This window comes from Malania oleifera, chromosome 4 (assembly GCF_029873635.1).
Source record: "Malania oleifera isolate guangnan ecotype guangnan chromosome 4, ASM2987363v1, whole genome shotgun sequence".
Taxonomy (NCBI): domain Eukaryota; kingdom Viridiplantae; phylum Streptophyta; class Magnoliopsida; order Santalales; family Ximeniaceae; genus Malania; species Malania oleifera.
In genome coordinates this window covers 5,548,369-5,620,457 of record NC_080420.1, presented here as the reverse complement: position 1 = coordinate 5,620,457, position 72,089 = coordinate 5,548,369, and the positions used below count along the sequence as shown (strand labels likewise).

The following is a 72,089-nucleotide window of genomic DNA, read 5'->3' as shown; positions in this document are numbered from 1 at the left end:
GGTATAATTAATTGTAGAAGTTTGGCATCTAGACCAACCCATGTGCAATGATGGTGTAATTGTGCTTATTGACAAAACGAGCACCTGAAGATCTGCATTCAATCCATTTTACTATGACAATGTTTGGCTCTGAGATAGATTTTTTTTTTCCCCCCTTTTGGTTGGCCTTTTTCAGCTGGTTTTTTCAAGTGAACTTGTTTTCCATATTTTGTGTCAGATTGGCACACACCATAAGTCTGATGTTGCTTCTGTTTATTTTATCTTCTTTTTTGATATTTTCTACAGATTGTATGAAGCATGATCCTGAAGTGAGCGAAGAAATGGAGAGGAGTTTTACAGACCTGCTATCGGAGGAACTGAAGCTAAAGGAAGCTGAAGCTCTGGAAAAGCATCAGCGGGCTGACATTGCATTGCTCGAGGCTAAAAAAATGACTTCACAGTATCAAAAAGAGGCAGACAAGTGCAATTCAGGAATGGAGACCTGTGAAGAGACGAGGGAAAAGGTTGAAGCTGCATTAGAAGTTCAGAAAAAGTTTACTGCAATGTGGGAACTCAGAGCTCGCGAGAGAGGGTGGAAAGACCCAAATCAAATCTAGCGCATTGTTATAGAATTGAAAGAAGTATCACCATGATGGTATGTAGAAAGTGTCATCAACCAGTTCTAAGTTGGTGTTGCTCCTGAAGGTGTAGGTTTCTTGGGGGACCAATGCTTGTAACGGTTGAGCCATTAGGAATCTAGGATCTGAATATCTTGTCACCTGTACTGGGGCAGTTTATTTATTTATTTGTGTATTCATTCATTGATTCATCTGGCTGTTGCTTTTAATCTAATGTAGATTTGAGAAATTTTCGGTTGGTTTGTAAATTGTTTTTAGGCAGGTTTGGTTAAAATTTGATTAAAAAAAATAATTGACTTTGATTTGTTCCCCCAGGACATCACAGTTCCTTGTGAGTGCCTTGATGTTGAATCTAATACAGGGTTGGATTGTGCAGCACCTTGCCAAATTTAAAGATGAGAGAAATCCATCCACATGATATTTGCCCCCAAGAGCCTGAATACGATGGCCCTCTTTTGAACGCATCTATTACTAATTTCTACTATTAAGAAGAAAATTTTCTGTTAAGAGTGTTCATTTTTTAACTGATTTTTTTAATTTTAAAAATATGCCTCTGCAAATTATTTATTTACTTATAGATTTAAAATCAAAATTCAGAATTTTGAGGTGGTCTTATTTCTTAGATTCTAAAATCCCCATTACAAATTATTAACTTCATGCTTAAAAAAAATGTTAGCCCCACAAATTATTGCACCTTAGTCCTAAACTAATTTATAGGACGATGAAAAGGCCAAAAGAACAAAAATCGATTAAAAATATGAAAAGTCCTTAGTCCTAAACTAATTTATAGGCTGATGAAAAGCCAAAAGAACAAAAATCAATTAAAAATATGAGAAGGACCAAAAAATAAAGGGTATTGAATTCTCTGATTGCTGTGCGGCCAAGGGCCATTGTGGGTATGGAAAGATAGATACATACATAAGAAATGAAGAGATAAATAAATGAACAAATAAAAACTAACAATTGTGGTATCTAGTTTTTTAATCTGGTGGCCATATGTTTCAAGGACCATCACAAGCTAAAAAGAAGTGAAGTAAATCACAAACATAAAACCCCCAAAAAAATAAAAAATCACACAATCTAACTTTTATAACATTCCCAAATCATGCAAATAATGAGCAGCATAGCACCATAAGATGACAGAATCAAATCAAGAATGCTTTATAAATTTAGGAGGGCTATATAAATAGATGGAATTCAACATTTTACAATATCTCTGATCCTTTACTTATCCTTCTATCCAAGTAGAACACACAATGTTGCGGATATTTGGCGGCGAAATCAAAATCTGTCATGTATGCGTTCTATTTGCTGCCTAAATCATATCAAAGAGTTGGCTAACTGACGGTTAGACCTGATGGTTAACGTGAGTTGCAGGATATCACAAGGGAGCATCTAACAACGCAGAGGCATTAAATGGACCAGCCACTCCTTGGCTCAAGAGGCGCATGGCAGCCCCCTTTGAGAACTTCCTTGCAAATAAGAAACAGGGAACAGATGCAGAACCTGCACGACACCATTCTGTCCGGAACTCATTCTTATAGTATACATGGTTGATATCCTGTAAAATGGACAATGCCGGTGAAAACTCACAAAGTAGAAATCTGAGCTGCAATTTCCATGATCCCCCAAGCCAACATAAAGAAAATAAAAAGTTGCAAGAACTAACCAGAAAGCCGTTGCAGGCAACAGTAAAATATAACAAAAATATTAGAATAGTGACTAATAGAAAAGGAACCATAGTAAGCCTTAAAAATATAAACTAATGTCATGTTTGGTTTGCGGAATGTAATGGAGTAGGAAAGGAATGAAGGGAAAAATTGAATTGAGAGATGATGATAAAACACCGACTCCACTAACCCCCACCCGGGCGCGCGTTCCATTCCATTCCTACATACCAAACATGCCATAACGGTTATAGAAAGAGTGGCACTTTGCTTGGTTAGCAGGTAAAGGATACTTTTCAACCACTGATTGATATATTTGCATCTCTACTGTAAACATGATGGATTAGGACTGGAACTAGCACTGCATTTTGCATTACCAGCAACCCACTGTACAACTAAATCATCTACAACTAAAAGGCTTAGTTGAGCCAACCACATAGATCACATAATATATGCACACAACAAGATGATGGCAAAATGGTGGAATCAAAGAGAATGAGGCTTCAGCAATTAAAATAGACAAGTAAATTAAATGATTAATTTCTATATTCATGTAAAATAATATAATCACACAACATGCTGATTGTCCTACTCATAATGTCCCATGTAACCTAACCAAAAGGTAAAAACAGTCGCACCTTTATTTCTTTGATTTGTTTAGGGTTCGCATTAGCATAGTTAAATGTAACAGGATGCCAACCCTTCCCTTCCATGTTTGGGGCAGACTCATTCCACACTGTATAGGTCAACGTTCTTCGTTCAAGTTCACCTTCAAGCCCACTCATCTAACCATAAAGAATAAAGAAATATGGCTAAAAACAGAAAATATTGTGATCCTCAACCAGAACTTATGACAGTAATAACAATCAATCCAAAAAAAGCCATTGAAGCAACTAAGGTCAACATTAATTTTTAAAAGGGAGAGATCATAAAATATCTATGGTGAAGGCAAACTGCTAAAAATCCACAGGATTTTTTTTTTTAATTTAATTCATTGCATACCGAAAGTAATGTCTGCACATAGTGTTCATCTGGGATGCAGTTGTGCTGCTTTTGAAGTTCCTGCATTTGATGTCAAGACCATTAAGAAAAGTGATTTTCATTGACTTGATTTGACAGCAATTAATGGATGACACAGAACAAATCCCCAAGATAGTGGTAAAACAATCAAGCTCTTGGTAGAATTTACTTCCTTCGCTATGTAGAACTAGTCATCAAGATATTTAGCCTCTTTCTTCTTGTGCCTTTTTTCGAAAACATACTTGTACCATTATATGAATGTTTCTTCTAGGAAAAGTCAAAAGTCTTTAAAGTATATGAAGAAAATAAGCAGGGCAGAATGTCCCTCTGGTGTATAAAAACAACAAAAACCTGGAGGTAGAAAAAAGTACGGATGTAGTACAGGTGCTCGTCAAATTACATACATTATATGATGGGCAGTTCAAAGCTTTTACCTACATTAAGGTGTTATGCCAGAAAATCTCAATTATTTCCAAACATGTGCAATGCCCTTTTTTCCAGTTTTTCCACCATGTTGCATATATCATTCAGTAATATTTTTTGTCTTCTCCGAATGCAGTTACATGGATAAGATTATTACAATACAATTCAATTAACAAAGAAAAAATATAGTTCAATGCACTAGGGCTGCCATTCATCCCTATTGTTTCTTGTTTTTTATTTTTATTTTTTTCCAAATTATCTCTGTTTCAAGACCAAATGTTCAATGCTTGTGCCACCCCTTGCCTTGTAGTATTGGCAGAGGCATGGACACCTATCAGCAAAATAAAATTTGGAACAAAATTAAAGCTTGAAGTAATTTGCAGAAACAATGCCCAAATTTTATTTTATTTTAAAAAAAAAATTAGGCAAAAGGAAGTCATTATCAGCATTTTGGATTTTGAGTCATCCTCGTTTCCTGAAATCTGATAAGCTCCAAAAGTTATTAGGACAACATGGAAGAAAATACACAAGTGTTTGGGAACATGGATTTCAAGCCTTGGATTTGAATTTGTGTGGATTTGGATGAAATTCAATACAATTTTGTATTGCATTTTGTTCAAATTCAAACTAATCCAAATCTAAGGCTTGAAATCCAACCTCCCAAACATAGGTAAGCTTATTCTTATAGAAATCTCTCAATCCACAGAAAAAAAAAACCAATTTGCTAGCGACATTGCATGTCTCACATACATTCAAACTAAAGAAACTAGGCTTGAATCTTAAACAATAATAATAATAATAATAATAATAATAATAATAATAATAATAATAATAATAATAGAAAACAAAAGTGTTTTAATTTTATAATAAAAGAAAGTATATTAGATTAAGAAAGAGAAGTTACAATTTAAGGGGACAAGAAATCCACCCAAAAAAATTGAAACAGAAAATGCAAAAGAGAAATAAAAAAGAAAAACAATAAAAATAAAAATAAAAATAAAAAAATACAGCAAAAAAGCAAAAAAGAACAATTAACCAAGAAAACCCCTCTTCATTCCCTTTACATAGTAATTTTCCGAGCTCTTAAGATTTGCTAGCTCCCTCTGCCCCTTCTTCGCTTCGTACTTAACCCCAACAAATCACACTTCCATTCCTACAGCATCACCAATATTTAAATCCAATTTATCAACTATCTCTTGGGCTTCTCAATCCTTCCTAGAAATCACCTCCCTGGTGTAGGTAATATTCCATCATTGCACTGTATTTTATTACCCAATCCATTGTTTTCAAAAACAGAAACCCTCTTCAATCGCGGAGCTGGATGAACATATGATAGGTCCCCAAGATTATCACAGGAACCAGAAACATAACCATATTGTTCTCTAATTTCATCCAATAGCAAACTCCCATCATGATCAAACTCACCTATGTCGTCATTATTATTTTCTGAAAAATCTCCCCATTTCTTAACCTCCTATCCTTTGCAAACTCCTTTACTTCCTATATCCTTCCCCACGATACTCAACGTCACTGCAGAATCTCACCTCATACTCTGGCCAAATCTCACCGGATTGCTCTCTTCTCATCATATAATTTCTTCATTTTTGCACCCATTGGAGCAGCCTCCCAACAAGTGTAAACCTAGGTCCCTTTGATTTTTCAGAATTAAAACCTGAAACATCAGACTTTGTACCCTATCCATCCTCTATTTTTCTATTTCTCCTGGATATACAAGCCTCTAAACCCTCTACGAAACCCAAATCAACCACCGATCTGATGCTTTCGTTATGATCAACAATTACTTCCCGACCTATTCTCAAAACCATGCTAAAATGATCCTGATGACACTTTGAATGCAGAATCCCTTTTTGTTTGTCTTGAATAACTGAAAAGGAAGTTTGGAATTTGTTCACTCGCTGTATATCCACCTCCCGCTTATCTGACTTCTGCGATTGGCCAGAGAAATGGACCAAATCGATCATAGGATCAGGCATTGAAGGGGCCTGGACTTCCATAACCTTCCAATGGACCTCCTTAGAGGCAAGACACAACTGAGTATTCTCCTGTTGGGATGATCCCTCTTATAGAAACCAAAGAGAGGCCCATAGCTTTATTATTTAAACATTGGGCCTGTTCTATTAAATGGCCCAAATTTGCTAAAAAGGAACCCCCCACCTTTCTTACATACCTGGCCCGAGTTCAAAATGAGAACCAGCATCTCATCTTCCCCAATTGCAGCTCTAGCCGCCTCTTCGACACTTGAGTGACTACGGGAGACCTGTGGACCACCTCCTCATCGATATTCTCCTCCAGACAAGTATCTAGAGTCGTCGCTCCAGATTCCTTCAAATGCAAATCTCCCACACATTGAAAACATACTTTTTCTGATTTTGTATTGCTTACACAGCCTTCACCTACCTTCCCTTCGGAAACCACCTGCCTCCTTGATCTGGAAGCTGACGAGCATGCAGCATTTGCTTCTTCAAGATTGGAATGAAACTCCTTCACAAATTCATAGAACACATTCGCAAAGCTTCGCCATCCAATACCATTTACACCTCCAGGAATGAACACCAAGAGATTCTTCCCTCCCCCCCTCCCCTCTAATCCCATCCAACAGCAAACAAAAGTGTATTAATACTATCAACTCTTTAATAGAAGCCTGCATGCATAAATCCTGCACAAGAACCTTAATGTCCTTAAAATATGGTTTACACCAAAATCCCACAATATTTACATTTAAGCCATGTACAACCAGATGAGTTCTATAATACCCTCCGTTTGAGACAGTTCGAGGAAGCATAAGAATGGCCATTAACATAACCTTGGAGGCAATTATTGATTCGTTTTAGGGGCCTTTGGGGAACAGAAGATTCTTTGAAGATATACTTTACTGATTATTTTAGTATTTGGATGATGAGGAATGGAAGAGTTTTCAAAGATCATTGTTAACCTTGCCCTTACTTAGGGGCAGGGTCATTTACTTCGCCCTGTGGTGGTCTTCAATTTTTGGGGACAGAGAGCTCACTGGCTGATATTCAGAGGACTGGACAGCTTTATGTTTTAATAGTTTTGCTGCGGTTGCCATTGCTTCATAGTGTTTTCCTTTGGAGGATGCATTATTCACCTGTTGTAAACTATTCTACTTTCTCCTAATAAATCCTCTTGTACTTCCACAAAAATAAAATAAAAAATAAAAAAAAGGTACTTCCCATTTATAAATTTTACATCCATGGTGACCTAGGTCAATAACTTCCAATATGAGGGACAAAAGCGCAATAGAAGGCCCCAAAGATTTATTTAAGGAGATGAAACAGTCAAAAAATAAAAACTCATATTCCTTTCAATCTGGGCATGCTTTCAATGCAGTTACGTATCTTAGAAATTTCCATCACATTTACAGGCATTTGCAATCAGGCTGAGTTGAGACAGGGTAAAGTCATCTAAAGTTCATCACATTATGTCTACCTAGAAGACTACAACCAGCAGTTTTCAAGCTATCCATCTGCCCCTCTCAGACTTGCTAACAGTTCTGATGCAATCACGGAAAAAGGCAAAAAGGAGCAAATTTGTCAACCAAAAGATTTGGTTTGTGGAGGTAATGGCAGAGAATTGACTTAAGAGTCGTATTGAATGCTGCTCAAGTAATACTCCAAGTACTTTAGCCAAGCATTGTCCATGAACACTGAAGCAGTACCCCTTTAGTGCAAGTACTGTGTACAAATTTTGTAGCAGTACAGTTCACAAGGGTACTTCTGCATTATTTTTGTTCCACTATATGCCCTGGGTCAAGAGTATTTTTTGGGCCTTTATTTTCAGTTATTTCTCTATTTTAATATATATTTTATCTAGTTCCTTTTGGATGGCCAAGATTAGTTGAGTTTCAATACACAAGATTGATTATAGTTAGGGTTAAGCAACCAAGTGTACCGCACATATAATTTCTGTACCAAGTTGTCTGGATAACTAAAGAAGAATTGTTCTGTTTATTACAAAATTTTAAACCCTAGAAAGTGAGAGACTTTCTTCTCCTAGGATGATTCCCAAAACCTATTAATGTGATGCTAATAGTTTTATACTCTCCTATATATGTTCCTCTTATTAACAGCCTCCAATTTAAATTTGAATTCTTATTTTTCTAGCCTAATTTTATCTATTCCCCAATTTCTTCCACAAACCCTACCCTAAATCAATTTCTCAAACTTCCTCCACTCGTCCTGCATCAAGTTGCATGCCAAAACAAAACTTTAATCTCCACATATGGCCACAGGCCAGTGCAATCAAATTCAGGCCAATCAGAGTGAGAACCTGGACAGATTTGCCCCATTTACACCCACGCATCATTCAGACAAATTTGAACCAGTTTCAACAGGGTTCCTAAGAAACTGTACCCCTCAGAGAATTTTTTGCTCAGTTCCTATCAAAAAAATTTTGAAGAAAACTGCCAATTGTTCATATAAAATCTCATGCCCAAACAAACAAATTGAACAGATTAGATCAAGACCCAACTTCAAATGTATAACAATAAAGTTTGAGCTCCAGAGACAAGAATCCAGGCAGAGAAATCACGGGTTCACCTTTAAATAATCAAAACAAAAACTTCTATAAATATTCTAATTTTCAAGCTCAAATTAGCGGAGTATGCTTCTTTATAACCTCAAGCATAAAGATGGATAAACTACTGCACAGTTATGCTAGGAGAGAATTAAATATAACTTACACGAAGATAATACAGACATTTACACACGCGCACGCACACAATGTAAAAGGGAGAGTTTATAATTTTAATATAGAAACCAGGGCTTAGAGCTCACTTACAATATTCAGAATTCCCTTACTATGATCTATTGGTGGCCGTCGCTGCCAATAAAGAAGCATTAAAACAATTTAAGTTAATTCAAACAAACTACATTGCTTGGAAAACTTATCACATCAAATTACATTTATTTTTCCAATGACCAGCAAAAGACAACCATGCTGTACATAAAAAGGCATTAGATATTTGCAGGATGTGTGCAAAATCACGTAAGAGATATTATTTAGTAAAAATGAGAAGTTTACAATCGTAGAAGCAATCTAGCCATGGGAAGTATATCAATGATTTTAAGATTTATTCATTCAGCCACGAGTGTGTATAAATTATTGCAAAGATCCATGCTCATAGGTTAAGGGAGGTTTTAACTGATACTATTTCTAGCTCCCAGTATTATTTCATTGGGGGGAGGCATATGTTGGATGTCCTTGTAGCTAATGAGGTTGTTGAACATGTTTGAACAAGAAGAAATGTTTACAGTTTAAACTGGGTTTTAAGAAGGCCTATAATAGGGTGAGTTTGGAGTTTTTTGGATAGAGTTTTAGATTGGAAAGTTTTTGGTTTGACATGAAGAGGTTGGATTATGGATTGTTAAAGTTGGGAGAGATGCTGCGGTTGCTTCACATTTGTACTTAGTTCACAATAACATTTTTTGTGTCTGATTATCAGTCTTTTGTAATATTATTGTCATCCAATTGTTTTTTAAGTTAGCATCGGTGTGAAAGATTAATTTGAGTGAGGCTGCTAAAAATCTAAATCTTAAAAAGAATCCTAGTTTGGCCAGTCTTGTGGGCTGTGGGATTTTACAGTTGGCCTGACTTATCTATGAGTTCCTTCAGGCAGAAATCCTCACTCTTTCCAGTTTGATATCCAATGGTTACCAAGGTTTCTAAGCATCTTAGAGGTGTAATCAGTTCTAAATAGTTCAATGTCCTAAACTGACAAGTGAACCAAAATTCTCAGTTTTAAACAACTTAAAACCAAAACCAAACCACTAACTGCAGTTCACTCAAAACTGTAACCACTGGTTTATCAGTTTGATTCTGTTTTTTTTATCAGTTAACAATTTTTTTTGTTTTAATTGACCTCAATAATGTTGGGCCACAGGTGAATTCAAGCTGCTCCTTTAGAGGAAGCTGGTGCAGCAGTAGCATATTACAGCCCAAGCCCATGAGGTTGAGATCAATTAGGCCCAAGCTGTCCTTTTATAAGGGGAAGATGTCTCTTAAGTTCTTTCTGCAACCAATGTGGGACAAATAGAGGGGAATGCAGAGTGACGGAGTGCACTGCCTTGTGAAGAAAAGTGGGATGGGCACGAAACAAATTGTCCCACATCATTTCAGGAGAAAGAAGCATCCCTCATCCACATTTATAAAATGATTATATCCCCATTTAAAAAATATTAGTTGAATTTGATCTTTGTAATTTAAGCATAGAAGAAACTCATAAACTGGTCCAATACATATTTTCAGAATTATAAAGAAATACTAAATAACTGACTGAAAATATATTATTTAAAATTTAAATAATACATTTATATTTCAATTTTAGGTTTTTTCAGTTCGGTTTAATTTTAAAAAATAAACCAAAACTGAAAACCGTAACTAAAAAACTGAACCGAAATGTGAAACGGTTCAGTTTCGGTCTGGTTTTTGGTTTTTGGGTAATTTTTGTACACCCCAAATCTTCATGGCAAGAGGGGTGCTCTTTTAGGTGGCCATATTACTTTAATCCAAGCCTAACTTTCTTCAGTTTCCCCATCATTATTATTCTTGTTTAATCAAAGCATCTTGCAGTTTATGAAGGACTTTCTTTATTCAAGTGTGGATGGAAGAAGAGATCTCCTTGTGAGAGGAGTCTAAGAATGAGTGGGGCTTAGATCTCATAAGTCTGCCCTCATGTGTAAGTGGTTATGGAATTTCATTTTGGAAACTACTTCCTTTGGAATAAAGCAATCAAGAGTAAATTTTAGCTGGCAACTGATTGGGTAGGATGCTAATATTGGAGCTAGAATTAAGTACAGAAGCTCATGAAAAAATTCATTTCTCTGCTTTCTCCTCTTTTCTTTTCCACAACTAAGTATAAAGTGGGAGATGGCTGCTGGGTTTATTTTTGGAAGGATCATTGGCTAGGAGAGCATTTTTTTTAATGTTGCTTTCCCTTTTCTTTTTTGCCTTACCTTGCATCATGATGCACCTATTTCTTCATTTTTGTTGGCCAAGTGTGGCAGCATTTGACCTGCATGGCAAGGACCTGGGCGGTGCGTCAAGTCACATTTGAAATGACACTTGGGCAGCTGTACTTAAAGAGATGAGAGCAGCATTATCACTATTAGCTATTATTTTTTGGTGCAACAATAGAAACTCAGTCCAGCAGCTTTTTATTATTTATGGAAATTGTGTTTCTTAAGATATACTTTCTCAAATGAATCTTAATGATAGGAACAGTAAGTAGCTTTCTTTGCATGTGTTGTTGGATTACATCATTCCTATCAAGGGGAGGTCAGTCTGGAATTTGGATGCCTCTGGTGGGTTCGTTTGCATATCCGTTTATTCTTATCTGACTTATTCTTCTCATTCTTTTCCTCTTACTAAAACATAGGAAAGATAAGGGGTTCTTTGGTATCATTTCTAATTTTTGTCTTCATTACAATAAAATGCAGAAACAAATGATGACAAGGACATTTATTACTTATGTTGCTAGTTTTTGTTTCTCTTGTCAAATTTAGCCAGCAAATCTATGATTTTTTATTGTGGTGAACACAGTACCGCAGTATCTACCCAGTTCGCTATTGTGAATTATTAAATCATTCATCTATACACAATTTTTAATTAAGATTAAAATAAAATGATCACAATAATTTAAAATATAATTTTAAAAATATCCATAATTTTTTAAAATTTTGAAAAAAAAAATGTCATTTAAACATTTTTTTACTATTTTTCAGTTGTCATGTACAATAGGACTGTACTAGGAGCACTAAAAAGTGAGTTTAAAAATATAATTATTAAGTAAAATAATCATAATTTACTTGTATTTTTTGTTATAATATTTTCTTATTTGTATTTTTTCCATTTTCATTATTTTAATCATAATTTTCAAATTTTCTTTGATTCAAGGAAAAATATGAATATGAGCTCAATTAAGGCTTTTTGTAACAAATATTTAACCAAATAGGTTGCCAGTTTTTAATTATGCAGTTTTTTGTTTTCAATTTCATTCATGGTTTTTGTTTCCATAACTTTTGAGAGTGATACTAAACAGCCCCTAAGATTCCCTCTAAAGTTAAGGTTTTGTGTGGATGGCCAGCCTTAACAGGGTTAACACCAACAACCTATTGGAAATTAGATGATGTTTACAGGCTTTTGTCTCCAGTCACTTGCTCATCTCTTTCTTCATTGCTCTACAGCCAGGAGTTTATGGAATAATCTTTTAAGCTTATTCGAAGGGTGTTGGTGTCCCCTAGTTCTTTGAAGGTTTTTTTGTTCTTGCCGTTTTAGAGGTTTTGGGAGGTGTAAAGATGCAAGCAAATTATGGTAACGTGCATTTTCTGTTGTATTTTGGGTGGCTTGTCTAGAAATGCTCATGTTTTTCATTATCACTCTTTTTCTATTGATTAGGGATAGGATTGTCTTTTTTGATTGATTGAATTTTTCATCATGTTTTCTCAGGTGTTTCGGTTTCTCTTATCCCTAGAATTTGATTTTTATCATGAGTGGAAGGATTTTATAGCTTTATATTTTCTTTATTTTTCTTATTTGTATTTTATTTTCTTTTCTTTTTGGTTTTTGATTTATTTTAGGAAGATTTCTTATACTCAAATTTTCTTTCTTCTCTTACTAAAGTTTTTCTTATTAAATAAAAAAATTATTTATGAGAATTCATGGACGTACTTTTTCAACTCCATGAAAATTTATAAATTGTTTCAAAAATAGTTAGAAGGAATAAATTTTTTGCAATTTTTGAGCATTAGCTAGGAAAATATTCATAATAAAATGAAAATGTCCAACAATAAAAAAGCTTATGTTTATACATAGCTCCACTATATATCAATGGTAATTAGACTGAAGATAATATAAATTGAATGTTTGCTGAAATACAGTCAACAAACTGAGACAAACCTTGCAAAACTTCTGGAAGACTGGAAAAATAATCCCATCATCTACAACAACTTCTGCATCACTTCGAACTAAAGTGACCCACTAAAATCATTAGATTACAATTAAGTTAGAGAAGATATTACTGCAATAACAACTTATACATTGATGAAGATTGTGGTTGATTTGATTACACAAACAAGGAATGTCCTCAACAGGCACCCAAGTAACAAAACATGTTCTTTCCTTGACCTGGTTCACATACCCAAGCTTCTGAAATTTTGACAGGACCAGCATCAAAATTCAAAAAATTTGCAACGTACCTAGACTATTCAGCTCAAATATAGTTATATAAAATTACAGAAGCTCTCTGAATTTTAAAAATTAAATGATTAAGATAACCCAACAATACTTAATAAAATCATAGCATTAAGAATCAAAAGAGGAATAATGGTGTTCAAAATACAGGATACTCTATGTGTCCTTGGAGGTCCAAGGAAAATGAGATCATTGCATTGTGTTCCATATAGCTTTTTAACATGCAAGTTCATTCTTTAAAAACCACAGAAAATAATTATGCAGGATTAACTAAAAACTAGTTTAAGAATTTTATGAGATGATTTCATTCACATATAAATGACATCATTTCATATGAATACCATCATTCTGGTGATCAAACTTTTCATGCAATGACTATATTATGCACATCAATACATACATATATACAATATATCTGCATATATGAATTATGTACCAATTTGCACCTTAAACTTTACCTTGAAATACATTGTAAATCGTATTAGATGCATGAATTTTGTCAAAGGTGGATTCAAATATATCCAAAACATTTCAAATAATTACATTTTATCAATTCTATAATTGGCCAAGTTGATGGCATTTCTCTTTTTTTTTTTTTTTTTTTTTACTTAAATTAAGATAAAAGTGAATAAAAGGGTAAAATAGAAACCTGTGATCCTTTCCGCCATTTTCCCTTTGGTATAATAGGTGACATTTTTGGGTTGTAGCGGTCGCCGTTCACATCAATAAAGCTAGAACAAGCATTAGACCATATAATTTCAGTTCTACAAATTTTTCAATAATCAGTAGATGCAGATTGAAAGCTAGAAATGCCAAAGGCCTGTTTTGCAATCAATAACAGTTTTCATTTTTCATTTACACTTTTTGAAATAGTTACAAAAATTGCACCAAGTTTTTTATGTTCTCCACGTAAATGATGGAAAAGGTGGCATTTTTTTTAATTATTTCAAAAATAGGAAATGAAAAACTCACACAACTAAACAGGCGCTAAAATACTAATGTTGAAGTAACTTTGTTCTTGATATTGATTATCTCTAAATCAGCATTCGTCATTTCAAGAATAAAGTATCCCCATCTACCTGTCCACAAAACTACGTGGAGAAGCCATCAGATGGTTGTATACATAGCTAAAGGTGTACAGAGGAACACAACTGCAGAAACAGAGAAAAGTAAATCAGAAACATACTGGGAGTCAAAAAAAGGAAAGACATGATCCCTCCAATAAAACAGAAGACAGGACCTTAAATAAAGTTGAATGGCAAAAATGCAACCAACAACAAAAATTTGGGATATGGATTTTGTAGAGCCAGCTTGCAAAATCAAATCTGGGAACTCCAAACTAATTTGACAATCTATGCAGGAAATCAGGAATCTAGAGAAAATATGATAAAATAATATGAAGAAACTCAACTAGATGCCATGGGTCAAAGCAAAGAAGGAACAAATGCAAAAAACCCACCATAACACAATCGACAATATTATTTCTATAAATATGACAATAATAAGTGCATTTGGTGCGCTATAAAAGTAAATCCACAAAGATGACTCCAAAAAACCCTCCATTTGACATGCTCTACTGTTCTAAAGACCAAAGGAATGCATGATGTCTTATAAATGAGCAAAACAACCAGGCAATACTGGAGAAAGCAACCTGAAAACAAGGTGAAAATATGTGTTCATCTCTCTTTAAAATTCTGTGTCACAAGTATGCAGGTGATGTAGCATCTACATTATTAAAAAACACACTGTTTTCTCAGATTTAACCAGCCATAGAGTAAGTCCCAAAGACACCTCATTTCTGCTTTCAGCAAAAGTATCAATTATTTCCTACTTGTGGCAAACACAGCCATCAATGACATATAAGCTGGTAAGTAAGCATAATAATAATAATTTCTAATTAACCAATACATGAGGTAGGAAATGGAAGGCAGAACATTTTTCCCTCAAGCTGTGCTAGGTTAGTTCTCCAGAAACATATTGCACTTTAACCAACTGCGACCATAGCGAGAACAAGGAGAAGAACACCAACCTGTCAGACAGGAGAACAAACCTCTGGTTCGCTGGATCATCTAGAGCTGCTTCAAACAACAATCTCTCTGCTTCAATCATGCTTGATTCTCCCCATTCCACCTGCAACGTATCACCATGTAAACCAAATATCATAGAACAATAGCAAGTCAGCAACTAGAGTAATACTCGCTATATAACCGGAAATTGAAATAAATCTACATCTTGGTCACATTACTAAATCAAAATTGGGCTGGGGGACAAATAGAATTAAAAATTTTGAATTTCAGTTCATCACTGAGAATGACAGAACGAAACACTCGACTGAGCTTGAATCAAAACAAATCTTTATCAAACACCTGCTTGTTTTCTGAGAAAATATAATGAAAACAAACAATAAAAATGAACAAAAACTAGCCCTAGTAAACTGGTGCTGGAGTGTCATTTTCATCCCGTTTCTGGAAACTAAAAAAAAACATTATTTATTAAGAATGGAACTCGAATTATGATTTTTTCTTCTAAATTTTCTCAGAAACCAGTGGACAGGGAACGAACAAACAGATTTTAAGATTCAAATTTTCATTTTTTTATTTTTATTTTTCACCTTTATGCTATTGCTCAACTGGCGACCATAAAAGAAATGCGACCTCGACGTCGACTTGTTGAACACGAAACCAGGCACCGAATGAATATACAGAGAGAAGTTTGCGGCATCAGCATTCTGCAAACTCAAACACCCACATTTCACAAACCTTTTCAAATTTCAATTCCTTATTTTTCCCAGACGAGTATGATCATAAAACCCAAGAAACAGTACAGAACCGAACCTGGAAGAAGGTGCCCCAGATGAAATCAAGAGGGAGGTTCTGGCGCGCGAGGAAGAGAAAGGCAATCTTGGGAGGGCCTTCGAAGCTCCTTGGGCGAAAGAAGCGAGATCTGCGAGCGAGGGTAAGGGAGGGTTCGGACTGAGAGCGCAATCGGAGAAAAGCCAAAACGCAGAGAAAAACCGAAAGGGCGATAACGAGCTTCCAGCCGAACCAGAAGGCGTGTCGCAGGGGTAGAGGAGGTGGCTTTTTCGCCATGGCCACTACCAGAGCTGCTACTCCTGCAATTGAAAATTTATGTGAAGAAGAAGATCAAATACAGTAATTCATTTAAGGTTCGAAGAGAGAGAGAGAGAGAGAGAGAGAGAGAGAGAGAGAGAGAGAGAGAGAGAGAGAAATCACATTGAGGGGGCGTGGAGGGTTTTGAGAGCACAGTTGCAGTGGTGTTGAGTTGGGAGAGGTTTGAACATGGCAACCGGCAGGCCATTTTAAGAGCCTCCGCAAGAATGAGAAACCAAATACACGAAAACAAAATACAAAAACAAAAGCAAAAAGCAGACTGCCGGAATTTTTACGTTTCCCTTTTTAATTTTCGGCAAAATTCATGTTGATAATGTTATTGATTTAGAGGCGTCAAAACGGGTTAGCGGGTTGGAAATTTAGTTTGGATTGTCTTGTTCACAGCAACCAACATATTAATCTAAATTCACCCATTTAATAAATAGGTATCCATTAAAAATCTATTTAAAAATATAATTTATTTTTTTTCTAATTTTAAAAAATATTTTATATAAAGTCATATAATTTTTTTTTTTTTAAGTAGCATTCTCTTTTTTGTAATATATTAACAAAAAAACAAAAATGTAGAAAATAGTATATTTCTTTAATTAATATTTTTTAATATAATATATATACATATATATATATATATATCAAATTAAACAAGTTACCCGATGCCCAATCCAAACTCATCTAATTCGTTTATTAAAGTGGTCAGGTTCGGATTGATCTGTTTATAAATAAATCATCTTATACTAAATCTGAATCCGATTTAAACAAGCATATCATAAATTATTTACCGAATTTCAACTCGTTTTGCCACCCCTAGTGATCATCATATCCTTAAATTTTCTGAACCCTCCTGCTTAAGATTTTGTTTGATAAAAAAAAAAATTTAATTTTTCATCAATTTTTTGTTAAATTCATTAAATACAAATTTATTCAAAATAATTAAATATTAAAAAATAAAACTCAAGAAATAAATTAAATTTAAAATAAATTTATTAAATTATTTTATATTTTTAATAATCAAATATGAAAAGATAAATCTTTTCATATTATCTTTCTTTGTTATTTAAGATCCAAATCAGAAATGCTATACAATCTTTTAACTCAAATTCATGCTTTCTAATTGCATGTGATGAATTATGTCATGAGAATTAAAAATGTATAATAAAATGTTATTTTAGTGAGTGTGAAAACAATTTATATAAAATTACTCTCTTCTAAATTTTTTTTTTCAAACCATACTTCTTCAGTTTAAATATTTTAATTTATTTTTAGATCAAAATGAGGGTATTAACACCCACTTTATTTTTATTTAAAAAAAAAATCAAACAATTTTATTCCCTAGCATTTCATAGGATTTCAAAAAAAAAAAAAAACAAAAATTCTTTCTAGACCTCGACTTAACAAGTTAAGAATGTGTTTAATTGTAAAAAATAATTTCCAATTTTCAATTTTCATTTTAATTTTGTAAAAAAAATATAAGAAACTTAGCAAAACTTTCAGTTTTGTAAATATTTCATGCAAAAATTAAAAATATTAAAACTTTTGAAATTATTTATTTGTGAAAAATATTTTATTTTTTCTTTCTACTTTTTCAAATAAGAAAAGAACAACACCTTTTTTCTTTCTTTCTTTCTTTTTTATTTGTATAGAAAAGTTAGAAAATATCTTTTTATTATTTTTAAATTTTTAATTTCTTACTCTATATATATATATATATATATATATTTAGAAACATGAGATTTGGATCTTAAATTTGGTTAATGTGGATTGTGGCAAAATATAATACAAAATTGTATTAGATTTCTTCCTATCCAAGTCATAAAATTCATGATCTCAAATACACCCTTGCATAATTTTTGAAAAAATTATTTTTTTAATCTTTTTTAGAAACTCGTTTCAAAAAATTCGAAACCAGAGGGAGGACAACTGGTATACCCAAAATACCTTACTCAAAAGGAAGAACGATTACGAAACCATCATTAAACCTCTTTATATAACTAACGTGCAAACTTTAATGTACGAAAATGGTTACATACACTTGAAACAAAACTACACTTAAAACCGTCACTGAACCCGAAAATGTAAATGGTTGGTGCTAAAAAAGTGAAAGATGGAGAAGGAAAGGAGGTGGGGGAGAAGTGGTTGAAGTAAGAGTTGGTGGGGGTTTAGACTTGTGAGTGAAAAGAAGTCAAGAATGAATGGAGTGACTCAACCAACCCAACATTAAGTCATTGACCAAGACCTTTCTTTCACGTCTCAAAAGCAAAATGGGGGGTTTCGCTTTCATCTTTCATGTTGCAAGGAACAGTTTTTGGGTTCCCCTTCTTTATGCGCAGCTGCTTTTGCACATAAGGCCATGAAGTCTCTCTCATCTTAAAGCTCTTGCAAGTGCCATTGGAGTAAATGCCAAAAAGCTCTTTCCATTCTCTTTGGTGATGCACAAACCCTACTAAACTCCTCTTTCTCTATATTCATTCCATTCATTTTTAAAAAAGCATTTTTAAAAATATTTTTTTATTAGATAAAAAATTTAAAAATTCTAACATTAATGAATTTCACTAAATTTTTTTGAAAAAAAAAAAATTCCTACTCGACAACTTTCCATCATTTTCTTGCTCAATACTTTTATATTATAAAATTAATTCAAATTATTAGTTCCTACTTTATTTATTATTTGTTTATATTTACATCTACTAAAAGTATAGAATTAATTTTAATTTATATTGTTCAAAATATTATGGTACATTTCTATTTACATACATTATATACATTAAAATTAGCATAAATGATTGGAAATATTTTTAAAATATTTGATATAATATGTACAGTGTAATACAATATTTTCTCCACTAAAGTTATAGAATTAATTTTGATTAATATTATTAAGAAAATTATAAATATACATACCCAGTTGTATTTCTATTTACATATATTATATGCATTAAAATTAGAATAAGTGATTGTTTTCTCACTTAGCTTCTACTAAAAAGTTCTAATATTAAAACATTACAATTATACATAAATATATTTATTTATATATAAATACATAAGCATATGTAATTTAACAAGTGTTTTACTTTCTTTTGTTATAAGATAGGGTAAAAGATATTGACATTTCCCGAGATTTGATTAAAAGACACTGATCTCACTTGAGATTTCAAAAATCTCAATGACCTCTCTTAAGGTTTTAAGAATTCTACAAACTTTCTCTGAGATTTGTCAAAAAGATACAAACATTCTCTTGTATTTTGAAAAATAAATAAATAAATAAATCTTTTGGAGAAAGATTTGTGTTTTTTTAACAAATCTCATGAGAGGTTTATGTCATTTTTAAAACCTAAGAGAAACCTGTTCACTCTCTCATAGAGGGCCACATGCTACCTGTTGTTCTTTAAAAATAAAATTTTGTGGATTTGGCATTTGGAGGGGCCCATGCAAGCCGCACAAATTTTCATTAACATTCATATTTTCCCCTCCTCTCCCGACAAAGGTTAAGGGCCCACGTAGGTCCCATAACTTTTTTAATTTATTTTTAAAACTCCTTTCTCTCTATTTGACCCCATGCTAGGTCCACTAAAATTTTTAAATTTATTTATTAAACTCCATTATCTCTCTACAGTGATCCCATTAACTTTATTTTATTATTTTTTTAAAACAAATTCTTTGTTTATTAGACAAAATTTACAAATCTAAAGATGAATAATTTTAGTAAATAATTTTTTGAAAATGATCCTAACTCAACAACTTTACATCTCTTTCTATCTCAATACTTTATAATATAAAATTAATTTAAATTATTAATTTTTACTTTCTTTATCATTTGTTTATATTTACCTCTACTAAAAGTATAAAATCAATTTTAATTTATATTATTCGAAATTATAGAAGTATATATATTGTGTTAAATTTCTTAAAATAGTCAATCTAATATATTTTTTCTCCATTAAAACTATATAATTAATTTTAAATAATATTATTAAAAAATATCTAAATATATGTCATGTCACATTTTTGTTTACATATATTATATACATTAAAATTAGAATAAGTGATCGTTCTCTCACCTATCTTCCACCAAAAGGTTTCAATATCAAAATATTATAATTATATATAATATGTAAACACCTGTAATTTAGTAAGTGTTCAAATTTCTAAATGTTATAAAATAAAGTATTTAAATTTTACTCAAATTTTACATTTTAAATCCTCATTCAATATTATTATGATTTATATATGCATTTTAGTTTTCTCAATTAATTTTACACTTAAATTGATCAGCCGCAAATAAATTTATGTCATATGTACATGTTCATAATATTTTTAATGTTTTATGTACTACATGCACTTTTTCTACATATTATATTATGCATATAAATTTATCAATATTTATCAATTATATTGAGCAAATAATATAAAATGATATGTTAAATTATGATATTATTATTAAAACTAATTATTGAAATATACATGCATGCTCATCGTGAAGCACTGGCTATTCTACTAATGTTAATGATTTGAGCACACTCGTATGTTCAAGATCCCAAATTCAAATTCAAAGAAAGGGAGGGAAAAATGTAAGATAAATAATGACCTAAAGGTTCGAGAATAAAAATAAATAAAGAAATATAGTACACAAAAAAGAAAACTACTAATCATGGGATTCTATGCCACCTTTGATGGTATCCTACAACCAAGTACCACAATGAATAGTATTTCTTTATAACGGCACATTTGGTACACAGAAATAGAATGAAATTAGGAGAATGAAATTAAATTTATCACTTGGCTCGTACTCTTCATTCAATTTTTCATTTCATTCCTTTCCTATTTCATTCGATTTCATAAACCAAACATGATATAAATGATTGCACAAGAGAAGTCTCTTCCATAGGCTGCCACCAACTTCCTCGCGTCCAAATTAGAGATGACAAAATGGGTCAACTAGTTGGATTCAAATTGACACATTTACAAATGCGTAAATAAATCACAAACCCAAACTTATCTAATTAATAAATGGGTTATAAACTAATACCAGTTAAAAAATATATAATATATTTATTTTATTTGTCTTTAAAGTTTCACCAAAGATGAGTTAAATCTTCTTTTTAGAAAAAAACAACGTTCATTTATTCTTTTTTCATTAATATCTTAACATTTATGAGTTAATAATATTTATTTATTATTTAATTAATTTTTATTTTTAAAATTTTTTAAAAAAAGTAATTTGAAATTTTAAAAATAGTACTTACAACCTATTTATCATTTTTTCCTCCTAAATATTTTTTAAAATGTAGTTATATAACTTGTGTCTTATTTTTATTTGTTTAAACAATACATGTTGCATCATCCATGTATCATGCAAATATCATAATTTATACATATACAGAAAATTTAAAATTTTTTTATAAAAAGTTAAACTAGTGACCCGACAGGTACTCGACTCAAACCTAACTAACCCATTTATTAATTTGATTGGATTCGGGTTCCCGTTTATAAATGGATCACTCCTTCCTAGACTCAAACCCGTTTTAAGCAGACGGATAACGGGTCATATGTCAAGTTACGAATTGTTTTGTGACCCCTAATCCAAAATAACAAAATCTTAGTAGTTGTTTTTTCTCCCAATTAGTAGGGACTACACAAATGCGGGCCCCACTCTCACAAGTTATGATGTATGCTCTCTCACTTGGAGAAATATTTAGTGAGTAAGGGTGACAAAATGAGTCGACTGGTCGAGTTTGGGCATGTCACAAACGAGTGGAGGTTAAATGGGTTTAGGTTCAAGTTGACCCGTTTATTAACGAGTAACTAATATATAAACTCAAACATGCTTATTTAATAAACGGGTCATAAATGACTACCTGTTAAACACCCATTTTAAAAATATAATTTATTTATTTTAATTTTTTCTTTCATATTTCATCAAAATTGACTTGGTTTTTTTTTTTTTTTTTTTTAAAAGAAAAACTCTTTAAAAAAACAACCTAAAAGTGGACATAGGCAAAAGGGCCTAAAAGCATGAAAAAAAAAAACATTAAATGGGTCACTCAATGGGTGCTTGACCCAAATGCGCCCAACCCATTTATTAAACGGATTAGGTTTGGTTAGCTGGTTTATAAACAAGTCGCTTCTTCCTACACCCAAACTCAATCTAAACGAGCGGGTGACAGATCACCGTCAAATGTTGATCCATTTTGCCATCCCTATAAGTGCGTACCCTTAAGTACAAATAGTGGAGGCCGCATGCCTAGGCTGTAAACCCCCGATTTTAACTAGACCTTAAATATAAAAAAAATTTATTAAATGTTTAATACAAAGAAATGCATCAGAATACAGGGAAATACATCAGAATACAGGAAAATATATCAAAATATATGGAAATACATCAGAAATACAAGGGAGGGAGACAAACAAAATCTGATGACCCAAAAATATATATATATATATATATATATATATATGATTAAAGTATAATAATAATAAAATAATAAAAATAGTCATTAAGTTAATATCAATATAGAAGTGTTTTCTGTAGGATCCTTGATTCCATGTTTGATGCCTAAGAAAGATCTTGTCTAAGCGAGTGCTCAGAGACCATTGCGGCTCAGTCGCTCCCTGGAGGTCGGCCTGGTCAAAATGGAATTTCATAGGATAAACAGGATAGACACTATTTGTACACGTAAATAAGTATATATACATAAAATAGTGTTTTGACAGACATAATTTGTAGAAATACATAATAAGATAATAATAATATAGGTATCATATGTGGGGCCCACAAGACTATGTGGGGTCCACATGAGTCCCGGAGCCACAAGACACTGTTTATATACGTAAATAAGTACATAAAATAATGTTTTAACTGATATAATTTGAAGAAATATATGATAAAATAATAATAATATAGGTATCCTATGCGGGGCCCACAAGACTGTGTGGGGCCCACATGAGTCCCGAAGCCGTATGGAGGTTTACACAAGTCTCAAAGCTATGTAGGATGCATAAAATCGTATAAGAGTTATTCAAGTTACGTATGATCCATTCGGGTCTCGAAGTTGTGTGGGGCCCACAAGACCATGTGGGGGCCCACATGAGTTTTCAAAATTTAAATTTAATTCTTGTTCAAAAATAAATAATAAAATAAATAAATACTAAAAGTAGTTTAAAATTAATAACAATGATAATAATAATGATAATAATGATTAGGAAAAAAATAATAAAATAATAAAATAATTAATTAAGTAATTGATTAATTAATTAGGTAAGTAATTAATTAAAAAAAAATTATTTAGTGGGATTGGTGGCAAGCACTCCCACATGGCCTCCATCCCTATCCCATACACAACCCATACCTTGCCCATTCTTTAATTTTTAATAATTATAATTTCACCCATCTCCCCACACTTTTACAAATTTCATTTCTTCCCCAAAATTTTCCTATAAATAGGAAGCTCTCAACCTTCATTTTTCACAACAATTTTCCAAGGAAGAGAAGAATTAGTGAGTGAAAGAATTTGTGGTGGAGAGAGAATTTTTGAATAAATTCTCAATCACCCACTTTTCCGATCTCATTTCTTAAAGATAATTATTGTGTTCGTAGCACACGGTAAAAGAAGAAGGTAAGTAAATTTTGATTATGTTAGTTTCTTTTTATTTTAAATTCATACCCGAGTTTATTTTGTACGTAAATTTTAATTATGTTAGTTAGTTCCACAAAATTTCCATGAGTTTATTTTTACGCATATTTAATTATATCAATTCTATCTTTAATATACTTGCACCTATTTTTGGGTTAAGAAATGTTCTAATCCCCTCGGGTAAATTTTCAGCATTTCTTTCTATTCAAAAGTAAAATTATATATATTTTTAACACAAAAATTGTGTAGCATGAGTTTATTTTTACGTTGCATTTTTATGAAAATATAAGTAAAGATGAGATTTTCACGATATTATATTAAATTGCATAAATTATAATAAGATGATTTTAAAACCCCTTATGGCAAACGAAAGTTCAAAGTTACAGATGCTCGGTACTGCAGCTTAAAGTTTATACGGATCAGAGTGCACCCACACTGTTTACAGAGTGATCATTTATGTTAGTGGATTTCTCCTGAGTGCACACCTGGTTCCGGACCAGGACTTAATAAGGAAAATCTTACTTAAAGTTTACGTACGTTGATTTAGTTTGGTCGGCCAGCCAGCTAAGTCCAGTCTTCGGACCGCACAACCCAGTCATGGGGGTAAACATGACTTACGGCAAACAGGCCTAAGGGTGGTTTTTATAATATATGTTTATACATATTTAATTACGTATACAAGTTACTGATAATTTGAAGGAAAAGTATAAGTTTACGTGAAAAGGATCATTCTGGCGCTTAAATGACGATTTAAGGAAAACGTATAAGGAAAAGTATATGTATGTTTATCATTAAATGTTTTTACAGTTTTAAAGTTAAAATTTTAATTTAACAGTTATAATATATGATTATAAAAATTTACTGTTGAAATTGATGACAAAAGTTTTATGCAGAAATTTTTAAATTTATATCTATTCTAAAAGCAGTCTTGAAGTTATAGTATTAAATATTGTTTTTACGAAATTCTTTAAAAGCTCATTTTAGCCACACACTAATAATAATCTTATTTACTTACTGAGCGTCGTCTCACCCCAATCATATTTTATTTCAGATAACTCTGAAGGACATGTCAGAAATCAGGCTTAGCAAGCATGCGGGTGGGGATTAGAAAAATAAAGATTTATTAGAAATATTAGTATGGTTTCAGATATTTATATTTGTGTAATTTGTCTTCTTTTGAAATAAATGATTGTAATATGGAATATTAGTGTTCTGGTTTAATAAAAATTGAGTTTATTTGCTTCCGCTGTAAATCAGTAGTAAAAAGTTAATATCCCAGGCCCCTCGGGGTCGGGGTGTTACACAAAAAGTAAGAAACTGCAGAGAATATCCCAGGGATCTTGGCGGGTACCTACATCCAAGTTCAACAAGAAAATCAAGCAGTCAAGGGAGAATATATGAATGATTTCATAAATTAATGAGAAAATTTGCAAGATTGATATGTTTCCCAGTCCCAATATTCAGCCAAGAACCCATATGGAAAGAAAATCAATCGATTGCAATAGGGATGAGAATTTTTCTATAAGAAGGAAAGCACGCACATGGGAGGTTTAAAACAAGGAAATGGTTGAAAAGGGAAGGTTGGTTTGTTACCTTTGATGGCTAAGGGTCCAACCCTATAAATAGGGGACCTTCGCAGAGGCTAAGGACGGAGAAAAAGAGAGAGATCTAAGAAAAAAGTGACAGGTGATATACTGGTGAGGATTTGGGGGCTGTGAAACCCTAGTGAAAAGAAAGGAGGGTAACATCATACCTTTCTCCGTGAAAGATAGCCACAAAGCCCATTTCCCTGCAACCCGAAAGGTTCCCACAAACCAGAGGGGATAAAGGCTAAGATCAAGAAACATCTCAAACAGAGGAGAAAGAGCATAAAAAGAGGAGAACGCTGGGCTAAGAAGACTCGAAGGAGCAGAAGACCCAAGGTTAGTATGATTGCATTGCTTTCACTTCCATAATCATGCTATGCTACATGTATTTAATTGAAAAATGAGTATCCCTCATGCAAATAAGAACACAGAGTCCACTATCTCAACCCACAGAGCTCACGATTTAACCTAAGTCCACAGAGTTCATTGTCTTAACCCCTAGAAACCCACCGTATTCCGCAAAGGCACACGGTCTAAACCCACAAACCCATTAGCCAAACCCAGGCCCTAGGCCCATTTTTTTTTTTAAAGCATGGAGACATTTTTTTTTTTTAAATCCAAAGCCTTAGGCCCAAACCAATTTCAAAAAGTCCTAGGCCTAATTTTAAAAGCCCACTCTTGTTAAACCCCATTTTTTAAACTCATAGGGCCCGAGGCCCAACTTTGAAATAACTCATTTTTTTAAGACCAGAGGGCCCATGGCCCAACTTTTAAAAGTCCAATTTTTTTTACCCAAAGGGCCCTAGGCCCAAATCCTTTTAAACCCAAAGGGCCTTGGGGTCTAATCTTTTTTTTTTTAAACCCAGACGGCCCTGGGCCCAAATCGTTTTTAAACCCAGATGCTCGAGGCCCAATCATTTTTAAACCAAAGCCCATGCCTATTTTTTAAAACCCGAGGGGCATTGGGCCCAATTTTAACACCCCCAAGCCCCTTATTTTTAAAAGACCCCCACAAGGCTCTAGGCCCAACCTTTTTTAAAAAACCAAGCCCTTTTAAAAAAAAATCTCCAAAGGGCCCTAGTCTAGCCCATTTTTTTTAAATAAACTAGAAGTGCCCTGGGCCCAACTTTCAAATTGGGTTCCATTTTTAAAAAAAACCAACCCAAAGGGCCCAAGGCTCAATTTTTTTAATATATATACATATATATAATAAAAATCGATCCAACCCAGTGGGTTGACTCAGAGTGGGTCAACCCAAACCCTCACCCGTCTGAGTTGATTCACTCGAGTCAACTGTTAAACCCTTGCCCCCAAAACTCACTGAGTTTAGTGAGTCGGCTCACCCACAAAACAAATCTCCAAGAAAGCCAACCAAAAACCTAGAGCAAACGGACCTTTTGACCCAAATAGAAACGAAAATGAAACAAAAGGGAGGGGGTGACTTATCTCTTATGCTCGAACAGACCCATTCGATCCCTTTCCCTTAAACTCGGATCTGCAAAAGAAGAACCAGGGGTCAATACACATCCAAAGAAAACAACCATAGAGAGGAGAGGGAGAGAGTAGAAAAGAGAGAAAAACATAATAGATTAGAGATTAGGAAAGAAGAAATAGATCGGAGAATAGAGAAAGAGAAGGGGAATATATAGAGAAAGAGGAGAGAGAGAGAGAGAAGAGAGAGAAGAATCGTAGAAAGGAGAGAGAAACAAATTGGGTAAAGAATGAAAAAAAAAATAGAGTGGGAAAATGAGCCTTTTATACCCAAAGTGAAGCGAGACACGTTGTAGCGACTCATAAATTATAATAATTAAATAATAGAGAGGAAGGAAAATTTCAAAAGGGTCAAACAGGGTTTGTCGACCAATGCCCTGGTTTTGTTGACGAACTCCCTGTAGGATTCGTGGACGAGTCTCAGTGTCTCATCGATGAAGAGATACAAAGAGGGTGTATTTCAGACCCATTGATTCGTCGACGAGTTCTTTACCTTCGTTGATGAACTGCCTTCTTCACCTCATCGACGAAGCCACGTGTTAAGTCACCTATATAAACATGCAAAATTGAGATTTTAGCGAGCAGATTAGTTCTTCTTCTTCTTCTTCTTCTTCTCTTTCTCTCTCTCTCTCTCTCTCTCTCTCTCTCTCTCTCTCTGTGATGGCCCAAAAATATATACATGATTAAAGCACAATAATAATAAAATAATAAAAATGGTCATTAAGTTAATATTAATACAGAAGTGTTTTTCTGTAAGATCCTTGATTCCATGTTTGATGCCTAGGAAAGACCTTGTCTAAGCGAGTGCTCAGAGACCATTGCGGCTCAGTCGCTCCCTAGAGGTCGGCTTAGTCAAAATGGAATTTCATAAGATAAACAGGATAGACACTGTTTGTACACGTAAATAAGTATATATATACATAAAATAGTGTTTTGACAGACATAATTTGTAAAAATACATAATAAGATGATAATAATATAAGTATCATATGTGGGGCCCAAAGACTATGTGGGGTACACATGAGTTCCGGAGCCACAAGACACTGTTTATATACGTAAATAAGTACATAAAATAATATTTTGACTGATATAATTTGTAAAAATATATGATAAAATAATAATAATAATATAGGTATCCTATGCGGGGCCCACAAGACTGTGTGGGGCCCACATGAGTCCCGAAGCCGTACAGCGGTTTACACGAGTCTCAAAGCTATGTAGGATGTATAAAATCGTATAAGAGTTATTCGAGTTACGTAGGATCCATTCGGATCTCGAAGTTGTGTGAGGCCCATAAGACCATGTAGGGCCCACATAAGTTTTCAAAATTCAAATTTAATTCTTATTCAAAAATAAATAAATACTAAAATAGTTTAAAAGTAAAAACAATGATAATAATGATTAAGAAAAATAATAAAATAATTAATTAACTAATTGACTAATTAATTAGGTAAGTGATTAATTAAAAATTTATTTAATGAAAATGATGGCAAGCACTCCCACATGGCCTCCATCCCCATCCCATACTCAACCCATACTTTGCCCATCCCTTGCCCATTCCTTGCCCATTCTTTAATTTTTAAAAAATTATAATTTCACCCATCTCCCTACACTTTTATAAATTTTATTTCTTCCCCAAAATTTTCCTATAAATAGGGAGCTCTCAACCTTCATTTTTCACAACAGTTTTCCAAGGAAGAGAAGGATTAGTGAGTGAAAGAATTTGTGGTGGAGAGAGAATTTTTGAATAAGTTCTCAATCACCCACTCTTTCCGATCTCATTTCTTAGAGATAGTTACAATGTTCGTAAGGAAGAAGGTAAGTAAATTTTGATTATGTTATTTTTTTTTTATTTAAAATTCATACCCGAGTTTATTTTATAAGTAAATTTCAATTATGTTAATTAGTTCCACAAAATTTTCATGAGTTTATTTTTACGCGTATTTAATTATACTAGTTCTATCTTTAATATATTTGCATCTATTTTTGGGTTAAAAAATGTTCTAATCCCTTCGGGTAAATTTTCAGCTTTTCTTTCTATTCAAAAATAAAATTATATATATTTTTAACACAAAAATTGTGTGGCATGAGTTTATTTCTACGTTATATTTTTTTATGAAAATATGAGTAAAGATGAGATTTTCACGATATTATTTTAAATTGCATAAATTATAATAAGATGATTTTAAAACCCCTTATGGCAACGAAAGTTCAAAGTTACAGATACTCGATACCGCAGTTTAAAGTTTATACGGATCAGAGTGCACCCACACTGTTTACAGAGTGGTTATTTATGTTAATGGATTTCTGAGTGCACACCTGGTTCCGGACCAAGACTTAATAAGGAAAATCTCACTTAAAGTTTACGTACATTGATTTAGTTTGGTCGGCCAGCCAGTTAAGTCCAGTCTTCGGACCGCACAACCCAGTCATGGGCGTAAACATGACTTACGGCAAACAGGCCTAAAAGTGGTTTTTATAATATATATTTATACATATTTAATTACGTGTACAAAGTTACTGATGATTTGAAGGAAAAATGTAAGTTTACGTGAAAATGATCATTTTGATGCTTAAATGACGATCTAAGGAAAACGTATAAAGAAAAGTATATGTATATTTATCATTAAATATTTTTACAGTTTTAAAGTTAAAAGTTTAATTCAACAGTTATAGTATATAATTATAAAATTTTACTGTTGTAATTGATGACAAAAGTTTTATGTAGAAATTTTTAAATTTATATTTATTCTAAAAGAAATTTTGAAGTTATAGTATTAAATATTGTTTTACGAAATTTTTAAAAAAACTCATTTTGGCCACACACTAATAATAATCTTATTTACTTACTGAGCGTCGTCTCACTCCAATCATATTTTTATTTCAGATAACTCTGAAGAGTATGTTGGAAATCAGGCTTAGCAAGCATGCGGGTGGGGATAGAAAAATAAAGATTTGTTTAGAAATATTAGTATGATGTCAGATATTTATGCTTGTATAATTTTTCTTTTTTTGAAATAAATGATTGTAATATGGATAATTAGCGCTCTGATGTAATAAAAATTGAGTTTATTTTGCTTCCGCTGTAAATTAGTAGTAAAAAGTTAATATCCCAGGCCCCTCGGGGTCGGGTTGTTACACACACATTCTCTCTCTCTCTCTCTCTCTCTCTCTCTCTCTAGATTTCAAAATTTTCTGCCTTCTCTCTAGATTTTCGGCTCCATCTCTCCCCAGTTCGACGATCAGAAGCTACCACGATGATCCTGTGGAGATTCTCTACAACTTAGTCGGAGTAGAATCTTGATTTGAGAAGGTTGGGCACCATCCCAAAATCAAGGTAAGTAGGTTATTTGAGGTTTATTTTGTTAGTAGGCTTCTCTAAACCCATATTTTGTATTAGATGTTGATATATTGGTATTTGGGGTAATTAAACTAGGGTATTGTGAATTCAGAGTTTAGTGCATATACTGCAGGCAGGATAAGGAACCTAGAGGGTGTTTCCAGAACCCAGGTAAGATGATATATAGTTTAAAATTTAGGAAATGTTGGTATGAAAATTATTCTGGAAATTCAGTTGATTGACAGGGAAATATATATATATATATATATATATATATATATATATATATATATATATATGTGTGTGTGTGTGTGTGTGTGTGTGTGTGTGTGTGTGTGTGTGTATAATTTCAAGATTATGGAATTATGAAGGCCATGGGCATAAGTTAGAAAGTTAGCAGACGAGCTTAGTTTGACAGGTAAGGGAAATATGCTATGCTAGTTAAATCAGGAATTTTTCCAATAAATTATAGTAATTGATTATGAGAAACAGAGTTTAAAATTATATAGTTATGTAAATTTCAGTATATGAGTTTTATTCATTAATTGTGTGGCCTGAGTAAATATTTTTCAGTATGGAATTTATACAATTTTCAGAATATCATGATCTACAGTATTTATGTACAAAAACATGTTTCACCAGATTTATAGAATTATGATTTACAGTATATATGCAGATAGATAATTTATAACATTTTTAGAATACCATGATATACAGGCTTCAAAACCATAACATTAAGATTATACAGTACAATCAGTTATTACAGATTATTCAGATTATACAACATATTCAGATCAGATATTACAATGTTATGGTTATTTCAGTTATATCAGAATCATAGTAAAATAGTAAGATATATATATATATATATATATATATATATATAGAATATTATTATATAGTATCAGATTCCTGATGAATCAGTTCAGTTCAGATTTAGTCAGCAGAGCACGGTACTTCATGATAGGGTTGTGCGGCCTATATGCGGGACTTAACACTAGTTGACCTACCAGGATAAGTCAACTATGACTCTATCATCATCAGACCGGCCTCCTCAACTCAGAATACTAGGGAGCCTGCAATCCCTCTAAGCACGGTAATTGATCTACTCACCGTCAAACCGGCCACCTCAGCCCAGAATACTAGGGAGCCTACAATCCCTCCAAGGCACAGTTGACTGAAATCCACACACTATTTGAGATATGTAGTTGCACTCTGATCTGAAATAGTAACGGTACCATGCTCTGCTGACTGAATCTGAATCTGAACTGAACTGATTCAGTTAGCAGAGCACGGTACCATTACTATTTTATATCAGAGTGCAACCACATATCTCAAATAGTGTCTGATGATGATAGAGTTACAGTTGACTTATCTTGTTAGGCCAACCAGTGTTAAGTCCCGCCTACAGATCACACAACTCTGTCATGAAGGGTTAAATCATGACATACAATTTTCCAGGAATGTTTTCACAGTTATATATATATATATATATATATATATATATGTACACAGATTTACTGAATAACAATAGATGTATTATAATACTAGAAGTATGATTAAATAGAAAGCTCAGATATTACAGATGTATTTTAAGCCACATAGGTGTGGGTTACACGGTATCATATTTTACATGATATCTTAGTTTCAGTTATTTATCAGTAAATTATTTATGTAAACTCAATTGCCACACACTGGTAATAGCACATTTCTTCTTATTGAGAGTTGTTTCATCCCAGTAATTTAACTTTTTTCAGGTGATCCAGTTAGACGAACAGATCAGGCTAGGGGGTAGAGAGGTTTTTTTGCACTGCCCTGTCTGTAGGGTAAGTGTTTTCAGGAAGATGCATTTTTTGTAGGTTTCAGGAGTTTTAGTAGATGTGTTGGGGGAATGTGTATATATTTATATATATATATTTTGGGAAAATACAGAATTCTGGTATTGTAATAATGGTTGTACAATTTTATGTTTTCCGCTACATAGGTGTCTTCTAGTAGTCATTACAGGGGAATCAGAGTAAATAATTATCAGTCTATATATATTTTATGAAAAAAAAAATGGTATGAATTTTGAGATCGTTACACATGTGTCACCACCCTAGTGATGACACGTGGCCAATCTGGGCCAAGTCCTATTTGAGAGATGTGGAGAAATCTGGACCGTTCAATATGTGCTTTCTCCAAACGGTTCAGCAATCCCAGTTCTTATATTTGAGCCGCTCAAAATGTGACACGTGGCTAGGTGACGTCAACATGATGTCACCCTCTAGTAGAAAATAAAATAATATAAAAATAAATTGAACACATTCCACCAACCGCACGGTGATAGTGCCACAACTCCCAATCGTTAGATCAGTATTTTCTTTGAACGGTAAAAATTGTGTCACATCATCGATCCGTGTCACCCACCCAAATTCACTCAGGAATTGACATTTGGCAGACGTCACCCAAAAAAAGAAAAGAAAAAAGGAAATAAAATCCCCGCCATGTGTCACCACACGGGGATAACACGTGGCCCCCCTATCCTGAACCTGTTGAATTGATTCGGATTGATCGAACCGGTTCGTTTATTTTCCTTTCTTTTATTTTTTATTGTTTATTTAGTTGTTTATTCATTTTTATTGAAAATAAAAATAAAAATAGGAAAAATTCAGAAAAATCAAGAATTATTAGGGAAAATCTAGAAAAATATTTTGAAGGTCGAAAGAATGGGAAAAAAATATTTCTAGGACTGTTTTCCACCAAAATAAATGAGATAAAGTATCTTAAAACCCAAAAAATTTTAAAAATTTTCATAAAATTTCTACAGATTTTTTTTAAAATTCTGGGAATGTTTTAGAGACTCTTTTGCCTCTAGTTTGATATTTTCCCCAGTTTTGGCATGTATGTGTCTCTATGATTTTAAAAAGAGTAATGAGGTATTTTACACCTCACATGTATTAGCTCTAAAAGGGGTTTATCTAACAAGAGCCCCTCATTTGGAGGTCTTATTAGACATTCCTAAATCACACTAAGATTTTTTAATCTCCTGTTAATTTTGTTCATTTATTCATTCATTCATTTGTTGAGTTTAAAATGAGTTAATTAAAGAAAACTATATTTAATTTGGTAATAATTTATAATTAATTAGGTACTGTTCGCCAAACAAGTGTGTAGGGGGTGCGAATACCTTTCCCTCGTATAAATGTACTCTTAATCCCAACTTTGGTATAAGCAAACCGAGACTACTAGTTCCTTGGCTCAGGTTTAGTCTAGTGACCAATCAAATGAGTAATAATTAGATGGTCTAATCGCACTTAGGTAAATAATAGGTTAGTGATGACTCCAAATTCAAAATTTTTCAACATCATATTTTATTCCTTCGCCTCCCCGAGGCTCACGCTCCGAGGACATCGCAACATAGATCATGGTCCTTCTTTTGAACAACTATAGGCCAAACTCAACCTAACCCAAGTTGACCAAAACCTTCTATAACCTACCATAGACTCTCTCTCTCTCATAATATTCAATTAGAAAGATAAGTTATATCTTACGTACTAGGTGAGTTTGGATCTCATCTAATAAAGGATTTGGTCAAAAAGTCGAAGTTAGTAAATTTTTTAAACTAAAGTAGAATATTTTTTTTGAAGAAAAAAAAGAAGAAAAGATGTTTTGACTTTGATTATTTTTATTAGGTTTCACCTATATAATCAAATGCGGATCACTTTCTTTAATTTTATGGAAACATTATATACATTTATTCGTGACTACATTGTCAAATACGTGTGCTTGTATCTAAAGAAAAAGTTAACCTCACTAACACAATCTCATATTGTCGCTTAATCAGTGGTATGTCTATTTTTCTTTTTATTTTCTTGTAATGATTACTTGTACTAAATTTCTATCTGTTTGATCTAAAGTATATTTATAGTTAAAACCTACAATAAATCTTTATTTGTGTTTTCTATTCATATATTGCAATCTAAAGTCATGGTTAAGATTTATTATATGTAAATATTTTTACTCATTTTTTTTACAAAACATCCGTAACTATATGATTTTTGAACCCTTCAAGTTCATTAAGTACAGCTAACACGTGATAAAAACTCTTTCATTTTTTAATATTTGATGCAGGTGGATCATCTTCTTCTCCCTCTTTTCTTTTCTATTTTTTTTTCGACAATATATAGGAGTGCTAGACCCAACTTCCACTCCCTTTTTTCTTCTCCTCTAGCACTATTTTCTTTTTTATTTTTTTCCCATATTCAACTCAGCATTGACACATGATACTGGGTTTTTTTTTCTTTTTTATCCTTTCTTTTTTTCGCTTCTGTCCTTTAGACAGCAGAAGGGGCCACCCATGCATGCCCGCTAATTTTAAAAACAAAAATATTTGGCAAATACAGGGCCCACAAGTGACCACATAATTTTTTCTTAACCTTTTATATATATTTTTTTCTCCTCTTCTCTCTAGTCTCTACGCACACGTAGAGGGCCCTATGTAGGTCCTACTAATTTTTTAAAATAAATTTTAAATTTATTTTTGAAACTCTTTCCATTCTCTTTGATCCTATGTGAACCCCACTAAATTTCTCTTTTTCCATATTGATTCCATTAAACTTTTAAAAGATTATTTTAAAAAATACTTTTTTATTAGATAAAATTTTAAAATTCCAACATTAATCAATTTCACTAAATCTTTTGAAAAATAATTCAGACTCAACAACTTTCCATCACTTTCTTACTTAATACTTTTATATCATAAAATTAATTGAAATTACTAGTTCCTACTTTCTTTATTATTTGTTTATATTTACATCTTATAGAATTTATTTTAATTTATATTTTTCAAATATATATATATATATATATATATATACCATGTTACATTTCTATTTGCATGCATCATATGCATTAAAATTAGCATAAATGATTAAAAATAGTTTTAAAATATTCAAAATAATATATGTAGTATAATACAATTTTTTCTCCACTACAATTATAGAATTTATTTTAATTAATATTATTAAAAAAATATAGAAATATATCTAGTTATATTTCTGTTTACATATATTATATACATTAAACTTATAATAAGTGGTTGTTTTCTCACTTACCTCTCACCAAATTAAAGTTTTAATATTAAAACATTACAATTATATATACATATATATTCATATATAAATACATAAATGCATGTAATTTAATAAGTGTTCAACTTTCCATATGTTATAAGATAGGGTAAAAGACATTGTTCTCCCCTAATGTTCGATAAAAAGACATTGACCTCGTTTGGGATTTCAAAAATCTCAAGAATCTCCCTTAAAGTTTTAAAAATTCCACAAACCTTCGCTGACTAAGATTTGTTAAAAACACACAAATCTATTTTTGTATTTTGCAAAAAATAATAATAATAATAAATAAATAAATCTTTTGAGAGAGGTTTGTATCTTTTTGACAAATGTCAGGAGAGATCTATGTCATTTTTAAAACTGCAGAGATGATCAATGAAATTTTTGAAACTTTAGAAGAGATCTTTGTCTTTTTGTTAAATCTCAATGGAGATGAGTGTCTTTTACCTTATATATAAATCATTAACAATAACACCCAACCTAACGCGGACACATAATACTAAATATTTTTCCTTTTTTTTTTTTTTTTTTTGTGATTGTCCTTTTTCTCTTATTCACTTTCTCTCGTAGAGGGACCCCATGTGAGCTATGTTGTTTTTTAAAAATGAAACTTTGGCAAATGTAGGGGCCATGCAAGCCACACAAATTTTATTTAACATTTATATTTTTCCCTCCCCTCTCAACGGAGATTGAGAGCCCACGCAGACCCCACAACTTTTAAAAATTATTTCTAATTTATTTTTAAGACTTCTTTCTCTTTCTTTGATCCCCATATTATCTCCGCTAAATTTTTTAAATTTATTTATTGAACTTGTTGCTGCCAAAAAATGTCGATCTAACCTCCAGCGAGCTTTCCGATCCCGATCACTTGAAAAGAATGAAAACAAACGTGACTTGGAGGACCCGGGGTGTACTCCGAGGGATCTCTCTGATACCTAAGTAACGGAGTGCTTTAAAAAGGTTGTAAGCAACAGTGAAATTGAGTTAGAATGAGATATCTTAACTTCTTTGTAGTACCATTTTTATACTGGCCAGTTTTGACCCTGGTAGATCTGTCATTTATAGTGCTTGACGTAGTTCACTTTGATCATTATAGCGCATACGTGGATCACTCTTGTCAATATATAATCGACGTCAATGACTTTAGTCGAGCGATTGATTTGATGGGTGATTTCTTCCATTAATGTTGGGCACATGTCTTCTCTTTAGAATAAGTGACATAATTACATATCAAAATTGCGTAATTAAGCGTTTAAATTCCTACATTAAAGATTATAATTTTAATTAAATACCTAATTATGTTTAATATTTTAATATTGCGCTCAATTTATAATGTTTGGATTTTATTCAATAATTTATGAATTTTTGATATTTTATTATTATAGGGTAATTATGGACATTAAAGCCAATATTATTTCGTAATCTGAGCATAATTCTTTTATTCGAACTCCAATCGATATAATTCAAAATTTTGTGGAAAGCTAAGAAAACGCTCTACAACTTTCATGTTTTGAGTTTTGAGAGTTACGAATTATAAAAATGTCAAAATTTGGTTTGAAAGTGCATAATCGGCTATGTGTTAACAATAGAAAAAAAAAAAAATGAATAAACGCCTGCCACGAGTGGGCTTGAAGCCCATGCAAAAGTCATGCGCTGGGTTGGCCGTGCCTGGGGGAGGAAGGAAAGAAATTTTAAGTCAATAATTGTGGGCTGGTGTGTGCTTTTGGAGGGTTTTGATTTTAGGTTTTTAGCTTAGGTAGGGTTTAAAGTAGTTTTTTTTTTTTTTTTGGTACGACCCGGGTATCCGCCTACCGTCAACGACGTCCGTTTTACGGTCTGTCGCACCGGCCAGCGACTAATCCCACGCCCCGTGGATCCGGCCCCACATCACCACGAGGAGGGTAAACCAGGAGCCCAGGGGCTGAATCGAACCCGGGAGGCTCATTGCTGACCTCGTGAGAGGCACACCCGTAGTTCGCTCAACCACCTGAGCTACGCCCTGGGGGCAAAGTAGTTTTTTTTTTTCTTTGGCTTTGGAGGAGACAGCAGAGGGGGCGCAGGAGTGCTGCTACAGGCTGCCGTTTTGATCTCTCTCTCTCTCTCTCACGCCTATTCTCCAATACTCTCTCTCTCTCTCACGCCTATTCTCCAATACTTTCTTTCTTCTCTCTATCTCTCTCTCTCTCCCTTCTGCTCTCTCTCTTACTCTCTTCATCTTTAGTTGTTTTTAATAAAAAAATTTATTGTTAGAATTTCAATTTTGGTTGGGTTTCTTTTTGATATTCAATTCAGTTTTATTTATTTATATGTCTCTGTTTGAATTGAAATCTCTTTGGGTTATCCTTATTTTAATTATCAAGTTCAGCTTTTTTTTTTGGTTGGAGCTAAATCTTATTTGAATTTGTTTATTGCTAAATTTATATAGTTGAGCCTTATTTATTATCTAGTTTATTTTGTTTTTGTTTCGTTGGGATATTGTAGGATCTATTTATTGCATTTAAATTGCATTGAGTCGGGTATTTATTCGTATGTTATTGTTGAGTTTAGTTTTGATTTATCTTTGTTTCATGAGTGAGTGCTTGGTTATTTTTATGCATGTTAAACCTTTAATTAGAGTTTGCGTTGTTTTAAATTCTGTCACAAAATCTCAAACATCTCAGAAACCCAAATCTGAACTGTGTTCAGTGAACCTTTTGTTTCTTATTTTCTTTTGGAATTACACTAAGTTTGGAATTAAACTGCATTCCCTGAGAAGACGATCTGACCTTTGGGCTAATTATTACATGACTAAACTCCTATTCTTCGGATTGCTTCCGAGCTGCTCATTTTTAGAGTGAGTCAAGTTTTTGACGCTGTTGTCGGGGAATGTCAGTTTTATTTTCAAACTAGTGTTTTTTCATTATTTTAATTTTTCTCATGAAAAAAAAGGGAAAAAAAGTTTTGAAAAAAAATAAATAAAAATATAAAATATGGTTACACCTGCTTTTGAATTTTTTTGTAGCCTACGTGCACCACTGCACCATCTTACACTGCTTTACTTAATTATGCACTTAATTTCATGATTTAGCATGGGAGGACATCATTGATACCTCAGTTTTACGGATGGAATCCGAATGTCCTTATCAGCATTTGACTAAGTTTGAGTTGACTTGCAGTACTTTTTTTTCTAGAGTTAGAACTGATGAATTTGTTAAACTTCATTTATTTCTTGCGTCTTTGAAGGATAAAACACAGATGTAGTTTAATTCTTTGAGACCTCACTCTATCTCTAATTGGACTGATATGGAACATGAATTTCTTCATAAGTTTTGTCCCTCACAGAGAATTCAATTTTTGCAGGGATAGATCATTCAGTTTATGCAGAAGGGTGACGAGACTTTTCAAACTTGCTAGGGGAGGTTCAAAGATATGATAAATATTTGTCCACATCAAGAATTTGAATCATGGAGGTTAGTCAATTATTTCTATACAGCTCTTACTCTTGATTGCAAATAATTTGTCCAAACTATGTGCAATGGAGAACTCTTCAGTAAGGAATCGGATCAGGCACTATCATTCTTTGATTACTTGGCTAAAAGTTTCGACAATGGAATACACGATACGATCAGGCACCAAGGGCAGTACAACCTATTAGCGCAATCAGTGGTGGAGGTAAATATGAGCCAACATATTATCCAAACTCTCCTCCGCATCAGTATCCGCCGCAGCAGACCTATCAGAGCTACGCACTTCTAGAATTTCAATCTAATGAAGCTTTTGTTCCACCAATGACGTCTTTTGAGGATAGCATGACACAAATGACTAACACACTTCAGGAATTTATGCAAATTAATACTCAGACCATGAATAAATTGCAAGACACCATTAATGAAATGAGCACGCAGTTGAATATCTTAGAAAAAGGAGAATTTCTAGTAGAACCTCAGTCTAATCCTTACGAATACCAACAGCAACAACAACAAATACATAATGTTTCTTTTGAAACAGTGGAGTATGTTATTACTTTGAGAAGTGGAAAAGAAGTTTCCCAACCTAAGATACTCATCGACAGACAAACAGTTGTCCCGACACCTGAAGTTTCGATTGAGACAGATGAAGTCAAAGAAAAATCAGAGGAATCGAACTTAGAAATAAGAAGTCAGTTAATGAGGAGGCCAAGACTAATAAGGAGTATCAACCTATTTCTCATAGTTCTCTTTCTCTATTTCTCATAGTTCTCTTTCTTATTTCAGATCCCTTTCTTGAAGACTTGAGTAGTTATGGCTGGAGGTCAGATCACTATTCTCTTCCACTTGTAAACAATTGTTTGTTGGTAGTTTTTGAAATTATGCTTTCAAAATATGGTTCTGTTCTGATGGATAACGACGCATCATGCAAAGCTATTGGAATAGGGTGAATATTGGAATTAAAATGTTTGATGGTGTTGTTAGAACGTTGTGTGATGTTAGACATATACTATAATTGTTGTGTTTATGTAAATAGTCTTGATAATGATTCATTTACTTTTCTGTTACTTTATGTTGATGATATATTGATTGCTACGAAGAGCATGAGGGAGGTCAACAAGTTGAAAACTTTGTTAAGCAAAGAATTTGACATGAAGGATTTGGGTGCGGCCAAGAAGATGCTTGGGATAGAGATTCGCATGGACAGAGCTTCTAGAAGATTATGATTATCTCAGCATAGCTATATTGAGCAGGTGTGGGAGAGGTTCAGTAGGGATAATGCAAAACTAGTGAGTATACCTTTGGAGAATCATTTTAGATTGTCAATCGCCCATTGCTTAAAGACAGATGATGAAGTTCAAGACATTTCAAATGTTTCATATATCGGTGTAGTGAGGTGCTTGATGTATGCTATAGATTGTACAAGACCAGATTTGGCACAAGCTGTCAGTGTGGTGAGCAAGTTTCCATCAAATCCGGGACGACTGCACTGAGATGTGGTCAAGTGGATTTTCAAATACTTGAAGGGTACTACAAACTATGACATCATGTTTGGCAGACAATAAGGTGATCTTTCAATTATGGGATATGTGGATGCAGATTATGTAAGGGACATGGATGATAGGAGGTCTACCACAAGTTATGTATTCACTCTTGTGGTGGGGCTTATTTGTTGGAGGTCAATGGTTCAGTCTCTAGTTGTATGATCTACTACTGAGTTAGAGTATATGATAGTGGCTAAGGCTGCCAAGGAAGCTTTGTGACTTACAGGGTTGATCAAGGAACTAGGTATTCAGTAAGGTGGAGTGTTGCATTGTGATGTCAGAGTGTAGCAGACATGTTGACAAAGTATGTTACCACAGATAAATTCAAGCAATGCTTGGACTTGATTAACGTCTTCAGATGTTAGATGGGAGGTGTCTCAACCTATTGTCTCAGGTGGAGTTCCAAATTATGTTTTTTTTTTTTTTTCTCCTAAGGGATGAATATTCGCCAAGGTAGAGATTGTTGTAGTATGTGGCTCATATTGAGTAGAATACTTGTATAGAGAAAGCAGGCTAAAGAAAACTAGGAAGATGGTTTGCAAAAAGCTGTCCACAATTTTACATAGGAACATCAACGATTTCTACTAGAGGCCAACTAGGAAGCTGGCATGAAGAAAAATGTCGACGATTTGATGCAACCGTCAATGGGTTGATGAAATCGTCAACATATTTGTTCGACATCAGTTTTGAATTTCAAAAATATTGTTTTATTGGTTGAAACGATTAATGAATTAAGAGTGCATACGCATATAGGGATATTTGAGGAATTTGTTTAATACCTTTGTACGGTTAGGATTAGTATAAATACATATGATATAATCCTACTTGAAAAGATAGTGAAATATACCACCACCCTACTTGAAAGGATAGGAAAATTAAATCACCGCTCGCTCCTATGAATGTAAACATACTTCCAAACCATGTTAATGTTAAATCCGTATACTTTCTTTACTTTCTTATCTCTTTGTTTTTCTGTATTATTCATCATAATTGCCACACATTCCTCAACCCAGTCCCTCCTAATTCCGACACTTTATTGACCTTTTATTAATTATTTACTGACCTTTGGGAAGAACATAAAAATTTTTCCCAGGTAGATTTAGCAGATTACATTGAAGTTGTCAATCAAATACACTCGCCTATTCAAATTGAATATCAATTTGAATTATTAATATTGAACAAATAGAGATCCAAAAACAAAATAAATTATTGAGTTGAACTTAAAATCGGATAAATCTACAATCATACGGTAACCCTTTAGTTGCATGGAAGTTCAAAATAAACTCATCAAAGCCATAAATAATCTAAGAGAGAAATATCAATCAATCCCAAATCTGGCAGACAATGAAGCTCTGAATTATTCAAAATGTCAAAATTTTGATGTCTAAAATATAAACATAAATTGCATTTCTGAATTATTCTGTACAGAAGTTCATAGATCACACTTCTACAACACGCGGAAGCATCCAAGCTAAAGCTCCTCATCAACTTTGCCGTCTCCCTATCCACATTATAGCACTGCAGATGTCTAATGAAGCAATACATTGTAGACTCGCTTCAGTGTGCTCGAACTTGAAAAGGATACAGAGCACCATCTGAAAGGGTGTCGAAGGAGTCACCGAGAACCGACCTTGACATTTTGGGGGTCCAAGATAATGTTCAAAATCTTGCCAGGAACATAAATTCTTTTTCTGATAGTTTTACCAACCAAGTACTTAGAGAGTTTTGCATCAAGAGAAGCTAACTTAAAAGCATCTGCCTCTGTCCATGCTTCTTCAACCTGTACGGTCCCCCTCATCTTGCCATTGATCTGAACTGGTAGGACCACCATGGAATCTTTCAGGTAAGCAGGGTTTGCCTGCAACAAGTACTTCTGTAGTAAGATGAGGATCAATTACCACAAAACCTACTTCATATGGACATTACCAGTTATGGAGTAGGAAAAAAGTAAACCAACCCAATTCCTTTTCTCAGAATTATGCCGATAGTAACTCCATTCCTTCAACACTGTGAAGTACCAGCGTGCTTTAAGACACTTCTCAAGTGTGTCAAGCTCATTTCTTTTCTCTCCCCTTTTTTTTTTTTTTTTTTTCTAGACACATGTCAAACAGCAAATTTGAAGGGTCCAAAAAAATCTTAAGAGGATAGGTTGTATTATTATCAAAATTTAAGAGATTTCTTATATTTTAAAATAGATATATTGTCCAAATTAAGCAAACTAGTAACTTGCATTGATTTCAAATATAAAAAAAAAAACTTGCATCAATTAATGATGAGCCCAAAAATGGGAAGGATCATACTATCAACATCTTATGAAAATTCAATGATGCCTGAATACTATTTTTAAACAATCATATTTTTATTTTTAAAAAATATATACGCTATTAAGATAATTAAATATTATTTAAGAATTAAGTTTTTATCTGTCTCCTTGCATTTCCTGCTAGCTTTATCATTCTAAAAGAATGGACAGATGGACATGTGCCCATGGACACTGGTGATAAACTATTGTAGCAAAACTTTCCTGAGAGAGGCTTCCGTTGTTCAAGTACACAACAACAATAATTCACTGCTCCCAAGCACAAACCAAAGAATGTGTGTGATCTGTGCCAAGCTCTTCCTAATTAATTCATTGACCAACAGCATGATCTAATGGCTTCTGGCTGTCTGATCACAAACCTTCATCTATTAGCAGGCTTCAGACAGCTATTTAAGAAAATGAGGGTATGCACAGAATAACAAAATGGAAGAGTTCCCTTGTAGAAGGGGGAGGGGGGTTCAAATGTGTAACACCCGCATGCCAACTATGGCACTCGAATTTCTTTTCTTCTTTTTTCAATAATGGCACTCCGTTCATCCTTGGGACACTTAAGTACCCAGTGATCATGCCCCTTCTATATATTTCGTGTTGTTAAAATCAGGCTCCTACATGGGACCGCCAGTAGGGTTAGGAAGATCAGATTTGAGGATTGTAATATTCTACTAATAATATAAAATAGATATAAATAAATTTATTTATTTTTTCATAAAATTAATCTAGAATGTGTTCAAGACTAGGAAAATAACAAGTGGCTTGAGTGGTAGAGCCCTTCTGTAACAATGAGATCACATGTTCAGATTGTTGCATTCCGAAATCAAACCTGCTTATTTTGAAAAGGAATAAATATCAATAGGAGAAAAAAGGAAAAAAATATTTTTTTTTCGCACAAATTAGTCAATAAACAATCATACAACATGAACATGTAATACAATATTATTTATACACACAAGAAGTTTTAGCTGCGGGCAGGGTGCACACACTTTTCCCGCAAGCTCCAATTATAAGAGGGGTGTACAAGACAAGCCTACAAGCAAGCTACTTAGGCTTGACTCACCCTGCAGCTCGACTTGACTCGTTCAAGTCAAGCTTGAGCTACTTGAGTAGCTTAAGGAGTTGGGTTTTGTAATAAAACTCACGAGCCTAATCGAGCTTTTGTAATTTATTACATTATATTATTTTAACATTTATAATCAAATTGATCTTAATCAAGTTGAGTTCGAGTTTTAAGAACTTGCAGCTGACTTGAGCTTGAGTTCAACAATTTTGTGATCGTTTAAGTTCAAGCCAAGTTTCAAGCTCAACATTTTTGTGCTAATATGGACTCTGTCGACTTGGCTCGACTTGAATACACCCTAGATATCATCGTATCAATTTCTTAAAGCAGACCATGGTTTTAAATCGCGGTAGTAGGTAGTGTAACGTAACGGTAACAGTTGTAATGGGAAGCGGGAATAGCGGATGTTACATGATGAGAAGCAAGTGTAAAATATTTTTGAAGCAAACACAACCTTGTGCATATTAGCGTACTTGCATGTTTTAAGCTTTTAGCCCTTCTTAGAAGAGTTTTAGTGTATTTTGAATCCTTTAGTTCGACTAACTAAGTTATTTAGTAAAAGCAACAAGTTTACATTTGTTTTAAACCACAATTAACAAAAAAAATACATGTGCGCGTATTTATACTTCTCATTGTTCTTAATTCTTATCTATGATGAATTCTTATGTGTGCTAAATTAATTAATAAAGCAAAATACATTATACACTCCATTAATCTATTAGATACATACGATATATGAATAATACAAATGTAAAATAACTAGAAAAGAAAGAGGGTTGAAATTGAAAAATATAAAACATAAATATCAAATTACTAATTTTATCAAAATAAAATATTTTCCTAACAAGTTAGTATTTTCAAATTGTTAACTAATGCATCTCTTGTGAGTGTTTAAAGAAATAGTAAATTTTGTATCATTGTCATCCTCATTATAATCTTTTCGCCCTCTCACCACATAAAAAATAAAATAATTTTTTTGGCGTAACAGTCCTGCAGCGGTTACGTAATGGCTGTAGCGACCTTTACGTAACGGTTGCAGTCCGTAACGGCCACTACAGCCGTGATTTTTCTTCCCACTGATTTCACGGTATGATGGTATTGGTAACCCAAAAAAGGGTGGTCGTGGCTGTTATTTAAAACCATGGAGCAGACCCATAAGGCCATAACCCCCACACCCAGCCCTTTGCCATCAAGGATCTTGGATTGCCTTTCCTCTCTCTTTAAGATCCCCAAAATAACAGAGACACAAAGAGGCTGCACAAGACGCCCCGCCTCTGCTACCATTGATTCTAGAGAACAACTGTGAGCCTCCCCTAAAATCCATCAATTCCGGTCAATCTGGAACATGCTGCCTCCAGTGCTGATGAGAAAGGCAGAGATGAACACCATCATTTCCGGCATTGATGGGGGTGGAGGAGGTGGCATGGAGGTGGTCCCCACATTGATTCCGTCAAACAGCCAAGAGGCCCCTGAACTCGTTTCCAGCCAATCAACAACCCATAGCTTCTGGTGTCAATAACATTAAGACAGAGAGTTGTAGCCCATTCTTTCCAGCATCAATAAGACACAAGATGAAACTCCATCATTTCCAGCATTGATGAACGAGGAAGCAATGGCATGGAGGCGGTTGCTGGTCCCTCCTAATAGTGATTCCAGTGAATGGCCAAGACCCCCATCACCTCCATTATTTCTCTCATCTGCAACCAATCATTTACAAAGGGTACTTTCCAACTGTCTCCATTGATTGGAAAAATTGATTCAGTGGTCCAAGATCAGCAACAATGAAGGACTGGGTGTGGGTATGTGTCAGCTCAACAAAATTAATTCAGTGGTCTCCAATGGTTGGAGCATCCAGGAAAACCAAGTGCTCGCGACGTGCAGTAGAAACCTCTTGTGTGTGTGCATATGTAAGGAAACAGATAACAAAAGCCAAACTAACCATTTGTGTTAATATTCAACCCACTATTTGGTTCATTAGTATCACCAAGATCATCATGATCGACTTCATCAAGCCATCATTAAAATCATCGTCACCATCATCTTTATTATCATCAAGTGCACCAGTGTACTACATATCTGTTTATATCCTCAACCTAGGTATTGATGTTTGAAGTTAGAACCACTTTATGAACATCTATCTAAAATCAAAATTTTGAGTCCATAGTTTTGATACTAGATAAATCAAATCACTTCTCAACTTGTGCATTTCTTGTACAAGTTATACTAGACAAAAAACAAGCCTATGGTAAAAATAATTTGGTAAAAACTTAAAAGTATATTATGTTGCAGGGTACTACGAATTATAATCCTACTCCAGTTCTATCAATATGTGTGATTCTATATAGGATTGGCAAGTAAGATGGTAGGATCATACAATCCAACCATCTGGATAACAATTTTTACAATCATGGGGTACATGCATCAAATGTTTTGATTTAATGAAAATTAAAAAATCATATACACATAGGCAATTGAGCACACTGAGAAAGATAAGCAACATGTACACCCCATCAAAAAATAAAACAAATTAATACCTCAGGGAAAGGTTCATATGCCAATGAATTTGAGTGACCCAGCCGAAACCAAAGCTCCTCAGCCATGTGAGGAGCATATGGTGAAAGCAGTAAAACGAATGCTTCAATGATTGACTTTGGATGGGTATCCCACTAGAAAAGATGTTAATGCAAAATATGGATTAGATAATTTCTTAACAACTCCACAAAATTGAACTATATGTGGACATGAAAACACAAATATGAAAAACAAAACTTTCTGTCAAGCCTTCCAAAGATATCAACAAGTAAAATACAGTGCATCTTATAACAGCAAAAACAGCAAAACCAACAATTGACTGGAACATGATGGATGTTTCCTGTCCGTTCATTTTTTCCCCAAGAAAGTCAGGATAAAAGCCCAAGTTTTTTTAAGCAAATGGACAATGACCTGATTTATCAGGAAGAGCTAACTTCCTATTATAGACTTACAGATGAAAGAAAACATGAAGTGGCAAAACTGGTGGAAGAAATCACAATCAAGAACCAAAATCCAAAATGAGTACACCTTGGGCAAAATAGGAAGAGGGAAGAAAATATTAAAAGCATGATCACAACTGGGTGTTTTTTCTTTTCTTTTACATATGAGAATTTCAGTAAAAGTACACACTAGATGATGCAATATGAGCTTCAAAACTTCAAGGCCTACGTTTGAAATGTTTGACATTTTTTAAGATTTTTGGGCAATCTTGCAGTTTATTATTTTTCAAGATTTTGCCTATTCCAGCAGCACTTTTATAACAGGATCTTATAAGATAATAACCTAGTAGATTATCTAGGATCTTTATGCTTTAAAGATTTCACAATTATGAGATGTTTTAAATTTTTAGGGGTTTGATATTATAACTTTATGGGATTTGATATTATTTCCAAATTCGAGCCATGAATTTGGATGTGTAATTAGACTAAATTTAATACAATTTGGTAATCACATTTTGTCCAAATTGACACAATTCTAAATTTATTCACTGGAACTTCATGCTCCAAAACACAGGAAAAATATTCATACAAATATAAACCCAATATGTACACCATAATAAATTATGGAAATGAAACAAAAACTGTAAATCAAAACAAAATCCAAAACAGAAACTAAAAGCTAAAAACTAGCAACCTATTTAATACTTCCAAACTTAAAACAAATTAAAAACCAATTGGACTGGTCTCTTTTGTCCTTGAATCAAATGACAATTCAAAAATCCGATTTCAAATAATAAAAATGCAAAAGAATATAAATTAGAAAATATTATAGTAAAAATAAAAATTAATTATAATTATCATGGTTTTGAAACCCGCATCACACCAACCAGTCCAACTGCTCTATAATGACATAGAACCAAAAATATCACAAACTAGTGTCAATTCAGCTGGACTCGGGCGAGACAGTCTAAAATGGCCAGATCTGGCGAACTAAAGTTGACCCAACCTCTTATAATTGACACCAGTGAGATCTGAACCAATGACCTGAGGAAGGGAGAGGAAGCTTACCACAAAGCAAGCATTGTTTGTGTTGTGCAAATCAATTTGTAGCAGAAACAAACAATCTCACAATGTAGCACTTAACAGTGAAATATACAGAAAACACAATCACGCAGATTATAATCAAAGAAATAAAACAATGACACGAAGAATTACATGGTTCGGCAATGCCTACCTCCACGAGAGCAAACAGCTATGAATTTTTCACTATCTTGTGTCCAGAGACATTGAATTACATCATACAACATGTATATATAACTTTCCCAAAGGTCTTCCCTCCAAAACCCAACCTATCCAACTTTCCAATTCAAAATTTGAAAACCAACGCTAAGTTACCGAGCCAAACTGTCGACGGTTTGAAACCGAGAACAAGCATTCAATGAACAGCACCAAAAACAATCAACTGTTTCTCTGCACCTAGCAAAACCGTTGACGGTTTGCTCCTACACACCAACATCCATTGTTTTCTACCATGTTTTCTCTTTATACATGCATCCCACTCAACATATGAGCCACATATTACAACAATCTCCACCTTGGCGAATATACACCCCTAAGGAGAAAACTGAATGCATAAACCCACTACTCCACCTGGGACAATAGGTTGGGACCACCAGTCGTCTAGCAACTGGAGACATTCAACAAGTCCAAGCAATGCTTAAACTTATCCATGGTAACCGGCTTGGTCAAAATATATGTTGCGTTCTCAAAAGTGTGAACTTTCTCAAGTACAAGCTCACCTAAAGTAACCAACTCCCGGATTCTGTGGAACCTCACATCTATATGTTTGGTTCTTGAATGATACATTTGGGTTTTCGCCAAATAGATGGCACTTTGACTGTCACAACACAGCTGAACTCCACCTTTCTATATACCCAACTCCTTGACTAACCTATAAGCCACAATGCTTTCTTAGCAACTTTAGCGACTATCATATACTCCGACTCAGTTATTGATAACGTAACCAGAGATTGTACCACGAACCTCCAACAAATAGGTCCTCCCACAAGGGTGAACACATACCTTCTTGTAAACCTCCTATCATCCAGATCCCCTGCATAATCTACATCAACATATCCTACAACTGACAGATCACTCTATTGCTTGCCAAACATGATGTCATTGTGAGAAGTATCCCACAAGTATCTGAAAATCCACTTGACGGAATCCTAATGTTGTCTACCCATATTTGAAAGAAACTTACTTACCACAATGAAAGCTTGTGCCAGGTCCGACTTTATACATACCATAGCATACATTAAACATCCCACTGCACTAGCATAGGGGACCTTTGACATGTCACAGATATCATTATTCGTCCTTTGGTACTGAGTGGTAAACAATTTAAAATGATTCACTAATGGTGTACTTACTGGTTTTGCATTAGCCACATTAAACCTCTCCAACACCTTCTCCACACAACTGCGCTGACATAACCACAATCTCTCTGCAACTCTATCCCTGCGAATCTCCATCCCAAGAATTTTCTTGGCTGCACCCAAATCTTTCATGTCAAATTCTTTATTCAATAGAATCTTCAACTGATTTACCTCAGTCATATCTTTCGTAGCAATTAACATGTCATCAACATAAAGCAATAGGAAAATGAGAGAACCATCCTCAAGACTCTTCACATACACGCAGCAATCATATTCACACCTCATGTAGCCTATCTGGATCATATAGGAATCAAAACGCTTGTATTATTGCCTCAAACACTATTTCAGCCCATAAAGTGACTTTTTCAGTTTACAAATCAAATGCTTGTCCAGGTTGACTAAACCCTTCTAGCCGTACCATATAAATTTGCTCCTCCAAATCACTATGGAGAAACGTTATTTTTACGTCCATTTGCTCCAATTTCATATCATAATGCGCCACCAATCCCAACACTGCTTCCTTCTTCCTATACACCCACTTGTAACCTATTGCCGTCTTCCCTTCTAGAAGCTCCAGCAAATCCCACGTTTGGTTCTTATGCAATGACTTCATTTCCTCCACCATATCACTCAATCATCTACTTTTCTCCTAATTGTGCACCGCCTCTTGAAAAGTAGTTGGATCGTTGCAATTGGTAATGAGAGAGCATAAGACACCAGATCATCAAATCCATGCCTGGCCGGTGGCCTGATAGTGCGTTCGGGCCTGTGTATAGCGATACTATCATCCTACTGGTTTTCTAAGCTCGAACTCCCTGCATTCTGAACACCATCATCATTGCACTAAGTCTCTAACTCCAACTGCACAACATGCTCATTTATGCTCCAATTTTCTGGAACCTATTTCTCTTCATCTTCATCCTGAGTAAGCTTCACCATGACTTTCTCATCAAAAACCACATCTCTACTGATCACCACCTTGTTTGCCATTGGATCCCACAGCTTGAACCCTTTCACACCTTTCTGATACCCCCAAAAAATGTAGCGTCTAGACTTTGCATCAAGTTTTGATCTCTTATCACTAGAAATGTGCACATAGATTGGACAACCAAATACTCTCAAACCGGAGTAGTCTACTGCATTACTTATCCATACCTCCTCTGCAACTTTCTATTCTAGTGATGCCCTTGGCGATCGGTTAACCAAGAAACATGTCATACCCACTGCCTCGGCCCAAAAGTTCTTTACTAGCTCTGCATTCAACTTGAGACACCGAGCTCTCTTGACCAGAGTTCGGTTCATCCTTTCTGCCACACCATTTTTTTGTTGTGTCTGGCAAACAGTGAAATGTCTCCTTATGTCATGCTGCTCACAAAACTCCATGAATCTCAAATCAGCGTACTCGATTCCATTGTCTGACCTGAGGCATTTAATTCTCCTCCCAATCTGGTTTTCCACCTCAGCTTTCCACAATTTATGTCTGGCAAACATCTCTGACTTGTGCCGCATGAAGTACACCAACACCTTTCGTGAGTAATCATCGATAAAACTCACGAATATATATGTCCACCGCGTGATGCTACTCTCACCTGCCCCCAAACATCCGAATGAATGTAGACAAGAATACCTTCCTTCTTATATAAGTGGTTGTTTTGAACTGCACCCTATTCTGTTTCCCAACAACACAATATTTGTAGAAATTCAGCATGCATGTTTTAATACCCTTCAAAAGATTCCTCTTATGAAGTTCCTTCATCCCATGCTCACCCATATGCCCTAACGGCATATGTCACAAAACATTATCATCTAACTCAGAACCTATAGCTGCAGCTCCACCTAGAACTATAGTAACCAGCAATGCATAGATATTTCTTGCTAACTTCTGTCCCTTCATCACCATTAGAACGTCTTTACACACCTTCATTACCCCACTTTCAAATTTGTAACTAAACCTGTTACAATCCAAAGTGCCTAATGAAATTAAATTCTTCCATAGACCTGGTATGTGTCTTACATCACATAATTTTCTTACAACACCATCATGCATTTTAATTCTGACATTTCCTATTCCAACTATTTTGCATGAAGCATCATTTCCCATCAAAACAGGACCAGAATTAACTAACCTATAAGTACTGAACTATTCTTCATTTGGTGTCATGTGATAAGAGCATGCCAAATCTAGGATCCAAGAATCCATAAAGCGATCTGACCTCGGTGAAACAGAAATCATATCACCATCACCACTATCCAAGTCTCCTTGAACTACATTCGCCGATTTTGAAGAACTCTCTTGATTTTTTGCATTCCCCTAATTCCTTTTCGGACACTCTGGTTTTATGTGCCCCTTTTTCCCACCCTTAAAACATCTAATGCCCTTCTTCTTCTTGGACTACGACCAATACTTATTACTACTCAATCCGTTACGGAACTTGCTTCTCTCATGTTCCTGATTACCCTTTACCACAAGTCCTTCACCTTGTAAAATCTCATCGCTAGCCTCCTTTCTTTGATGAAAACCCAACAGAGCGCTTGTTACCTTTTCCAAATTCAAAATTTCTTTGTCCCATATTAGTCGTAACCAGATTTTCATACGTATGAGACGCTCGTAGGGAACTCAATAGCATCAACACCTTGTCTTCTTCCTCGAACTTCACATCAACCCGCTTTAAATCATTGATTATTTGATTGAATACATTCATGTGCTTGTTCAAATCCGAACTCTTCGCCATCTTAAGCCAATACAACTTCTGTTTAAGATACAATTTGTTCGTTAGAGACTTAGACAAATGCCGGCTTTCAAGTTTCTACCAAACAACCGCAGGAGATTCCTCATCCATGACGTGATACAACACGTCATCTACCGGACAAAGCTTGATACTCTGATAGTCGCATAGCCTTCGCTTCCAATTCCTTCCAACTTGTTTCATCCATGCCTTTCGGTTGACCTCTGTATGATGCCTTCACTATACCTTATTGCACTAATAGATCTTTAACCCTTCTCTGCCATAGTCTGAAGTTTTTCGTTTCATAGAACTTAACAACATCAAACTTTGCAAAAAAAAAAAATTCTAGAAGCCATTACACCAATGCTTTGATACCAATTTGTTATGCAAATCAATGCACAATGGAAATAAACAATCTCACAATGCAGCACTTCACAGTGAAATATATAAAACACACATTCACACAAATTATAATGAAAGCAATAAAACAATGGCATAAAGAATTATGTGGTTCGGCAATGCCTATATCCACTGGAGCAAATGACAATGAATTTTTCACTATCTCGTGTCCAAAGACACTAGTTACATCATACAACATGTATATATAACTTTCCCAAAGATTTTCCCTCTGAAACCCAACCTATCCAACTTCCCAATTCAAAATTTAAAAACCAACGCTGAGTGACCGAACCAAACCATCGACGGCTTGAAGCCGAGACCAAATAGTCGATGTAACGGCAACAAAAACAGTCAACTGTTTCTTTGCACCTGGCAAAATCGTCAACAATTTTAGGGAAACCGTCGACAATTTGCTCCTACAAACCAACATCTGTTGTTTTCTACCACGTTTTCTCTTCGTACATGCATCTCACTCAACATATGAGCCACATATTACAATAGTTTGCATAAAAAATTAAACAAACTTAATATATATTGTTGTACAAATACTGCACCTATCTCGATACACACAATCTTTTATGAATTATCCCGGGCTCTTATATAATATTTAATGAATTAACCAACTACCTTTATTCCATGTTTGGAATGGATTTGAATAAAATGTTATACAAACTTGCACACAGTTTCATCCAAATCAAAGACATGAAATCCATGCTCCTTAAAGCAAACTTAATTGAATTAAATCTCTAACTATTATTTTATAATCATCATCATCATTGTCATAAAACCCTCTTTGCAATACATATACACACATACATGTGTGTGTCTACGTATATTATCCTAATATGACTTCTTTGACCATCCAACTGACCCATTGTCTTCATCAGGTTGGTCAATTGTTCATTTTTTAAAGCATGATAATTATTATATCACTTTTAGTGCTCCAAGAATAGTCCTATTGTAATTTCAATTTGAAGCATGATTTTAAAAAATATATATGTATTCGTTTCATTATTATTTCCAAATTTTTTGAAATTTTATGGATATTTTTTATTTTAATTATATTTTAAATTCACATGGACAATTTGATTCTTAGTTTTTAGAAAAATAACAACAGAAAACCAGCAAAATAGGCTGTGTGGTATTCGTGTTAAAAGTTATGAAAATGAATATCAAAACAAAACTAGAAACATACTAAAAATTCAAAACATGTCGGGTTAAAATTTCTAAAATTAAAACAAATTAGAAACTGAATTAAACTCATGTTCATCTTTGTCCTTGAATCAAATAACAATTAGAAAATATGACTAAACTAATAAAAATGCAAAAGAATATAAATTAGAAAAATTACAATTAAAATATATATTAATTATAGTAATTTTATTTAATTTATTTGATTTTTAAACTCACCTTTTAGGGCTCTAAGAACAATCCTAGTGCATTACAATTGAAAAAATGGTTAAAACTATTTTTTTGAATATTTTATAAAAAAAAAATAGAAATTTTATGAATATTTTTATTTCAATAATATTTTAAGCTCACATGGGCATTTTATTTTAATTAAAAATTTTGTATAGAATGAATGATTTAATTCACAAAATTCAATTTAAACATTCAAATACTATAGCAACAGACAACAACAATATAAATTTATATATACTTTTATATGTATATATAATTTGATTTCCAGTTTTTGTTTGACAAAAAAAAAAAAACTAGAGTGAATAAAAATAAATAAAATAAAATAACTAGCTAAAGTTTAAACTAACAAGTTAAGTGCAGTGCTTGATAGGATTATTTGTAAGGCTCAGAGTGCGTTTGTAGGGGGCAAGCAAATTGTGGATGCCATTTTGGTTGCCAATGAGGTTGTTGAGGATATTAGAAGGAAAAAGAAGGGACTCATTTTTTAAGTTGGATTTTGAGAAAGCTTATGATAGAGTGATTTGGAATTTTTTGGATAAGATTTTTGTGAGAAAGGGATTTAGTGAGAGATGACGGTGTTGGATTAGAGGTTGTTTTCATAATGTGAGCTACTCGGCTTCGGTGCATGGCAAGTCTAAATCTTGATTTAAGGCTACAAGAGGGATTAGGCAAGGTGACCCTTTTTCCTTGTTTTTGTTTGTTTTAGTGGTTAATATTTTGAGTAGGATGGTGGATAGGCTGTGGATAGAGGTTTAGTTAAAGGGTTAGAGGTGGGGCGAGAGGGAGTCAATGTCTCACACCTTCAGTTGGCTGATGATACTATCTTCTTTTTAGAGGATCATCAACCCTCCTTTTTAAAAATTTTGGGTCTCAACATTTTCGAGAAGGTTTTGGGCTTAGGATTAAGATGCGGAAGAGCAATATCGCTGCTATCAATATGCCTAACAAGATTGTCAGGAAGTTGTCTGTAGAGGTGGGTTGTAGTGTTTTGGGTTGAATGTTGTTGTCCTATCTAAGGGTTCCTTTTTGGTATAAGTTACAACCCTAGATCTATCAATTTTTGGGATCCTGCTGTGCAAAAGGTTTTTAAGAGAAGAGACAGTTGGATAGGTGCCCTTTTTTCTCTTGTTTGTAGAATTAAACTCTTCCAGGCTTGTCTTTCTAGTATCCCTTTATACTTTCTTCCTATTTTTAAGATTCTAGTGGAGGTCTCTAGCACGATTGAGAAGATAACGAGGGTCTTGCGGTAAGGAGTAGGGGGCTTTAGAGATCATTTGGTAAGTTGGGAAGTGCTAGGTAGGTCTAAATGGGAGGGTGGTTTGGGTATTGGAAACCTGGTGTCCAGAAACACAGCTCTTCTGAATAATTGGCTTTGGCAGTTTCTACTAGAGGATTCTTCCTTGTGGCATAAGGCTGTTAGAAGTATGGATTAGATGAGAATGGGTAGGCTACTAATTTGAGATTTAGAAGCTCTTCAAAAAGTCCATGGAAAGATCTCACTCAAAGTTATCCCCTTCTTCATTCCCCATATCAAATCCCTGGTGGGAAGGGAAAGTAATATCCGCTTTTGGAAAGATCTTTGGTTGGGGAATGCAGTTTTGTCTACCTCTTTTCCATGCCTCTTTCGCTTGACCTCAGGGCAGGATGATTCTAGTTCATCTTTTGTTGTTGATCCAGGTGGTCCTCCACCTTCTTGCAATTTTCATTTTCATCGGTTGTTGAATGCTAAGGAGTTGGTAGAGCTATCCTCTTTGCTAGTCTTGTTGAATAACTTATGTTTCACAGGAGGGTAGTTGGTCTTGGTTTTTGGATCCTCTTTATAGAAAATATTTTTGTGATTTTTTTACTATAATTCATCTTTTCCTCTCTATAGATCCATTTGGAAGGCCAACGTCCCCTTCAAAATCAAGGGTTTTGTTTGTTTGGTTACGCTTGATAGAATTAATACCAATAACTTGCTGCAGGTCAGGAGACTGTTGAAGGCTCCATATCCGAACATCTGTGTTCTTTGTTTTAATTGTTCAGAATCCACACTGCATCTTTTTATACATTGTCATTATGCTTGGAGGGTATGCAATAAGTTATCTGGCTTTTTAGGCAAATTTTGGGTGAGTTCAGAGGCAGTAGAGGACTTTTTGGCAGTTTCTTTTGTTGGTTTTGGCAGGAAAAAGGAAAGGCATCACTATGGAAATGAGCTTTCTTTGCAGTATTTTGGGGGTTGTGGATGGAACACGATGCGTGTATTTTCTCAGGGATGAAGGTGTCGCATCTGCTGGTTTGGAAAAGGATGCATTCTTTGGCTTCTTTCTGGTGTGTGGGGCAGAAGAATTTTTAGTGGGTGAGCTTTTCTGATATTCAGCAATTGGCAGTATGTGTTGGATTGTCAGTTTGGGTTGGTTTTATTTGCTCTTTTTAGTTTTCCAATTTTTTTTCTATGTTTTTTCTATCTGGATTTTCCCAGACTTTGCTAAGGAGATGTCTTATTCTCCTGGCCGTACATTCTTAACCTATTAATGAAATTCTTCTTTTGCTATTAAAAAAAAAACAAAAAACAAAAAAAGAAAACCTAGCAGTAAAAACAAATGTGTTGTTATAACTGATTACCTGTTTCTTCACATAACATCAAAACAGAAACATAAATGATACCAACCAGATCCTAAAGACTTGAATTCACTTTGCAACAAAAATATTGCTATCCACCACAGGGGTATATCACATGCCAGATACGTGCTATCGTTGTTTCAAAGTTCAAACCAATAGAAATTTTGTTTTATTTCATTGACAGGCAAATGAATCACAGCCTTGCAAGGTCTAGAGACCATGCTAGTAGTTATTAACTTATTGCCATAATTTTTTCCCTTTTTTTATATATTTGAGATGGCGCTAATCAAGTGGCTTTTCAACATATCATAACTAAATTTAAAACAATAAAGAAAACCATATTTAACCTCAGTTTCCATAAATCAGGGGTCTTTGGGATTTGGCATTTGCAGCAATGTGTGAAGAATTTGAAGCACAAACTTCTTGCTTGGCAGGAGCACTTCAGGAGGAAACTACGGAGAATATTTGGGCATAACTTCTTAGCTGTTTTTTGGATCCCATTGACCCACACCCAAAGAAAAATTTAACACCCAGTTCACAAGGCTCCCTCAGGGTTTGGGGAGGGCAAGATGTGCATAGTGCTACCTAAATGTTTCCACTTTTTAAGAGTTTAGATGTAACACCCTTACCAATGAATCAAGGCTCGTCCTCTAGTGCATGGACAATATAGTGAATGAATGGGTGGAACCTTGTTCCCAAGTTTTTAAAGAGAAGTAGCTCCAAATGCTTTTTTTTTTTTTTTTTTATGGAAAAGGAGTATTATTTCCATTAAAAATGGTATCATAAATTTTGTTGATAGCTTCCTTTTCCATTTTATGGATATAACATTTGTATTTTTGATTGCTTTGCTTGGAAATCCTTTTAATGGGCACAATGTATTTATTATTCGATGGCAGAAGATAACCACTTTTTTAAAATTTTGGAAATAATTGGAATTTTTGAATTTTTTTTCTATTGTAAAAGATTATTACAAACCTCTGGGATAAGTCTAGTGATCTGGAATAAGCTAGGAAATCATCAAACTTTTGATTCTTTATTAATACCCCACTCTCCCCCCCCCCCCCCCCCCGCGCTCGCGGGCGCACCCTCCCTGGCTACTACTCTTTTAAGAAACACTACCCAGCTCCCTTCATCTGACTGTTTAGATTGTTGAAATAATTAAGCATCCTATATTCCAATTCCAATCCAGGAAGTCTTGCAACTTCAGTTAATTTAAAAAATTCAATCTCCTATATTCCAAAAGACCCATAGTAATTACAAAAATTGTCACAGGATTTCATTAAAAATGCAAAAGCAACTTCCATATCCCTTCCACAAACACCTAGCCACCAAGATCAAGTACCAAGTATAAAGACAAACCTTATAAGCTGCATTAATGAACTCCATCATTGCAGAAATTCCAGTGTTGAATCGTGTCCCTTCAATTTCCTCTGTTACCTACAGACAAAACAACACATGAATTATAAGGTTCATTATATTGAAAATATAAAAAACGTCATTATCTATGCTGCATAGGCACTTCCAAATTAGTGAATGGTTATCACTTGATTCAAATGTATCAAACTGCAACAGTTCTCTCATACAGACAAAGTATGCACTGTGCTAACAGACACAAAGCTTATGAAAGAGTGACTTAAAATCAAGAAGTCATCTGAGTTTCTGCTCATACTTATATATAATGAAATTCATTCAATTTTACAACTTAAGCTAAGAGTGTTTTTCAAAAAAAAACACTGCAACCTACAGGCTTACCAACCACAAATTCAAAGGTTTTGAATTTGATAGATAAACATCATAGCAATGTCCATGATACTCCTACTGATACCAATGCAACATGCCCCCCCACCCCCAAAATTAAATGGCCACAGGTCTAAATATATAACACACATCACAAAATTTAAATTCATGTCCAATATCTTTCCATGGATGCTTGCTAGGTCAGGTGCCTGTCAGATTTCAGAGATAGCAAACACTATGTAGCCTTTTCAGGGATAAAGAAAATAAACACGCATTATCAATACAAATTAGAACATTAACATGGTAGGCGAAAATAATCATATTTTCTAGTTTATCTTCATCTCTTTTTTATAGAAGAAAAATTATGTAGATGCCATTTTCTCCTAAAAACTGCAGTAAACATGCCTGAATCCAATATCCTATGAAATTATGGTTGAACAAATCTATATTGGAATCATAACTACACACGACCAATACCAAACTCCCCCAGCATAAATGTTAGTATTCCACACCATGAAAAAAGAGTTTATCAGAAGAATAGAGTTTTCAAAATTCCTTTCATTTCCTAGAAACTCAAATCACAAAACATAGTAGGAAAATAGCATAAAAGAATTATTGCAATGAGACAGCATGTATATAGACAATCCCTCAAAGGAGAAAGAAGACAGCAAAAATCAAAATCCACAAGTGAGAGAGAGAGAGAGAGAGAGAGAGGTTTGCACAAATTTGCAGTATCACCTTATCAATGCATTTATGGACAGCCCGAAGCTGTTCCAAAGTAGGTTCTGCATCGATTGCCACTGTTCCACCCTTGAAGGTACCATTAGGTAAAGGTAAGCCAACAATCAATCTCCAGATTCTTGCCAAAAATCGATGGACACCTTCAATTCCACTAGTATTCCATGGTTTTGGGTCTCTGGAAGTGCAAGATGATAACAGAAATTGTTAAGGCTTGATATAAAGTGTTGAACATAACCTAATAGCCTAAGTAGTTAGGTGGACTGGTAAGTGGTGACCTAACATGGTATCAGGACCATGGTTGCTAGCTGGTTGAAGCCTTGTTGCCCAGAGTCATTGTATGGTTTTCAAAAAATTATTTTATTCTCTATAATGGGTGTTGATCAATTTTTTGTTGAACTCTCCACGTGTAATCAAGCTGAAAGTGTGGGGGAGTGCTAAGGCTTTACACAGAGTGTTGACCTTTTCAGTAAATTGTTGAATGGCAATATTAAGGAAGGAAAGAGCATATATTTGTTAGTTCTACCCTCTACATGCTCAAATGAAGGAAAACTCAAAAGTGAAAGTTAAGCAGAATGTATTGCGATTATCAATTTAAAAAAATAGAGTAAGTTACCTAAGTGGACCCATGAACATTTCATATAAGCGAAGAGAATCTGCACCATACTCAGAAACAATGCAATCAGGATTGACAACATTTCCCCTACTCTTACTCATTTTGTGAGCCCGAGCAATCAAACGTATGTTAGGGTTGTCTTTTAGAACAAAAGAATCGCCAGATTTCATGACCTACATTGTAGAAATTGCAATGACACACAATGCCAGAAATAATGCCTTTAGTAATGAAAATGGACATATGGAAAAAGAAATTATATTGCAGTGCAAAATAACATACGTTTTCCTCAGGTATTACTTCTTGATGATGCTCACCCAAAATAGGGACAGTATCAGCAGATATAAAGTTCCCATCTAGGTCTCTGCATGCCATATATTGAGCCTGCCACTTAGGAACATTAGGAACTTGCAATAGCAGACCATTATTTTGCAGCAGACAAGTAACTTCACTTACTTCTCCAAGAATAATCCCCTGGTTTATCACGCATTTGAAGGGCTCTTTGGTGGACACAATACCAATATCATAGAGAACCTAAAAACAAAGAATCAAATCAAATTGTTTGAACAATTATGGAATTTAAGTAGCTCAGAATATGCAAATCAATTCAGTTAGAGAAAATGAATATCGCTGCTTAATTCTGTGTTTTAATAGCTTATACTAGAAGTCAGCCTTAGGTGCTGTTCAGCCCCATTGAGGCTTTCTAAGAAGTACAACCAACTGGGCTTCAACCCTGTCATGGCCGAGGAATGTTAACCCAACTTTCCATGAGGTTCAATCTAGCTCTGTGCTAGTAACAACTAAGACTTGGTACATACAAGCCAACTTTATGACATTCCCAAGTATCTTTCTGATGGGCTAGTGTTCCTTCCAGATAATACAAATGATGCTGATGATGATAGTTATGAATCTTACGATGATGATGATGATAAAGGAAAATAATTCTGCAATTATTGCTGAAAAAAGAATAATGGATTATTAGCAACAGATAGGTCTTGAATCTCAAGACAATGGAGATTAAAATCACAAACCTTGTGCCAGAACCTAGAATAGAGTAAGTGAAGGACAGCATGTTCAGCACCACCAACATACACATCAACTGGGCTCCAATACCTGAAAATTCAAGATGCTAAAAGTGACTGAACAGTCAAAGCAAAATTTTTCCAAGTAAGGCTTGCCGACATCCACCTCTCCCAGACCCCACTCAAAGTGGGAGCCTTGTGCACTGGGTTCGGCCTTTTTTATAAAACTGAAATCACATGTTACAAGTAAAAATAATCTAGAAGAATAGAGAATTAGGTGCTAGCATCTGCACTTACATTTCTTTAGCCTTATCAACCAGCGCTCTGTCATTTTTTGGGTCCATAAATCTCAAATAGTACCTGGAAAAGAGTAATGCAAATACACTCAAATCCCATAGAAACAGCTTGGCACTCTATATCTACTACATGCATATAAGCATAATGGTCCTTCAAGTAATTTATTTAAGAAAAGTGGGACAAGTGGACAACCATATCTGAGCCTGCTGGACCAGACTGTCCCAGCCAAAGAATTGGGTTTGCCTGAACATAAATGTAAAGATCTAGTACACATTGTTGGCCAACTATCAAATAGTTTAAGTTTTTATGTGAAGTGGTGACTTAACATGGATAGCTTTGCAGGCCTTATACAACAACCACTACCAAGCCTTAAATCCCATCAGGTGGAATGGATGCATGAATCCTTCTTATGTCATCCCACACTATTTGAGACAATATCCTCAAAAAGTTGAAGTGATATCAAATCTTTGCAACCTTTCTAGGTCCACGCCATACTCTCTTGTCGCTTCTAACATATTGTTGCTCACTAGATCATTGCATTGCAATTTGCAAGTGCCCAAACCATCTTGATCACTCTTCCATTATAGGTGTTACACCTAAGTTGCCAGCAATCACTCCTTACTTTAAGTTATAAAGTTATATAGCTCATCCATCTTAACGTTTCTCATCTATACTACTTGGTTGCTCCTTTATATGTTGCCATATAATATATAAATAACATAACATATCATCCATGCTACATTTGGGAGCATGGATTTTGGACCTTAGATTTGGACTTGGTTGGATTTGGACAAATTTCAATACAATTTTATATTGCATCTTATCCAAATCCAATATAACTTCAAATCTAAGACCTCTCCAAACATAGGGTAACTGGGTAAGTATATATAAATATAAGACATACAAATGCATAATTTAAACCTTTTAAACTATTTAAGGTGTTAAATTCAAACCTTTTAAAATATTTGTTAAACTATTTGGGGTGTTATTTCCTTTTGTAGGGTGTTAGGGGGTTGCATATCTATAAGTTAGAACACATCCTCCCCCTTGTCTTTTTTTTTTCTTACCAAACCTACTAGGGTCTTTTGTGGGCCTTTCGCATCCAGCAATTGGCCTTGAGTCACATTGTGAGACTTAGCGTTAAAAAGCATTTATATATTTCATTATTTGTATGTTTTCATATATGCCCATTTTTTAGACTTGGCCTTCTTGGGCAAGAGAGGGAAGGAAGATCAAATTGATGACCAGGCCTGGCTAGGCAAGTGTTCTCAATACCATGTCTAGGGTATTGAGATGCTCACTTAAATGAATAAAGGGCACTTGAAACAAACACATTACCAGCAGGAACCAGCCCATTGTGGCATGGTGCTTGTTTCTCGTCTAGCAGTTTTTCCAGACAAAAGATCTGTGGTTTTGACCTGGAAGTCAGTCATAGAAGTGTTGGTATATAAATATAATGCAATGAGAAAAAATAGTACTTAATTCAAACCCATCAGAAAGTAAAATCAAAGCTGGAACACAGATTCATACAAAATCCAAAATGCTTCCTTGAGGTTTTGCAGTGAAGGACTAGCAGTCAAAAGATAAAACAGAAAGACATATTCCCAAAGTTCTACATATACAATATATGGAAGGTCATAAAGCAAGACAACTGCTCAGGCAGGAATTTGCACAAGCTCTTGTCCATGATAATCATTTTCCATCATGCCACACTTGATTGCTGAGAAGTTCCAGGAAAAGAAAAGGAAAGAAAGATTAGAAGAAAATATTCTCTCATTCACAGAAGCTAGCTGTTCCAACATCAGTATGTTACATGACTCCAGGTTTTATTTGTCATTGTCTCTTCTCAGCAATCAAACAGATTAGCATGCAGGTGGGTAGTTTTGCCTAACTGTTCCAGTTGTATATATCAATGCATCAGTATTGATATCAGAGAAATAAATAGATTAGTATTTTCTTTTCGTAAGTCATATATACATACATATGCACCATAAATTTCAAGTTCCCAAATGTAAAATGCAGCAGTCTACAGTAAGGAGCAGATGAAACTTAACAAAGGAAAAGAGCAATGCATACCCAAGACACCGCTTTTGACAGTGGTGGTTCTCCAGTCCCAGTGGGAGTGAAATCATCCAATTCAGGAAGGATAAGGGGCAGGTCAGTTTCAGGAACGAGAACACTCTCACCCGTGTCCTCTAAGAAAATTACTGGGATAGGCTCCCCCCAATAACGTTGCCGTGCAAAAAGCCAGTCCCTCAACTTATAGTTCACCTATAGAATGGCAAAGTCTGAGAGAACATAAATTGCATAGTATCTATAGAAACTAGTAAAAACTCTCAAACCCACCTGACACCACAAAAACAAGAAGCTTCAGAAAAGAGGAGAGAGAGAGAGAGAGAGAGAGAGAGAGAAGCACCTTTTTCTTCCCATTTCTAGTTTTCTCAGCCCACTCAATGACTTTGGAAGCAGCTTCTTTGCTAGACAAACCATTAATGTCAAGACCTGAAGTAGAACTTGATGAATTTATAATTGTGCCTTCACCTGAATATGCTTTTTCAAGATTACAGCAGCCTTCATCATTTGGGTTCACAACCCAACAAACTTGAATATCATATTTCAAAGCAAACTCATGATCACGAGTGTCATGTGCAGGTACAGCCATTATTGCTCCTGAGCCGTAACTACACAAATTCAAAAAATTTATTTGCTCAAGTCATAATAGAAAAACTCCTGGTAGTCATAGATATGTGTGGACCTGCGGACATAGTCCTACATAATTCAAATAAAAATTGAATGTGTGTGTGTGTATGTGTGTGTGTGTGTGAGAGAGAGAGAGAGAGAGAGAGAGAGCGAGAGAGGACCCAGAGAAACTGAGAATGAAGTCAAACACACCTCCCCAACACATAATCTGCTACCCATATTGGGATAGCCTCCCCATTGGCTGGATTTCTTGCATAACAGCCACTAAAGACCCCAGTCTTTTCCTTCTGCAGCTCAGTCCTCTCAAGGTCACTTTTTCTTGATGCCATCTCTTTGTATTCCTCCACCTGTTCTCAAAATTAGTCATCTTTACATTATGGTTATGGATCTTTGAAACAGAATAAAATGAGTAAACAATTGACGTACAAATTTGCTTTGGGCAGTGGATACTAATGATGTCAACAAGAAATGCTCGGGTGCCACTGCAATATAGCTGCATAGAAATAACAAGAAAAAATGACTTAACCCAGCCATAATCATACGCAAGTGCTTTCTGTAAAGATACGTGAAGTGCATGAAATTTATCAAAATGCAAAGCGCAGCAAAGAGCAAGGTAAATACGTTGCTCCAAAAATGGTATCAGGCCTGGTTGTATAAACAGTAATCTTTATGTCTTTTTCCTGCCCATCAAAATCAAGAACAGAAAATTCCATCTCAGCCCCTTCTGACCTCCCTATCCAGTTCCTTTGCATTTCCTTCACACTTTCAGGCCATTCAAGGTCATCTAAATCTTCAAGAAGACGATCTGCATATGCAGTGATCTTGAGCATCCATTGCCGCATTGGCTGCTTGGTAATAAACAATGACACTGTAAAAATTAAAAAACCACTCAAAATGAAAATAAGGAAAAAGAAGTTAATCTTGGCTTAGGGAAGGACATAGAAAGCCTTTCTCAAGTACTAAAAGAGAATAAAATTAGAGCACCTTTCTAATAACCGGATGACCCCCACGCTCACTAACACCATTCACTACCTCCTCATTTGCCAAGACAGTTCCAAGAGCAGGGCACCAATTTACCGGCACTTCGGCCTAAATACACATTTGGCAGACTAACAGATCTGTATTTAGGGGGATATAAAAGAAATATATCATTCAGGCTAGAACAATCAAATAATACTACTGAACCTGATATGCCAGTCCTCTCTTCAGAAGCTGAATAAAGATCCACTGTGTCCATTTATAATATTCTGGTTCTACCGTAGAAATTTCCCGATCCCAGTCATAAGAGAAACCTAATGATTTGAGCTGCAGGAGAAATAAGATGTCAATGCTTTGAGAAATGACCAGATTATTATGACCAAAACTAAAGACCAACAAGTAAACATGGAAAATATTGCTAAGCCAAATTGCCAATCAAATGGGATGGGAAACTGGTGTCAGAAAGAGCAAAGTTAATATTGAAGCCCACAAACAAGATTGCTTTACACCACATTCAGCCATTGATTGGAGGCATTTACAATGCCTTTTAAAACAGGAAAATGGGTTGAAACTCATTATATTATTAAATATTTTGCATTATTTTTTTATTTGATAGAAAAAGAAGGCAAATATGTTAAACCTGAGAAATGGAGTACATGATTGGAGGACAAGAAGTCCTCAACAAACTAGAAAAGCTGAAAAAAAACCAAAAAACAGAACGGAAAATACCAAAGATGGACAAAACAAAATACAATCTAAAACTCCATCACAAGAGCCTGCCTTCCAACCTCCAGTAAGGTCAGACAGCAGAGGACTCTTAAAAAAACGCAAAAGGTGCACCCACAAGGAGGCTAGGAAAGTCACCCTATCCCACAAAAGCCGTGAGCAGGTATATCGACTTCTGAAAATCCTAGCTTTCATTTCAATCCAAACAGTCCAAAAGATGGAAAAAACAGCCGCACACCATAGAGCTCTGCCATTCTATTCGTTCCAAACCCCTGAAATCAACCAGAATAAAGTCTTTCACCTTTCCCAGAGCCACCCACACTTCCCCAGTCAAAGAGAAAAGGACATTCCAAAGCTGCGATGCCAATTTGCAATGCAAAAAAGAGATGGACAATTGACATATTATTTTCCCAACACATGAAGCACATATTGGACTAACAGCCATATAGGGTCTTCTAGTCTAAAGGATATCATGCGCATTGATACTTTCCAGGATCAACGTCTAGACAAGAGCCCGAATCTTCCTTGAAATTGCCCTCCAAAGTAAGCGGTTTCAAGGAAAGGGATTAGGGCTATGGGTTTTCAAAAGATAAGATAGAAAAGGTTCAGAAGTAAATATGCCTGAGGAATCCCCCTCCCACACTCTCTCATCCTCACTAGAAGAATGACTGTGCTGGTCCAACAAGGAAGTAGCGAGCTCAACGAACGACCTCTCTATCATTGAAATTACTGAAAAAATGGAAATCCCAAGAAGGACCCCCCTCAGAAGAAGTGAAAGAACTAAGAGGAGCATAATGAAGAGAAGAAAACTTAAAAAGACAACCAACCTTCAGCATCAACAAAGTCTCCCAGACCCATACATCTTCCTAGAAACAGACTCTTCAGCATCAAATATTTTGCAGTATTGCTATCCAGTCCTTAATTACCCAATACTACTCAACAACATATCAAGATTCAGCTTCCACATTGGGTTGGACTTCACTGTTAAAAAAATTCATAGGGAAGCCCAACTGAAGTGGCATGTAGAAATGTAAAGTTTTGAAGTTCTGCTTCAATTTTAAGTTCAGTAAGCTGGCATAAGAGTTAACTTTTCAGTACCCTGGCAATAAAATTAACTTTTAGCACTCATCGTGAAAACAAGAAAGTCAATAACCATAACAAGATAGAAGCAGATCAAAACAGCGAATTTTGGCATTTAGACAATAGCCATGCACATTCTTCAACAAAATTTACAGAATAAGACATCAAGAAGGAGAAAAAAATGAGAATGGTACATATAGCATGTACCTGACAGCGAAAGCGTTCAATGTTCCTCAGTGTTGTGATCTTTGGGTGTGTTCCTGTCTAAAGAATCATGAGGCAAACAATTAATAAATGGGAATTTTTACAGTGACAAACAATTTACAAACAATAGCAGCAAAGAACCTCAATGGCATATTGCTCCGCTGGCAATCCAAATGCATCCCATCCCATTGGGTGCAACACATTATATCCACGCATCCGTTTGAACCTAGCAAGAATGTCTGTGGCAGTATATCCAAGAGGGTGGCCGACATGTAACCCAGATCCACTGCAGCAATAGATCAAACAAAACACGAACCAATTTCCAAAAATAAACAAATAGCACAAGCAAACAGCACACTGAATACACTATATCTATAACCAGACATAAAAACAGGAGTAAAATGCTCATTTGCTCACTGAATTTTTCAAAACGTACTACGGCAATCATGTAAAGTTTTTTTTTTTTCTTTCTAACATGGTCACTGTATGTTTTAAGTCCTTACAAACTTACAGTTCAGATACATTCTAAATCATTCTAATTCAATCCAATAATTGTATCAGCTTCAAAATGTACAGGAATCACGTTAAAAATAATAAAATTTAACATAAAAAGTTCAGTGACTAACTTAGGATTAAACTCTAAAAATCAGAGTATCAGATTAACACAACCGCAATCTAAGCTGGAATTATCAACAAAAATGCGTAACATAAGTTCATCAACACTGCGTTTTAAAAGGCACAACCAAAGGGGAGAGAGAGAGAGAGAGAGAGAGAGAGACCTAGGATAAGGGAACATGTCGAGAACGTAGAACTTCGGCTTCGAGGTATCCATTTCATCATCATCGGGGGTTCGAAAAGTGCGATTCTTTTCCCAGTACCGCTGCCACCGGGGCTCAATTTCGTGAAAAGGGTAAGCTTTCCTCCCCTCCGGCTTCTGCTTCTTCTCCTCCAATTGGTTCAATTCCCCAGCAATGGTGCTCCTCCCACAGCTAACGCAGTGAGTACGGCGTCTTGAGATTCGGAGGCAAAATGAAGTCTTGCGGATGGTGATGAACTTCCGGGAAGGGAGCACCGGTGTGGGGCGGCAAAACGGAGCAGGTGGCAGCATTTGAATGTGCGATTGAGTCGGTGCATAAGCTTTCATTTTGCTGTATGGAGGAAGAAGAAGAAGAAGAAGAAGATGATGATGATTCGTATGGAGGTCGAAGTGAGTTGGAGCGAGGAGTGTGAAGTGGCCAAGGATTGAAGATGAATCTGCAAGAGATAAGGTGCAGACCACAACGTTTTGCCGGTTGAGGAAGAAAGTGAAATTTACCCCCACACACAAAAAATATATATAAAAAACTATTAATAATAATAATAATAATAATAAAAATAAAATAACAACCATAGCAAAAACAAAAATGGGATTGAAGTACCGCCCAACCCACAAAAATTGTTCATAAATAATTATTTCGAAAGTGGTTAGAATGAAATAATGAATTAATTTTTTATATACACACTATTTATAAGTTTAATGTGCAATTTATTTGATCAAATTTAATTTAAATATAATAATTAAAAGTTTAAAAATACAAAAATAAAGGAGAGAGAGAGAGAGAGAGAGAGAGAGAGAGAGGCATAGAATCAAAAATTATTTGTAAAATTAAAATTGTTTAAAAAAATTGTTTCCACCCTAATCTACATATTTCAAGTCATTAGAGGCTCAGCTCAATTAATTGAATTTGTCAAAGTTGTTCCCAAGTTGGATGAGTTAGAGCTAAAAACAATTTAAATTGATTTTGGATATATTTTTACAAATTTTTAAGCTCACTTATGCTCTTCCAACTAATTTATTTTTTCAAAGAAAATAACGGTAACTCACACAAGAACCAATCCAATCCATTCCTAATTTTGGCTTTTGCTTGATCTTGTGAATAAAAAAACAGGGGGAAAGACACTATTTGCTAAAAAGACAGATATTACGTTAACTTTTCTTGAGGTTTCAAATATCTCACTCACCTGACCTCTCTTAACATTGATTTTTGGGACACTTATACCACTCAAAAAGTTTATCTTTTTTTTTTCCAAATATAAGAGGAATTCAGTGTCTTTTGGCAAACCTCAAGAAAAGTTTATGAAAATTTCAAAACCTCAAGTGAGATCCTTGAAAATTTTTAAACTTCATAAGAAGTTTGTATCTTTTTTAGCAAATCTTAAGGGGATGTAAAGCTATGTCTTTTATCAAAAAGTATAATATGAAAAGGCATTAATCTCCTTGGGGACTTGATTGGAAAAATGGAACTTCCTTAAAGTTTCAAAAATGCTAAACTTGTATTCAAGGGCATGGAATTTGGCTTAAAAAACAAAGTTTGAGAAGAATATTTGTTTTTTTTTTTCCAATGATTCGTACAATATATATAGAGATGTGTCAAAATATAAATCCTATAATCAAGTTATTGTTCCTACAATCAAACTACACGTATAATGAATCTATCCACACCTATTAGATAGCTACATTGTCTCTAGAATAGGTAAGAATCCCAAAGGTAATTACGAGGATAGTTGACTATCAACCCAATATTTCAACACTCTCTCTCAAGTTGGTGCATATATGTCACACATGTCCAACTTGTCCAAAAACTTTGAGAACACTCGATTTGAAATTGTTTTGGTAAGGATATCAGCTAGTTGATCCTCTGATCAAATGTTAGGCAACTCCAAAATTGGCTCATCCAACTTCTCCTTAATGAAAAATTTGTCTACCTCTACATGCTTTGTACGATCATGTTGAGCCGGATTATGGGTAATATCACATACTACTTTATTGTCACAATATAGTCAAATTGGTTGCCTAGATGGATAGCCCAAATCCTCAAGAGAAGCTTTAGCCATAATACTTCTCAAACTTCAAGTGTCATACCTCTAAATTCAGCTTCTACACTTAATCGTGCAACAACATTTTATTTTTTACTTCTCCATGTAACGAGATTACCACTTACAAAGGTGAAATATCCCAAAGTAGATCGTATGTCATCTACTGCTCCAGCCCAATTTCCATCAATATATGCTTCCACACTTTGACAATTTATATTTTTAGTGAACAAAATTCCCTTTCCAAGAGCCGACTTTAGATACCTCAAAAAACGCATAACTGCATTCATATGTTATTGTCCAAGATCATGCATAAATTGGCTGACAATACTCAATGCATAGGCAAGGTCGGGCTTTGTGTGTGCTAAGTACATCAATCTTCCTACAAGTCTCTAGTATCTCCCTTTATCAACTAGTACCTGATTAGACTCAACACATAATTTCAAACCTTCTTCCACTAGTGTATCAGCTAGTTGACATGCTGACATACTAGTTTCTTGTAACAAAGACATATTTCCTTTAAGAGAGAAAGATCCCTTTATTAGATCGGGACACTTCAATTCCAAGGAAAAATTTCAAGGGACCGAGGTCTTTCATTTCGAATTCTCTGGACAAGTAACTCTGTAGTGTTTTCCTTTCTTCAGGATTATTTCCTGTGACTACTATGTCATCTACATATATGATAAGTACAATGATTTTATCTTGTTGTTTCTTCAGGATTAAAGTGTGGTCTGAATTGCTCTAATGATAGCCAAAGGTTATCATAGTCTTTGTGAACCTTCCAACCATGCTCTTAGAGATAGTCTCAACCCATACAATGATTTCTTTAACTTGCACACTTTCTGGCTATGTATTTTTGGTATCATGCTTCTTGGTGGGAGATCCATGTAGACTTCTTCAGGTAACTCGCCATGTAGAAAGGCGTTCTTCACATCAAATTGTTGTAATAGTCAATCCACGTTTGCAGCTAAAGACAACAATACTCGAATTGTGTTGATTTTAGCTACAGGTGCAAAAGTATCTTTATAATCAATCCCATAGGTTTGGGTGTATCCTTTTGCAACCAAAATTTCTTTAAAGCGTTCAATTGTACCATCTGCTTTGTTCTTCATAGTAAAAATTCACCGACATCCAATTGGTTTCTTTCCTGATGGACAATCAACAAGTTCCCAAGTTTTATTCTTCTGCAAGGATTTCATTTCCTCATTCATAGCAGCTTTCCACCTTGGGTCAGCTAAGCCTTCCTGGACACTATTAGGAATAGATATAGTAGATAATTGATTTACAAATGACTGATTTGATTCTGACAAACGATGGTTAGACACATAGTGACTTAGAGGATATTTAACTTTACTAGAAGAATCAGGTTCATATGTGTGTTTAAGAATACCTTTGGTGTGACATTGTGGTAGCTATTTTCTAACTAGTTCAGGAACATCCTTAGCAAGTGATTGGTTTGGTGTATCAGTCACTTGTGGTGTGAGGGACTCGGATGAAGGTGGAGCCACAACTTCAGTTTCTGGGTGTGCATGACCGCTTTGGTCCAAAGTTATACCACTCAAATCCAATTTACCCACTTCTTAATTAGTCGACCCAAATTGAGTGTTCATCACCACTAGCATCCAAATTTAGACCGCTTGGATCCAAGTTCCCCACATCACGGTTACCATGTTTAGGGAGTTTCCCTTCTTTAGAAATGTGAACATCATAGTCTAGAGTCTAAACTTCATCTTAATACACCCCTTGAAGTTTAGGCTCAGAGGAAAAATACATGGAGTCTTCATAAAAAACAACATCCAAAGTATTAAACATTATTTGAGTTGGAGGATGATAGCATCAATACCCTTTTTGATGAGTAGCATGCCCAAGAAAGACACATCACAATGCTCGAGGTGTCGACTTATTGCGCTGATACTTATGAAGGTGCACGAATGCTTCACACCCAAAGACATGAGGAGGTAAGTTTGGGACAGTTAGGGCAACCTTTAGAAAGAGCTTGGGATGGTGTCTGGAAATCAATAGTGCTTGAGGGTACTCGATTGATCAAATACGTTGTAGAAGTAAGTGCTTCGCCCCAATAAGATAACGACATTTGAGCTTTTATCAATTAAGCATGGACAACCTCTAATAAGTGACGATTCTTTCGCTCAACTACCCCATTATGTTGGGGTGTATAGAAACAAGTAGTTTTATGAATAATTTCGTGTGCTTCCAAATATTACTACAATTCATAACTCAGATATTCTCCTCCATTGTCACTGTGGAGGACCTAAACTTGTGCATTGTAGTGAGTATGAACCATTTTATGAAGATTTTGAAATAACAAGTTCACTTCCCCTTTGGACTTCATCAAGCACACCCAAGTCATCCCGGTACAATCATCAATAAAAGTAATAAACCAACATGATCAACCCAAGGTAGTGACTTTGGATGAACCCCAAACATTAGAATGTATAACCATAAAAGGAACTAAACTTTTATTCAAAGTTAATGGAAATGAAGCATGATGGCTCTTTGTAAGTTCACAAACATCACATTGGAAACTAGCAACATCAAATTTTGCAAATAAATTAGGAAATATTTTCTTGAGATAACCAAAAAAAGTATGCCCTAGAGGTCAATGCCATTACAAGATGTCAGATTTTTTCTTTTCCCCCCTCAAAATCATCCACCTTTAGAGCTTGACCCAACTTTTCTAAACTCTTTGAAACCAAGTCCAGGTAATACAACTTCCCTCACCTAACACCACAACCAATCGTCTGCCATGTTCGGATGTTCTTAAACCCACAAAATTCAGGCAAAAAAATTACAACACAAAATAAGGCAGAGGTTATTTAGGAAACTAACAAAAGATTATAGTTCAAAGATGGAACAACTAAAACAGAATCTAAATTCAAGTATTAGTGAAAGGCAAGGATCCTTCCCCAATAACTGGGGTCAAAGTACCATTAGCAGTGTTGACTTTGGTGTGATCCCA

General features: G+C 34.6%; 3 protein-coding genes across 6 annotated transcripts in view; 1 reads left to right on the top strand and 2 right to left on the bottom strand.

Moving 5' to 3' along the window:
• The window catches only part of LOC131154222 (uncharacterized), a 4,109-nt gene extending 3,175 nt beyond the window's left edge, over positions 1 to 934 (top strand). Inside the window, exon 3 of the mRNA XM_058106857.1 lies at positions 286 to 934. Within this exon, the coding sequence (XP_057962840.1) occupies positions 286 to 596 (311 nt within the window). The 3' untranslated portion in view covers positions 597 to 934. The remainder of the gene's footprint in view (positions 1 to 285) is intronic.
• Positions 935 to 1,754: 820 nt separating this feature from the next.
• On the bottom strand, positions 1,755 to 16,383 carry LOC131153600 (glycosyltransferase BC10). Of its 2 annotated transcripts, XM_058106014.1 has the most exons (12): positions 16,189 to 16,383; positions 15,790 to 16,067; positions 15,567 to 15,683; positions 14,985 to 15,085; positions 14,035 to 14,106; positions 13,605 to 13,686; positions 12,802 to 12,910; positions 12,662 to 12,729; positions 8,546 to 8,587; positions 3,287 to 3,346; positions 2,923 to 3,069; positions 1,755 to 2,178 (listed from the first exon to the last, which is right to left on the bottom strand). In XM_058106014.1, the coding sequence occupies exons 2-12, from the start codon at positions 16,042 to 16,044 to the stop codon at positions 1,999 to 2,001; spliced, it is 1,233 nt and encodes a 410-aa protein (XP_057961997.1). In that variant the 5' UTR covers positions 16,045 to 16,067; positions 16,189 to 16,383; the 3' UTR covers positions 1,755 to 1,998. The 2 variants fall into 2 exon arrangements, with proteins under 2 accessions (XP_057961997.1, XP_057961998.1); XM_058106015.1 differs by lacking the exon at positions 12,802 to 12,910 and having other exon boundaries at positions 12,662 to 12,742.
• A 25,184-nt stretch (positions 16,384 to 41,567) lies between these two features.
• LOC131154065 (leucine--tRNA ligase, chloroplastic/mitochondrial) lies at positions 41,568 to 67,576 on the bottom strand. Of its 3 annotated transcripts, none has more exons than XM_058106563.1 (20): positions 67,039 to 67,576; positions 66,401 to 66,545; positions 66,263 to 66,319; positions 64,457 to 64,576; positions 64,256 to 64,360; positions 63,893 to 64,116; positions 63,698 to 63,764; positions 63,464 to 63,618; positions 62,988 to 63,252; positions 62,648 to 62,842; positions 61,910 to 61,989; positions 60,572 to 60,634; positions 60,284 to 60,365; positions 59,709 to 59,786; positions 59,535 to 59,636; positions 59,256 to 59,428; positions 58,640 to 58,817; positions 57,524 to 57,601; positions 46,141 to 46,272; positions 41,568 to 42,090 (listed from the first exon to the last, which is right to left on the bottom strand). In XM_058106563.1, exons 1-20 carry the CDS (start codon positions 67,401 to 67,403, stop codon positions 41,848 to 41,850), a joined length of 2,907 nt encoding a protein of 968 aa, XP_057962546.1. In that variant the 5' UTR covers positions 67,404 to 67,576; the 3' UTR covers positions 41,568 to 41,847. The 3 variants fall into 3 exon arrangements, with proteins under 3 accessions (XP_057962546.1, XP_057962547.1, XP_057962548.1); XM_058106565.1 differs by lacking the exon at positions 41,568 to 42,090 and adding an exon at positions 43,229 to 43,372; XM_058106564.1 differs by lacking the exon at positions 46,141 to 46,272 and having other exon boundaries at positions 67,039 to 67,544.
• Positions 67,577 to 72,089: the final 4,513 nt, after the last annotated feature.

Bases quoted from the DNA above. Each gene is read 5' to 3' on its own strand.
- LOC131154065 (XM_058106563.1), bottom strand. From the start codon at position 67,403: ATGAAAGCTTATGCACCGACTCAATCGCACATTCAAATGCTGCCACCT. The intron at 63,253-63,463 runs GTGTGTTTGACT...GAATTTGTGTAG, and splicing joins GCAGATTATGTGTTGGGGAG to TTACGGCTCAGGAGCAATAA. The intron at 62,843-62,987 runs GTGCTTCTCTCT...GCCATTCTATAG, and splicing joins CTAGAAATGGGAAGAAAAAG to GTGAACTATAAGTTGAGGGA.
- LOC131153600 (XM_058106014.1), bottom strand. From the start codon at position 16,044: ATGGCGAAAAAGCCACCTCCTCTACCCCTGCGACACGCCTTCTGGTTC. The intron at 15,684-15,789 runs GTTCGGTTCTGT...TTGAGTTTGCAG, and splicing joins TCTGGGGCACCTTCTTCCAG to AATGCTGATGCCGCAAACTT. The intron at 13,687-14,034 runs GTAGATGGGGAT...TGCTTGTTCTAG, and splicing joins CCACGTAGTTTTGTGGACAG to CTTTATTGATGTGAACGGCG.